The sequence below is a fragment of the Oncorhynchus keta genome, chromosome 18 (assembly GCF_023373465.1).
Source record: "Oncorhynchus keta strain PuntledgeMale-10-30-2019 chromosome 18, Oket_V2, whole genome shotgun sequence".
Lineage (NCBI taxonomy): Eukaryota > Metazoa > Chordata > Actinopteri > Salmoniformes > Salmonidae > Oncorhynchus > Oncorhynchus keta.
The window spans coordinates 284,018-356,106 of record NC_068438.1 but is presented as its reverse complement, the minus strand read 5'-3'; the positions used below and the strand labels follow the sequence as shown (position 1 = coordinate 356,106).

The window sequence follows — 72,089 nt, the reverse complement described above, 5'->3', positions numbered from 1 at the left end:
CCTCCACCTCCAAATCGATCCCGCTCCAGAGTACAGGCCTCGGTGTAACGCTCATTCCTTCGATGATAAACACGAATCCGACCATCACCCCTGGTGAGACAAAACTGCAACTCGTCAGTGAAGAACACTTTTTGCCAGTCCTGTCTGGTCCAGTGACGGTGGGTTTGTGCCCACAGTTGTTGTAGATGATGTCTGGTGAGGACCTGCCTTACAACAGGCATACAAGGCCTCAGTCCAGCCTCTCTCAGCCTATTGCAGACAGTCTGAGCACTGATGGAGGGATTGTGTGTTCCTGGTGTATCTCGGGCAGTTGATGTTGCCATCCTGTACCTGTCCCGCAGTTGTGATGTTCGGATGTACCGATCCTGTGCAGGTGTTGTTACACGTGGTTTGCCACTGCGAGGACGATCAGCTGTCCGTCCTGTCTCCCTGTAGCGCTGTCTTAGGCGTTTCATAGTACGGACATTGCAATTTATTGCCCTGGCCACATCTGCAGTCCTCATGCTTTCTTGCAGCATACCTAAGGCATGCTCACACAGGTGAGCAGGGACCCTGGGCATCTTTCTTCTGGTGTTTTTCAGAGTCAGTAGAAAGGCCTCTTTTGTTTTCCTAACTGTGACCTTAATTGCCTACCGTCTGTAAGCTGTTAGTGTCTTAACGACCGTTCCAGAGGTGCATGTAAATTAATTGTTTATTGGTCATTGTACAAGCATGGGAAACAGTGTTTAAACCCTTTACAATGAAGATCTGTGAAGTTATTTGGATTTTTACGAATTATCTTTGAAAGAGAGGGTCCTGAAAAAGGGACGTTTCTTTTTTTTGCTAAGTTTATATACCATATCTGCAAAATTGAAAGCTCTCTCTGTCACAACACCTGCTTGCAGACACACATGGGCACTGGCACTTGCAACCATTTTCACTCACTTTTCCAAACACACACCCCACCTTCCATCAAGATACACCTGCACATACCCACATACTATGTCTTCTATGTCCTCTGTTTGCTGTGTTTTTATCCCTACCATGTTGATTCCTACCTAATTTCGGACTTTTGTGTACGTTTGTGTTCTAGTTCCTTATATTTGAAGAAATATTATTGCAATAATTATCCTTTCTTCTCATGCTGTCTTTTATCTATTTATAAATACTATAAATAAAAGTTGAATACAATTTACAACATTCCCTATCTTGAATTGTATAGTGTATTTGTAATTTATTTCTTTATCAATTGTTTTTGTTTTTTCCCAGTTTTTTTAAATTACAATCCCTACCATGGATAGTATTGGGTGTTCCATTATTTGACTCCTCTATGGGAACTATGTATTATTTAGAATAGCCATAGAGAATTCTTAGTGTCTCGTAAAGTTGGTTATCAATGTACAGTTTATCGACTAGGAGAGTTACACGTTTCCCTTTTAGTCTATTCACCTTGAATGAAGAGTGGGTTTGCGCCATCCTGCAATTTTTTTTCAGGAACTCTCCAAAAGATTTCTGAGGGAGTGCACACATGTGGCTATTCTATGTTTAGTGGTTAACAAATAAACAGATCCTCATATGCTTAATTTAGAGTTATTTATGCATCTTTAATTATGATACAAATCTTGGGCTGCATGATGCGACTAATGAGAATTTGAAAAAAGTTTCATGAAAGGCATGAGGCTGCACACGTCATCAGTCTCTCATTCACAATTTGACAAGCACTTAATATAATAATATTCTTACCCATCAGACTATTCTTTACCATTTAGACCCCAATAGAATTCTAGAATGCTGATCGTAGGGAAGATGGAAAAAGCAACAAACAGCTGGGATCTAGACAGTTACAAGCCCTGGACAATCCACGGTCCCAGCCACAATGGCTAACCAAATCACGGGCTGCGTTCAAGCCCTCAAGGAAACCCTGCTAGCTTGATAGGCAGCTAGACTAGGTGCTATGCCAAGCAGCTCACCAGACTCCCTAGGTCAGCAGGATACCTGGACAAATAGCAGCGGTCCCAGCAACTGATGCCAACCGTGTCACGGAATCCTTACTCAAAAAATAAGTAGCTAGCTAGTAGCTAAACTTTCAATTTAACACTTTTTTTCAGATTTTCCAAAACAACAAACTGAGATCTCCCTCATTACACGTTCAACAGAAAGTTAATTACCGTTGTATCTTCTTGTCTAAGAAATACTAAAGAAAACAACTGTTCTTTGAAACACAAGTCTTTCTTTATTCAAGTTAACCGGAGCCGTACAATTATTGTGCATTGAGCTGAGATCTCCCACTCCTCTGTGTGGGCTGCGCATCCACTAAGTGGCCACATGGCCTCCGATACACTATACCACAATTACTGACTTCTCACCAGTGAAATCATAACTAGTAAACGTTTCCACTCTTCCACTATTGTGAAACCAGTCATGGAAGCAAACTGAAAAGCATATCAATATGACAAACATTTCCGTCCCTTTCCCACAGTGAAGTATACAACGCTGTAACCTTATTCGTCATTTTAATTGTATGGCCTTTTAACTTGCAATGATGAAACTTGGCGACGCAAGCACAATGGGTAGGCTACTACAGCCTGGAGCATGTGATGGCAATGCAATGCATTGCGCAATGGCAGCCCAACCAAATTTTTCATTTTGGCACTCTAATGTTTTAATTATGTGCCCAACATTCTCTGTTTCTTACTATTACTATGTTCAATATTAGCCAATATCGACTGTCAGTAATAACCACACATTTTCTATTTTACCAGGTAAGTTAACTGAGAACACTTTCTCATTTCCAGCAACACCCCGAGGAATAGTTACTGGGGAAGAGGAGAGGGATAAATGACCCAATTGGAAGCTGGTGGCCATGATGGTATGAGGGCCAGATTGCGAATTTAGACAGGACACCACGGTTAACACCAATACACTGCCATGGGATCTTTAGTGACCAAAGATAATCAAGACACCCGTTTAACACCTATGGTGGAAAATTTTTTTTTGTCTGCCCATTTTGACTGCGTTTGAGCCTGTGGATTACAAAAGAAAACGCGAAAACAAAATGGTTTTTGGATATAAAGAGACTTTATCGAACAAAAGGAACATTTATTGAGTTAATGAATGTCTTTTGAGTGCAACCATATGAAGATCATCAAAGGTAACGGATTAATTTTATCTCTATTCCTGAATTTTGTAACGCTTCTGCTTGGCTGGTTACTTTTTGTAATAATTTGTCAACTGGGCTATGTTCTCAAATAATCGTACGGTATGCTTTCGCCGTAAAGCATTTTTTAAATCTGACACCGTGGTTGGATTCACAAGAAGTTAATCTTTAAACCTATGTAAAATATGTTTTGTTTTCTGAATTTTTATTATGAGTATTTCTGTATTTGAATTTGGCGCACTGCAATCTCACTGGATGTTGGCCAGATGGGACGCTAGTGTCCCACATACCCTAGAGAGGTTAATGCTTCTGTTCTATATGGTACCAGGGAGAGATGACCCCAGGGCCAGACCCTGGTCTGTACGCAAAGATGACTGTTTTTACAGCAGATACTATCTGCTATGAATTAAAGGTATCTTTGATTCAAATCTTAACCTTGTGACCCATTCTATACATCTGTTGTTCGTCATGTAGGTTGAATCTATCTTGGCTATAAAATACCTTTGTACTTTTGTCTCGGGGCTCTCAACGAATCATCTGAGCGTGAATCGTCGACCAGCCATCACTATCGTAGAGCACTCAATCGATTCACTTTATATGTGTTTGTCTCTCCTCATTTGATAGTAAAGAAATTAGCCACCACATTTGGCGACGAGGATGGGATGTGAATATTCACTTGGTGACCGCTCCTGATGACCTGGATAAATTGTGCATGAGGGATCCCTCATACTTGGGATCTCAGGGAGACCACACTTCGGGAACGAATCAGATGGCCCCACCTTTGATCTGAGAGGCAGTGAGCCAAGTGGATACCACATCTCGAACATAGTTTTTTCATAAATAAAGAGGTGAGCCAAACACGCAAAGTCGAGTTTTTAAGAAAAGCCTCTGTTATGTAGGCTCTGAGTGTATTCCTGTGTGAGGGGGGGCACCTTGGAGGCGTAAACAGGACACCTATCATTAGTCGGTTGCGGGCGACCTAGAGCCGTCCTGACCCTGAATTGATCACAGTGGGGATTGGTGTGGTATGTAGGGGTGAGGGGCCAGGGTGCCTGTGGGTTCTGTGTGAAACACGGTACCTGGTGAAACCCTATTGGAAGAAGGACCTCATTCTGAAAAGTGTCTGTGTGTCTGTCTAAGTGATCAAATCAAATCAAATTTTATTTGTCACATACACATGGTTAGCAGATGTTAATGTGAGTGTAGCGAAATGCTTGTGCTTCTAGTTCTGACAATGCAGTAATAACCAACGAGTACATTTACATTTTACATTTAAGTCATTTAGCAGACGCTCTTATCCAGAGCGACTTACAAATTGGTGCATACACCTTATGACAACCAGTGGAACAGCCACTTGCATCTAAATCTTGTTGGGGGGGAGAAGGGGGGTGAGAAGGATTACTTACCCTTACTTACCCTATCCTAGGTATTCCTTGAAGAGGTGGGGTTTCAGGTGTCTCCGGAAGGTGGTGATTGACTCCGCTGTCCTGGCGTCGTGAGGGAGTTTGTTCCACCATTGGGGGCCAGAGCAGCGAACAGTTTTGACTGGGCTGAGCGGGAACTGTGGTGGTAGGGAGGCGAGCAGGCCAGAGGTGGATGAACGCAGTGCCCTTGTTTGGGTGTAGGGCCTGATCAGAGCCTGGAGGTACTGAGGTGCTGTTCCCCTCACAGCTCCGTAGGCGAGCACCATGGTCTTGTAGCGGATGCGAGCTTCAACTGGAAGCCAGTGGAGAGAGCGGAGGAGCGGGGTGACGTGAGAGAACTTGGGAAGGTTGAACACCAGACGGGCTGCGGCGTTCTGGATGAGTTGTAGGGGTTTAATGGCACAGGCAGGGAGCCCAGCCAACAGCGAGTTGCAGTAATCAAGACGGGAGATGACAAGTGCCTGGATTAGGACCTGCGCCGCTTCCTGTGTGAGGCAGGGTGTACTCTGCGGATGTTGTAGAGCATGAACCTACAGGAACGGGACACCGCCTTGATGTTAGTTGAGAACGTCAGGGTGTTGTCCAGGATCACGCCAAGGTTCTTAGCGCTCTGGGAGGAGGACACAATGGAGTTGTCAACCGTGATGGCGAGATCATGGAACGGGCAGTCCTTCCCCGGGAGGAAGAGGAGCTCCGTCTTGCTGAGGTTCAGCTTGAGGTGGTGATCCGTCATCCACACTGATATGTCTGCCAGACATGCAGAGATGCGATTCGCCACCTGGTCATCAGAAGGGGGAAAGGAGAAGATTAATTGTGTGTCGTCTGCATAGCAATGATAGGAGAGACCATGTGAGGTTATGACAGAGCCAAGTGACTTGGTGTATAGCGAGAATAAGAGAGGGCCTAAATCAAATCAAATCAAATTTTATTTGTCACATACACATGGTTAGCAGATGTTAATGTGAGTGTAGCGAAATGCTTGTGCTTCTAGTTCTGACAATGCAGTAATAACCAACGAGTAATCTAACCTAACAATTTCACAACAACTACCTTAAGTGTAAAGGGATAAAGAATATATACAAAGATATATGAATGAGTGATGGTACAGAACGGCATAGGCAAGATGTAGTAGATGGTATCGAGAACAGTATATACATATGAGATGAGTAATGTAGGGTATGTAAACATTATATTAAGTGGCATTGTTTAAAGTGGCTAGTGATACATTTAGACATACATTTTTCCATTATTAAAATGTTAGTGGTGGATGTTTAACAGTCTGAGGACCTTGAGATAGAAGCTGTTTTTCGGTCCCTGCTTTGATGCACCTGTACTGACCTCGCCTTCTGGATGATAACGGGGTGAACAGGCAGTGGCTCGGGTGGTTGTTGTCCTTGATGATCTTTATGGCCTTCCTGTGACATCGGGTGGTGTAGGTGTCCTGGAGGGCAGGTAGTTTGCCCTCCCGGTGATTCGTTGTGCAGACCTCACTACCCTCTGGAGAGCTACAACTGCTCCACCTTGCGGGCGGAGCAGTTGCCATACCAGGCGGTGATACAGCCCGACAGGATGCTCTCAATTGTGCATCTGTAAAATTTTGTGAGTGCTTTTGGTGACAAGCTGAATTTCTTCAGCCTCCTGAGGTTGAAGAGGTGCTGCTGTGCCTTCTTCACCACGTTGTCTGTGTGGGTGGACCAATTCAGTTTGTCCGTGATGTGTACGCCAAGGAACTTAAAACTTTCCAGCTATAAAACGCTCTTTGGATTTTCTCCGTCCGGGTACTACTACATGTGAAATATATCCCTCTCTGGGATATGTGGGATGCTAGCGGCCCACCTAGCCAAAAGCCAGGGAAAATGCAGAGCGCCAAATTCAAATAAATTACTATAAAAATCTAACTTTCATTAAATCACACATGCAAGATAGCAAATTAAAGCAACACTTGTTGTGAATCCAGCCAACATGTCAGATTTCAAAAAGGCTTTTCGACGAAAGCAAAAGATGCTATTATCTGAGGATAGCACCTCCATAAACAAAGCGAGAAACCATATTTCAAACCTGCAGGCGCGACACAAAATGCCGAAATAAAAATATAATTCATGCCTTTACCTTTGACTAGCTTCTTTTGTTGTCACTCCAATATGTCCCATACACATCACAAATGGTCGTTTTGTTCGATTAATTCCGTCGATATATATCCAAAATGTCCATTTATTTGGCGCGCTTGATCCAGAAAAACACTGGTACCAACTTGCGCAACGTGACTACAAAATATCTCAAAAGTTACCTGTAAACTCTGCCAAAACATTTCAAACTACTTTTGTAATACAACTTTAGGTATTTTTTTACGTGAATAATCGATCAAATTGAAGACGGGATGTTTTGAGCATCATCTTTGTAGGCTGTAGTGTGAGGTGATGTATACAGCCTCAGACAGCAAAGATATGGCTTCTCCAGTGTCCACTTGAATCCGTACTGCGTTTCCATCCAGTAGCGGTGTCAACCAGTATCTGTATTCATTGTCTGAAATGGACAAAACATGCAAAGATTCTTCCCCTTCAGACAGGGTATCACTTTGTTCATCCTCTGTGTGCTCCATTTTATGCACTTTCTTTTTGTACTCCTTGAGGTCGCTTTTCCTTTGTTCAGTACTTTTGTTTGATTGTCTATTTTTGTTTTTACATGCGCGTTCGATGTGACCCTTTTTTCCACAACTTCTGCAGTCTTTGCACCAACACTCCTCTGCTTGGTGACCTGGTTTCCCACAGTGATAGCATGGCTTGCCACGTCCTGCCTGGTTTTTAAAACTCCGTCGACACCTTATGCACTTGGGTCGATGCACTTAGCCGTTTTGCATCTTTATTTGCAATTTCCATTGACATACTCACTTCTATTGCTCTCTGCAATGTTAAGTTACTCTCAGTCAAAAGGTGTTTCTGAATTGCCTCGCTGCGTATGCACCACACTAACCTATCACGTATAGTGTCACTCATTGATCGCCCAAATTCACAGATAACTGTGTCAATACAGCCACAAACTGTGAGATTGATTCCCCCTCTTGATTTCTCTTATGAAAACTGAATCTCTCTGCGATTATCAGTGGTTTGGGAGAATGTCCTTTTAAGGTAGCCACAAATTGATCATATGATTTATCACCAGGTTTTTCAGGAATGTTTTTCCTTCGATAACAGTCAAAAATGTTGGCACAACGACTTCTGCTTTAATTCCATTTGCCAACACAAAATAGTCTAAATGTTCTGTGTAAGAACTCCATTGTTCCACAGATTCATCAAATGTTCCTATTTTTCAAACCAATGCAGACATTTTCGGTTTATTACCTTTCAGATGGTCCCTTACTCCCAGACCCTATTTTTTTTCTTTTAACTCACGCTGACTTCACTTTCTCTAGCAGCGAAACTCTTCCTATCCCTCGAGGGTCTCGTTGCTGTGACATCAAAAGCTAGCTAGCATCACTCGACTGGCTAGCTCCACGTTTTGTTTGCGTCTTTCTACAGCGAAAAAAACCCTGAATTTAACTCAACTTTCTGCCGAAGATAATGAGCATAAACGTGAGAACGTTTCTTCCTCGTCGTAGCACGTTACTTATACAACTAATATAAGGACAGGACATGAGACGCGGGAGTAGAAATTAACGTGGGCATTGTTTTAATGCGTTTCAGAGGAAGAACATTTCAAGCCTTTCAACATAGGTAAGAGGGGTTATAGGTGCCCTAAAGGGACAAAACTGGAATATCAATGCACAACAGCACTGTTAAGCAAAGTGTAGCTGCAACTGTGCAAACCTCCAATTGTCCTAATATTCCACCCACTAAAACCTCCCCCCATATATAGGAGGTCTGTTGTCACTAAGACCATCTCCCTGACTAATGACGCACATGTGCGTCCTAACATGCTGACCAGACCGCACGTACGTGTGTGTCTATGTGCGCCATCACGCGCATGTTAATTTGTTCGTCCACACCAGAAGCGATCAGGACACGCAGGTTGAAATATCAAAACAAACTCTGAACCAATTATATTCATTTGGGGACAGGTCAAAAAGCATTAAACATTTTTGGCAATTTAGCTAGCTAGCTAGCTGTTGCTAGCTAATTTGTCTTGGTATATAATGTATTTTTTATTAAATTAACCATTATTTAACTAGGCAAGTCAGTTAAAAACAAATTCTTATTTACAATGACGACCTACCAAAAGACAAAAGGCCTCCTGCGGGGACGGGGGCTGGGATTAAAAATGACAAATAAATAAAATATAAATATTGGACAAAACACACATCACGACAAGAGAGAACACAACACTATATAAAGAGAGACCTATAAGACAACAATATAGCAAGACAGCAACACATGACAACACAGCATGGTAGCAACATAACAACAACATGGTAGCAACACAACATGGTAGCAGCACAAAACATGGGCACAGACAACAGCACAAAGGACAAGAAGGTAGAGACAATAATACATCACACAGAGCAGCCACAACTGTCAGTAAGAGTGTCCATGATTGAGTCTTTGAATGAAGAGATTGAGATAAAACTGTCCAGTTTGACATTGGGTTGTTATTTTACTTGAAATGCACTTGGTCCTCTACTCTGACAATTAATCCACAGATAAAACGGTAAACCGAATTTGTTTCTCATCATCGCTCCTCCTTCCTTCAGTCTTCTTTTTCTTATTTGGACTTTATATGGCGGTTGGCAATCAACTTTACAGCATTACTACAACCGACCTGAGTGTGGACCTAAGTTCATCTTTCAATCACCCACGTGCGTATACGCTCCTATAAACCAATGAGGAGAGGCCGGACTTGCAGCGTGTTGAGTGTCACAATTTCTATTTTAGCACCTGGCGCATGCGAGCAGTGTGGGTGCAATGATTGAATAACACGTATGTGTACATTTATTTTGCAACGCGAGCGTAAGCATGTAAGACAAACACTTGGCCGCCAATTGGCTTAGGCCAGAGGGAAATATTGGCAGTCCCACGAAAACATAATTGAATGCTGCCACCCTTCACTCACACATTCAAAGCCCCATGTGTCTATTGCATATCTATGTGAGTGCTTTTTAAGAGAACTAACTAAATAACATGGAAAACAGTCAGAAAAAAATACATTTAATAATAACAATAATATTAGAAATAATAAAATCACAATATTATAGATTCCCACTCACATTAAGAAAGCAAAGGCAATAAGCATTTCAGCCCAGCCTGCTCAGTTCATTGGATCCAATTTGTTCGAAAAATGTGTCTTCCGCATTTCACCCAAACCCTCTGAATCAGAGAGGTGCGGGGGGTTGATTTAATCGACATCCGCGTCATCGGCGTACAGAGGGCAGTGGGTTAACTGTCTTGCTCAGGGTAGAACAACAGATTTTTACCTTGTCAGCTCGGGGATTCAATCCAGCAACCTTTCGGTTACAGGCCCAATACTCCTAACCGCCAGGCTACCTGCCGCCATCAAATAAGACATTCAGTGCTGACAATGTAGAGCGAATAAACCTGTAAAACCAACCCTCTCTCCACCAACACACATTTTGTTTTTATTCCATGTCATTGCCTCGGCGGTTTTTACACAGGTCTATATCATTAGAATCAAAAATACAAGGGTAGCGTATGTAGCTCATGTAAAAATATAATATACTTCTCGCTAAGAGAAGTGCTTCCATAGGCCAGTTATTGTTTTGGCTCTGCAATTAACTTTAATCAGTTTATCCCAGTGTTAACCATCCAGCCACACACTAATAGAGACAACAACCCTTTTGCCAATACCTAATCCATTTGCCGGTGTGTATCGGAACAATAATACTTCCTTTACATTTTTAATATTCAGATGTATTTTTTTATGTGAAACAATAATGACACCAATTATTGTAGGATCGCATAGGCCGAGAGAACCTAGACAGATTTTTAATTATGTAATCCTTTATCCTAGCCCTACATTTGATCTATTCATGTTTAATTGGTTTTATTTTAAAATCTGTTTGTTCGGATTCACATCCGCCAAAAGTGCCACACGATATAACAGCTTTTAAATTGTATTATAAACTGGGTGGTTCGAGCCCTGAATGCTGATTGGCTGACAGTTGTGGTATATCAGACCATATACCATGGATATGACAAAACATGTTTTTACGGCTCTAATTATACTGAACAAAAATATAAATGCTCATGCAACAATTTCAAAGGTTTTACCGAGTCACAATTCAGACAATTTAAATAAATACATTTGGCCCTAACCTATGGATTTCCCATGACTGGGTAGGGGTGCATACATAGTTGGGCCTGGGAGGGCATAGGGAGTTGGGCCTGGGAGGGCACCCATTTGGCCCACCCACTGGGGAGCCAGGCCAAGCAAATCAGAATTTGTTTTTCCCCACAAAAGGGATTTATTACAGACAGAAATACTCCTCAGGACCAACCCCCCTCAGTCGATCCCACAGGTGAAGAAGCCGGATGTGGAGGTTCTGGGACCAATTTCTGGTACCGACACTTATATATAACACTTATATTTTTGTTCAGTATTTGCAGGCCTATCCTCCAAAATGTTTTAATGGATCAACATTTCAGTTAATAGACCTTCATCAGGGTTGGTTCCACAGGACCACCATGTGAGGGCAGCATGTCAACACAATACTAAATCAAATCAAATCAAATGTTATTTGTCACATACACATGGTTAGCAGATGTTAATGCGAGTGTAGCGAAATGCTTGTGCTTCTAGTTCCGACAATGCAGTGATAACCAACAAGTAATCTAACTAACAATTACAAAACTACTGTCTTATACACAGTGTAAGGGGATAAAGAATATGTACATAAGGATATATGAATGTGTGATGGTACAGGGCAGCATACAGTAGATGGTATCGAGTACAGTATATACATATGAGATGAGTATGTAGACAAAGTAAACAAAGTGGCATAGTTAAAGTGGCTAGTGATACATGTATTACATAAGGATGCAGTCGATGATATAGAGTACAGTATATACGTATGCATATGAGATGAATAATGTAGGGTAAGTAACATTATATAAGGTAGCATTGTTTAAAGTGGCTAGTGATATATTTACAATTTCCCATCAATTCCCATTATTAAAGTGGCTGGAGTTGGGTCAGTGTCAATGACAGTGTGTTGGCAGCAGCCACTCAATGTTAGTGGTGGCTGTTTAACAGTCTGATGGCCTTGAGATAGAAGCTGTTTTTCAGTCTCTCGGTCCCAGCTTTGATGCACCTGTACTGACCTCGCCTTCTGGATGATAGCGGGGTGAACAGGCAGTGGCTCGGGTGGTTGTTGTCCTTGATGATCTTTATGGCCTTCCTGTAACATCGGGTGGTGTAGGTGTCCTGGAGGGCAGGTAGTTTGCCCCCGGTGATGCGTTGTGCAGACCTCACTACCCTCTGGAGAGCCTTACGGTTGAGGGCGGAGCAGTTGCCATACCAGGCGGTGACTGGGCTGGGTTTCTTCTTGTAGTCCGTGATTGACTGTAGACCCTGCCACATGCCTCTTGTGTCTGAGCCGTTGAATTGAGATTCTACTTTGTCTCTGTACTGACGCTTAGCTTGTTTAATAGCCTTGCGGAGGGAATAGCTGCACTGTTTGTATTCGGTCATGTTACCAGACACCTTGCCCTGATTAAAAGCAGTGGTTCGCGCTTTCAGTTTCACGCGAATGCTGCCATCAATCCAGTACTACAGAGCATTTGGGGTGGCAGGTAGCCTAGTGGTTAGAGTGTTGGTTGGGCCTTTAACTGAAAGGTTTGCAAGATCAAATCCCCGAGCTGACATGGTAAACATCTGTCATTTTGCCCTTGAACATGGCAGTTAACACACTGTTCCTAGGATGCCATTTTAAATAAGAATTTGTTCTTAACTGATTTGCCTAGTTAAATAAATGTAACTCCACATTCAAATCCTGGGCTTGGATTTAAAGTTGCATTGTTGACAAGAGCTGACGTCTGCAGCGTTTACCGTGTGTGATCTCTGTGGATGTCAGGGAAATTGCCATTAAAAGTAACACTGTGTGCAGTGCACTTGTCCTTTAATCGAATCAAATCAAATGTTATTTGTCACATCCGCCAAATACAACCTACAGTGAAATGCACACTTACAAGCACTGCAGTTAAGAAAAATATGCATTAAGTATTTACTAAAATAAACTGAAGTAAAAAAAAAAATATTATTTTTATTTATTTATTAAGGAGCAGTAATAAAACAACAGTAGCAAGGCGAAATACAACGGGTACTGGTACAGAGTCAATGTGCGGTGGCACATGTTAGTCGAGGTAATTGAGGTAATATGTACATGTAGGTAGAGGTAAATTGACTATGCATGGATAATAAACAGAGCAGCAGCAGCGTAAAAATAGGGGGGCTGGTCAGGAGTCTTATGGCTTGGTGGTAGAAGCCGTTACAAAGCCTTTTGAACCTAGATTTTGCGCTCTGGTACCGCTTGCCGTGCGGTAGCAGAGATAAGTCTATGGACTAGGGTGGCTGGAGTCTTTGGCAATTTTTTGGGCCTTACTCTGACACCCCCTGTAATAGAGGTCCAGGATGGCTGGAAGCTTGGCTCCAGTGATTTATTGGGCCATACACACTACCCTAGTGTACTGCCCAACTAGTGCCAGTTGGAGCAGTGCCATACCAGGTGGTGATGCAACCAGTCAGGATGCTCTCGATGGTGTAGCTGTAGAACTTTTTGAGGATCTGAGGACCCATGCCAAATCTTTTCAGTCTCCTGAGGGGGAAAAGGTGTTGTAGTGCCCTCTTTACAACTGTCTTGGTGTGTTTGGACCATGATAGTTTGTTGGTGATGTGGACACCAAGGAACTTGAAGCTCTCAACCTGCTCCACTACAACCCCGTCAATGAGAATGGGGGTGTGCTCGGTCCTCCTTTTCCTGTAGTCCACAATCATCTCCTTTGTCTTGATCACATTGAGGGAGAGGTTGTTACCCTGGCACCACACTGCCAGGTCTCTGACCTCCTCCCTATAGGCTGTCTCGTCGTTGTCAGTGATCAGGCCTACCACTGTAAGCAAACTTAATGATGGTGTTGGAGTCGTGCTTGGCCATGCAGTCATGAGTGAAAAGGGAGTACAGGAGGGGTCTGATCACGTAACCCCGAGGGGCCCCTGTGTTGAGGATCAGCTTGGTAGATGTATTGTTACCTACCCTTACCACCTGGGAGCGGTCCATCAGGAAGTCCAGGATCCAGTTGCAGAGGGAGGAGTTTAGTCCCAGGGTCCTTAGCTTTGTGATGAGCTTTGAGGGCACTATGGTGTTGAACGCTGAGCTGTAGTTAATGAAAAGCATTCTCACATACAATGGCAAGAAAAAGTATGTGAACCTTTTTGAATGACCTGGATTTCTGCATAAATGAGTCATCAAATTTGATCTGATGTAGACATGTAAGTCACAACAATAGACAGTGTTTTTAAACTAATAACACACACATTGTATTTTTCGTCTATATTGAATACATCATTTAAACATTCAGTGTAGGTTGGGAAAAGTATGTGAACCCCTAGGCTAATGACTTCTCCAAAAGCTAATTGGAGTCAGGAGTTAGCTAACCTGTTGTCGAATCAATGAGACGAGATTGGAGACGCTGGTTAGAGCTGCCTTGCTCTATAAAAAACATTCACAAAATTTGAGTTTGCTATTCACAAGAAGCATTGTCTGATGTGAACTATGCCTCTAACAAAAGAGATCTCATAATACCTAAGATAAAGAATTGTTGATTTGCATAAAGCTGGAAAGGGTTACAGAAGTATATCTAAAAGCCTTGATAATCATAAATTAGGCAAATTGTCTATAAATGGAGAAAGTTCAGCACTGCTGCTACTCTCCCAAGCAGTGGCTGTCCTGCAAAGATGACTGCAAGAGCACAGCGCAGAATGCTCAATGAGGTTATGAAGAATCCTAGAATGTCAGCTAAAGACTTGCAGAAATCTCTGGAACATGCTAACATCTCTGTTGACAAGTCTACGATACGTAAAACACTAAACAATAATGGTGTTCATGGGAGGACACCAAGGAAGAAGCCACTGCTGTCCAAAAAAAACCATTGCTGCACATCTGACGTTTGCAAAAGTGCACCTGGATATTCTACAGCTCTACTGGCAAAATATTCTGTGGACAGATAAAACTACAGTTGAGTTGTTTGGAAGGAACACACAACACTATGTGTGGAGAAAAAAAGGCACCCTCCCAACATCAAAACCTCATCCCAACTGTAAAGTATGGTGGCGGGAGCATCATGGTTTGGAGCTGCTTTGCTGCCTCAGGGCTTGGACAGCTTGCTATTATCAACGGAAAAATGAATTCCCAAGTTCATCAAGACATTTTGCAGGAAAATGTTAGGCTAACAGAAGTTGGGTGATGCAACTTACTTACAAATAAGTAAATCAACAACAGAATGAAAAACATCTTCTGGAGAGGCTCTGTCAGTCCTGACCAACCCAATTGAGATGCTGTGGCATGACCTCAAGAGAGCAGTTCACACCAGACATCCCAAGAATATTGCTAAACTGAAACAGTTTTGTAAAGAGGAATGGTCCAAAATTCCTCCTGACCTTGTGCAAAAGGTTTTTGCTGCCGAAGGAGGGTTCCTCCTGACCTTGTGCAGCTATCAACCAGCTGATCCGCACTTATGTTGAAGATTAGCCGTAGGCGGCTACAATGCGCAAGTGGTCACCTGATGCCCCCAGAGAGATTCTCGTGTAGAATACAGAGGTAGCCTTACTCCAATCGGTCCTACTGAAAAACGAATTGTCCCGATGGATATTAGATGTTATAGATATTAAAAAAACACCTTGAGGATTGATTATAAACAACGTTTGCCATGTTTTCGTGACTGCAATTTCCGTGCGATTCCTCAGCCAAACGTGAAGAACAAATGGAGCTATTTCGCCTACAAAAATAATATTTTGGGAAAAAAGGAACATTTCCTATCTAACTGGGAGTCTCGTGGGTGAAAACATCCGTATTTTAATTTGATTGCTTTTCTGATTTTGACCAAGTTACCTCCTGCTAGCTGGAAAAATGAAGGCTATCGATAAACTTACACAAATGCTTGTCTTTAAAGCATATTTTGAAAATCTGAGATGACAGGGTGATTTGCTGTGTCTCAATATATTTCATTCGTGATTTTCATGAATAGGAATATTTTCTAAGGATATTTATGTCCGTTGCGTTATGCTAATTAGTCAGGCGACGATTACGCTCCCGCATGCGGGATGGGGAGTCAGTAGAGGTTAAATCCAAGAGTTCACATACTTTTTCCACCCCGCACTGTGAATGTTTACACAGTGTGTTCAATAAAGACATGAAAACATGTAATTGTTTGTGTGTTATTAATTTAAGCAGACTATGTGTGTCTAATGTTGTGACCTAGATGAAGATCAGATCACATTTTATGGCCAATTTATGTAGAAATCCAGGTATTTCCAAAGGGTTCACATACTTTTTCTTGCCACTGTAGGTGTTTCTTTTGTCCAAGTGGGAAAGCGCAGTGTGGAGTATAATAGTGATTGCATCGTCTGTGGATGATAATGGTGTTGATGTGACCAGCCTACCAAAGTTCTTCATGGCTACAGACATGAGTGCTACTGGTCGGTAGTCATTTAGGCAGGTTTCCTTGGTGTTCTTAGGCACAGCCACGGCACTAAAAGTAAAGACACAAATTGAGATTTTTTTAAAATCATCTTTATTTCAAATTTGTTCTCATACAGACCTTAAGGCATCTGTACAAAGCACAGTTCCCATAGGTGTGTAAAAACCTCTTCCCTTAGCTGTTGGACAGGTAGGTTTAATTATAAGCTGATATATTTTTGTGCATTTTTCATCCTTAAATGTATTCTCTTAAACAATAATCTTAAATTACAGCTATTCATTATTTCTTCGTTTGATTTCTTTACAGCGTTCAGACAGTGAGCTAAATACAGAAACAGTGTTTATAGCCATCAAGTATGTATATACAGAAACAACACATCACACACAGCAAACTGCACAGCACTACGGGATACCACATAAATTCAATGCTCCAAATACAGCTATATACAGGTCCATACTATGGCACGATGTCGCTACATCACCACTGACTTTATTGGAGGTGAGAGGTGTGTGTGTGTGTGTGTATTTGTGTGTGTGTTTGAGGGGGATTCAAATTGTTAGTTTATTGTATGTCACTTTTCATGGTGTGATGAAGGGCAAAGAGGGGGGCTGGCAGGTGGAGGAGTCAGTGACATATGATAAGGGATGGGGATTTAAAAATGAATATAAGGAGCACACGACCATGCTACTGTAGCTTCCCCTGATCCATCCCTCGAGTAGCCAAGGGGGCAGGGCCTGTTCCTGGCCGGATGGAGGGGGGAGTGGATTGAGGAGGACGGTTCAGTGGAGATGGGTGAGGGCATTGATTACACGTAAAGACGGCATTGTGCAGCTCTAGTGGTTTTCCTGAACCACTACTCGACCACTTTGACCCTGAATGTGACGCGCCCCAGGAACTTGTCGCGGTCGTCACTATTCCGCAGGTCGGAGCCCTCGATCTTACACTCCATGGTCAGCTCGTTGTTGTAGTCTTCCTTGGTCAGCAGAAGCTTGACCGCAACCAGGGGCTGAACGTAGGTTGACTGGCAAACACACAGGGAGAGATGGAGGGAGACCACTGTTAATTCATATATTCACAGACGTGCGCACATCCATACACATAACAGTGGTTGTCATGACAATACACTGACAATCAATTTGCACTCAGTGCCTCAGGTAGTCCACCCACATACTGTACATTTCCCAGGATTCTCATCTCCCCAGACTGCCTTGACAATAGTTTACTACTTGAAATTACAATTAAATTATTCTGCATTCAATCTCATTAACAGTTTCCTTCACAATATAAATATGTAGCGTAATGTACTTACATGCAAATTCTTCCCGTAATAAGGGAAGTACATCTTATCGAAACGCCCCTCGGATGGGAAGTACTGCATCTGCAGGGGGCTTTCTCTCTGTGGGTGGAAGGGGATGAGGAGGAAGAGGTGGAAGAAGAGGAAGGAGGGGGTGAGGAAGAGGTGTGAGATCACAGAACTATACATATTAATGCACTGGGAACGTACGAAGCTGCCTCCACTGACTCTTAGGACAACAATCTGACTAACTGTACACAATCACATAAAACAATCCTGGAGTCTACAAACACACACATACTGTAGCTTTACACACGACAGGTGTAAACCACCACATACTGTCACAGGACACAATGTAGTTACCACGCATGCACACGCACGCACACACAATATAGTTACCACCCACTCACACATACCAGTACACACACGCACACACAATCTGCCACCAGATGGTTCTCTATGGTTATCAGAATGGTTTATGGTGGAGAGGAGAAATTCAAATGAATTCAGAGAGAAAGAGAGGAGGACAGATGGAGGGGAGTTAAAAGAGCCAGTGTTTCTTTGTAGACCTTCAAACATTTGCAAACAGGTCACAAAGGTCAGAGTTGACAGTCTCGGTGAGGGAGGGATGGAACCCAGAGCGTGCGCGCTCGAGAGAGACATTGTTAGAATGTCAGAGCCAGAAGAAAACCATGGAAACACCATTAGTGGGAGCCATGGGCAGCGGAGCAGAGTTCTAAAATCAACGGGAAGGAACCTTTTCAGGTTCCAATGCATTACCATAACAGATACATACACCAACTGCAGTTATATACAGTCAGTGACAATAATTACCAAAAATATCAACACTTTAATATGGACTATTCCTCTGTCTATATTGTCTTTGGGGTGATTAGTTATAGGGGTTAGATTAGAAAGCTCTAAAACATGAACGCCATAAATGCTGTTTAAAGCAGCAGAGGACAAAGTGCCACATCACGGAGGTGGACAGAAGCAGCGCAGAAAGGTAATGGAGAAAGGCTAGGGCTAGGACCATGGGGAAACATAGGGGTCTAGGACCCGATTTCATACCCACCAGTGTACTGCTGGCCCTACAGGCAGCGTGGAGAGAAATCAAATATTGACACTTGTGTGAAAACACAGACAGAAACACACATGTGCATTCCTACATAAAGCACACATACAAATACAAAACAAAAGACACGTTAGGGAGTACAAAACCAGTCTCAAAGTCCTAGCACACAAAAACACAACCTGGAGTATACACACACACACGACACAGACACAGACACACACGACACAGACACACACACACGATTCATTGTTATACCCAAAAGAAAAAAGGTTTGTTTGCTTTACCTTAGCTGTGCAGTTAATGTAGGGGTCCCCGCGCGGTTTCAGTCCAATGATCTACAGGAGTGAGAAGAATATCATAAAGACTATTATAGCAACCTTTAGTGAGTTCAACATTTTGTTCTGGTGATTCTTACACATTTCCTCAAGCTTATTTACATGTAAAAATGATCAAGACACACCAGATTTCAGAATGGTCTCAAAAATGGAAGCACTGATTTGAGTTAAAAGATGTTGAGAAGTAGCTCAGTTAGTGACGCAAGGAAATGATTTGGTTTGAGCTGGCCGTATAAGGACCAGTCTGTAAATCAGGCACGTGTGCTGCCTGCTTACTGAAAGGCCAAGGACTTGTACTTTCATAAACATAGCTGCCTCAGAGATGCCTAAGAATCTTCTTAATTTCCCCTGATAGGATTCATTAAGTTAGATTGAATACCAATCAGGCAACACAGGCCAATCAATGCACTCTGACCTCTATCCCTGCAAACAGAGATGCTGACACAGAATGCTCTGTCGGCACAGAGGATATTCCAAATAGTGATTAAGAAACAAGTGCAGTGGAAAGGACAGAATAATCATTTTTCAATATGAATTTGAACAAACTCTACTTCTGTATGAAGACAGAGAGAGGAAACACTGAAAGCTGTAGTTCAAAGGCAATGGATCGAAGATAAGAAGGTACTCGTGTAGGGGAGGTAATTCAGTGAACCACGCTTGTGTGATGAGTGACCTTGCCTGAGACCTGATGACTTGTGATAGCTCCCAGAGCTAATGGCTTAGGCTTTAAGCTCCAGTCTTTAGGCTTTAGCTCAGTGGGCTAACGCTGTCCATTTCATTTTGAGAAGAGTCCGACCAACGATCCCCAATCGGGGCACTCACCCTGTTCATCTTGACTAGGACGCAGGGTTTGCCCTCAGCGTAGCCAAAGGTGGTGTCAGACAGGCCGGAGCACTGCCGGAGCAGATTGCGCTTGAACTGACACACCTTCTTCTCCTCCTGATCATCCTGCTCATAGTACTCTCCCACCATACACAGCTCGTTCTTCTCCTGCACGGTGTCGTTGTATTCTGAGGGGTCCCAAAATAGGGCACAGACTCAAGTTCCACTGTATTTGACAGCCTGCTTATTTACCTGGTACAGACAGTATTCACCTAGTAATGTACTGTATACAAAAGTGTAATTAACTGCAACTACTTAAACTAATTTCCTTAACCAATAAAACTGCATTTGTGCATAGATGTCAGATGTACACATTCTTTAGAAAACTAAATGGGACTGAAAGAGTGGATCTATCACTCACGCTGAAGGAAGTTTTCCAGATGCTGGACATACTGGCCGTACTGCTTAGGGTCGGTGCGGTTGAAGACGATGTCCAAGGACCGGGGCCTGATCACCAAACCTGAGGACAGGTAGGGGGAAACATGTCACGTCAACTGTCTGTGTAGCAGTGTGATGTTCCCCTAGATTATGCACCAAGTTGCACACAAGGACCAATTCAAATAGGCCAGGTCAAGAGGGGATGTTAATAATTTGATAATAATAATAATAATAATAATTCAGTGTGTTTTTAAAAATTTAATTAGAGCTGCATAGCTAATGTTATTCTTTGGTGTACAAACACTTTTCATATCAATATTGTACATACATGTGATTGTAGTACATACATGTGATCGTAAAAGTTTTGTATATTTTGGTTTGGCCCATCACGGGTTATCTGTATTTCCGTACCCCCTTAATGTTCTCTTTTGCCTGACCTTCGGATAGCAAGGTATGTTGTCCTTGGCTCCAAAATTGTTCAATATAAAACCGTGGTAATGTTACCCAATGTACTGTTATGCTACCATAAGTTTGTTACAATGTCGATAATATAAAGATTTATGTTAACAAGTTTCACAAAGCTCGCTAACTAGGGTATCTATTGTAACTTGGGACAGTTTTTGAGTGAGTGTTCATGTGCTTGCGCAGGTGCCTGAGAGCTAGGACTGCGCCAAGGGTTAACATAATGTGTGTTGTCTCTTCGTGTGCAGGGCAAATAAAAAAATAATTCAACTAGCAGACCTCCAGTGCCTGTGGCAATGGTTAACATAATGTCTCTTCATGTGCATTAAAACTAGCAGACAGTTGTGGCAGCGCAAAAGAGACGAACCACGCTACATCTGCACCTACTTATGGTCCAGGCAACCTCGCTCACGTGACGAGAATCCTTGCCTGAGACTAGGGCTGTTACAGTGACCATATTACCGCCACACCGGTGGTCACGAGTCAATGACAGCAGTCAAATTCCACGTGACTGCTTAGTATTATTGACTGTATGTTTGTTTTACTCCATGTGTAACTCTGTTGTTGTATGTGTCGAACTGCTTTGCTTTATCTTGGCCAGGTCGCAATTGTAAATGAGAACTTGTTCTCAACTTGCCTACCTGGTTAAATAAAGGTGAAATAAAAATAATAACAAAATAAAACAGTCACAGTAATTAGGCTTCTTCAAGCTCTGATTCTGCTGATGGTCATTAGTTAGCCTACCAAACTTGCTAACTGCCTGGTACTCAGCACTGACATAAATGCAAATCGAATCAAAAGTCGAATCAAATACTTCAGGAGAGCTCATGTCCGCAACATTTCTATAGGCGTGAAAAAACAGAGTGAAAAATATTACCCTCTCTCTTGTGAATGATGCCCAGCTTTTGTGCAGTAAGGCAAGAAACAGAGTATGCCTTTTTTTGCAACTTTTTCAAAACACATTTAGCCTAGCCCATATGTTTTGATAAGGTTTGTAATCACAACTAAGTGGCCAAATATCCTCTTAAAATGAAGCATTATGCCACTTTACAATGGGTGTAAAGCCTAACTGGCATATATTTTATAATGAAATCATTACATGCATAATCACATTTGTGGTCACTTTTGAGAATGGTGTTTTCCCGCTAATTGATAGAATTTTGGGATCTATCACATCCCACAACTGTCAGACTATGTTTGGAATATTTATTTCTCGCACAGACTTGAATAGTTCAACTTTTGTACTATGGGGGATAGTACATTGACATAAGCTAGTGTTTTTGGTGTCATTAAGCCTACTCATCATGTTGGCTGACGAAAAGTATATGTGGACAGTTCTTTCAATATGCGCCGCGGAATTGGATAAGGATGCGTGCAGTTGCCTCCCTGGTGTCTGTCTTCCCGGTGTCTGTCTTCCCTTGTAGCCTGTGATCACGTGACGGGCATTGGCTAATAAGAATTTAGCTATCTGAGAGAGCCATGTGAGTGAGCGCTTCGGAGCATGCAGCTGGGAGAAGGAAATTATATTCAGCTCAAGGGCACAATGGCTAAAGGCATGGATTTTTGTAGGGGGCATTAAGGTGACACAAAAGGGATGCTGCCGGGAAATTCAGGGCATTATCAAGTGCTTGTCAAATTGTGAATGAGAGACTGATGAAGTTTGTGGAGCCTGCGCAAAAAAAAACAAAGCAGAGCTCATGCCTTTCATGCAACTTTTTTCAAATCATCATTAGGGTCACATCATGCAGCCTTAAAATGTCTTAAAAATCGAAACATATAGCCCAACATTTGTATCACAACTAAAGTTGCAAAAATAAGGAGGACCTGTTTCTTTGTTAACTGCTCAACACAGAATAGCCACATGTGCACACTCCCTCAAATAGTTTGGAGAAAATATCCTTTATATTTTATTCATGTTCAATTGTATTCTTCATACTATAAAATAATGCCATGGAATTCTAAGCAAATCTTGTCTGCTAAATTAACTAGTGTAGCCCACAGCCATATTGCACAGCCAGATCAGGGCCTAACATAAGGACAACTCAGAATATGGTATTTTCTGTTCTTCTAAAATAGGTCTAAAGAAAATGTAGTCTGTCTAAAATAAATAATGCATTTATTGTGATGGTGTAGGCTTTATTACATGGATTTATTTATTAAAAATGTGTGGTCAATTACCGTGAGACTGGCAGTTATTTGCTTGACAATCACCGGCTGACAAAATTTTAGGAACAGCCACAGCCCTAGCTGTGACCTGAAGATTTGTGTTACACCTGAAGGCCTGGGATTTAGCTCAGCAGACTAACTCATTTCTGGTGTTATGCAGATGACCCAAGTTTAAATCCAGGCAATCACACCAATAATACTGTTATTGTTATCAAAATCTTATACTACAATAAGCCACATGTATTGCTTATGCTGCCTGACGGCCATATATTGTAATACTGTATCTATTGTTCAAATGGGTTGCGGAGTGAGTTGATTAAAAATATATATACTTTAATACCTAAGACAAGTTTTCACAACAGCCAATGTTATTAACACTCGTCAGATGAAACCCTGCTGGCAAAGAGGGTCAGCTGTGACCGATGGTCAAAACAGAGGTTGTGTCCCAAATGGCACCCTATTCCCTATATAGTGCACTGCTTATGACCAGAGCCCTATAAGCCTTTGTCAAAAGTAATGCACTATGTAGGAAATAGGGTGCTATTTGGGACTCAGGCAAGCCAACTGAAAACGGCAAGGCTGAGGAAGCCTTATTATCAGGAATTTGTGATGGAATTTCACTCGTAGCTGATTCAGATGAGTATGTCTTAGTTTTGACCTCAAGGCGTCAACACCCAGGACAGCATTAGAAAGTGTGTGGTGTGATAGACGACAAAAGAGGGGACAATGGGAGAGGACACAGAGTGAGAGAAGGTGACAGGAGACTGGGTGGAATAAATTGTCACGAGGAGTGTGTGCGTGTGTGTAAGAGAGAGAGAAGCTTGCTATACTGTACCTGCATTCCACACATTTTTTGCCAAACCCCAAAAAGCAGCTAGTCAGAAGGTTTGCATCTTAGCGGCAACTCTACACCGCCTTAGGCACACAGCACATTTTACAAGAGCAGAAAGAGTCAAAAGATATTCAACAAGGCTGACTGTGGATGGCAGAAGACATAAATGTGCAGTATGGCTAAATTGGTAGAGCATGGTGCTTGCAATGCCAATATCGTGGGTTCAATTCCTGCATGACTAAGTCTCTCTGGAGAAAAGTGTCTGCTAAATGGCATATATTATTATTATTATTATTATATACAGTATTAGCACATAGGCCTAGAGGAGGGGAGTTCGTTTTTATGATGGCCTCTCTGTCAGGGCAATGGAGAGAGGCTGTGGGGACAGAACAGATGGGTGCTGTACTGGTGGACCAGCGGGAGGATGCATGCAGAGCCTGGGAGACAGACTCTCTCTCACTCCAACAGACACATACACACACCTCTACTCCATAATTCACAGGATTACATTTCTAACTCTTCTATTTTTTTTTGTAACACTAACACAGTATTAATTAACAGGTTTTTGAGACTCGGCCGGTAGTTTTTCCATTTCTAAAATTACAATATCGGTCAGTCAGTGTTTGACTGATCTGTTTATTCCCTGAGTGCTTGCATATTTTGGCAGTGGCAGCCAGCTCCTCTGTCACGCCAGTAAGGCCTTCAGTGGGACATGGCAGCAGAGTCTGAGACATTGTGCAAGCCAGGCCAGGCGCTAGCAGAGCAAGCTCTGGCGTTAGTGAGTGAGCAGGCTAGCAGGCTCCCATTCTGCAGGAGCCTCGGCTATGCTTCAACAGTGGTCCAGACGCCGCAAGAAAATAAACAGCGCTGTCCATGAGAGATAATGACATATTTGAGAGATAATGACATATTCATATTGTGAGTGAGTGAGTGAGTGAGTGAGTGAGTGAGTGAGAGAGAATAGGTGAATTTCAATTTGAGCACTGTTCTGTTTAGGTTGAGTGTCTGTTTCGCTGCAGCGTAATAAGTCACCTGGACTGGCCACTCGGTCGCGGTATGTAGGAATGTTGTCGTCTAGTGTCTGCAGCATGACCCACATGGTGAGCGTGAACATCCCCGCCAGGAAGCCATAGAAGACCAGGTAGAAAAGCAATATCAGCGCTGAGGGGAGAGAGAGAGAGTAATTATTCTCTGTTAATCACACAATCTCTGTTAATCACACAAAACAGATCAAAAGCATTCCTCCCATCAGTGTAAGTTACATGACTTGAATCTTTGTCCCCATAATTAGACATCCACCATAGTTCCTGGAGAATGCTGGAGAGGACAATGTGAAAGAATATCAGGATCAGCACAGTACGGAGAGAGAGAGAGAGATAGAGAGAGCTTGTCAACTGTGACTGACCCCAAATTAAGAAATCTGTGACTATGTACAGTGAGCATAGAACCTTCCCAAGTTCTCTCACGTCACCCCGCTCCTCCGCTCTCTCCACTGGCTTCCAGTTGAAGCTCGCATCCGCTACAAGACCATGGTGCTTGCCTACGGAGCTGTGAGGGGAACGGCACCTCAGTACCTCCAGGCTCTGATCAGGCCCTACACCCAAACAAGGGCACTGCGTTCATCCACCTCTGGCCTGCTCGCCTCCCTACCACTGAGGAAGTACAGTTCCCGCTCAGCCCAGTCAAAACTGTTCGCTGCTCTGGCCCCCCAATGGTGGAACAAACTCCCTCACGACGCCAGGACAGCGGAGTCAATCACCACCTTCCGGAGACACCTAAAACCCCACCTCTTTAAGGAATACCTAGGATAGGATAAAGTGATCCTTCTCACCCCCCACCCCTTAAAAGACTTAGATGCACTATTGTAAAGTGGCTGTTCCACTGGATGTCATAAGGTGAATGCACCAATTTGTAAGTCGCTCTGGATAAGAGCGTCTGCTAAATGACTTAAATGTAAATGTAATGTAGGCCACCACAAGCCCACTGCCCATAAAATGAGGTGGAAACTGAGCTACACTTCCTAACCTCCTGCCAAATGTATGACCACAATACACACAAATATTTCCCACAGATCACACAAATCATTTGAAAACAAATCAAAACATTGATAAACTCCAATATCTTAAAGGTGAAATTTGTGGCCCATTGCCATGAGAAAAGGGCAACCCGTGGAGCACAAACACCATTGTAAATAAAAACATATTTCTGTTGATTTATTTTCCCTATTTGCACATTGTTACAACACTGTACATAGCCAATAATATAACATTTGTAATGTATACAATCTTTTTCAAACTTAACACTGAGTGTAATGTTCACTGATTTCTTATTTCCCTTGTTTTTTCCCCTTTGGTTTATTGTATATTCCATTTGCTTTGGCAATGTAATCATATGTAAAGCCCTTTGAATATAATTGAAGAGAGAGAGGGAGACTCATCACCTAAGGACATTTGTGGCAAATGACAAAAGTCTTGCGACATTTGAAGCAAGTGACAGAAAAGACGGTTGTCTTGAAAAAATAAACTCCAGCACACAGTTATTCTTATACGTTCCACATTTCAAACCAAGTGTATATTTGATTTCAAACCAGTCAACACAGTTGTTTAAAGATCCATTACATTTATTCTTAAGCAGACATACAAGAACATGTATCATTTTTTTTCAGATTTTGACCATGACTGTCAGAAGAGCCCGTGCAGATCTAGGAGCAGGCTGAGCTATAGTATTGATGACAGGCAGACGATATTACATTTTAGTCTGCTCTTATCCAGAGCGACTTACAGTTAGTGCATTTATCTTAGGTGGGACAACCACATATCACAGGCATAGTAAGTACACATTTCCTCAATAAAGTAGCTAAAAAACACTAGTCTCAACTAGAGGTCGACCGTTTATGATTTTTCAACGCCGATGCCGATTATTGAAGGACCAAAAAATGCCGATACCGATTAAATCGGACAATTTTTTTTTTTTTTTTTTTTTGTAATAATGACAATTACAACAATACTGAATGAACACTTATTTTAACTTAATATAATACATCAATTAAATCAATTTAGCCTCAAATAAATAATGAAACATGTTCAATGTGGTTTAAGTAATGCAAAAACAAAGTGTTGGAGAAGAAAGTAAAAGTGCAATATGTGCCATGTAAGAAAGCTATAACGTTTAAGTTCCTTGCTCAGAACATGAGAACATATGAAAGCTGGTGGTTCCTTTTAACATGAGACTTCAATATTCCCAGGTAAGAAGTTTTAGGTTGTAGTTATTATAGCAATTATAGGACTATTTCTCTCCATACCATTTGTATTTCATATACCTTTGACTATTGGATGTTCTTATAGGCACTTTAGTATTGCCAGTGTAACAGTATAGCTTCCATCCCTCTCCTTGCCGCTACCTGGGCTCGAACCAGGAACACATCGACAACAGCCACCCTCGAAGCAGCGTTACCCATGCAGAGCAAGGGGAACAACTACTCCAAGTCTCAGAGCGAGTGACGTTTGAAACGCTATTAGCACGCACACTGCTAATTAGCTAGCCATTTCACATCGGTTACACCAGCCTAATCTCGGGAGTTGATAGGCTTGAAGTCATAAACAGCGCAATGCTTGAAGCATTGCAAAGAGCTGCTGGCAAAACGCACGAAAGTGCTGTTTGAATGAATGCTTACGAGCCTGCTGGTGCCTACCATCGCTCAGTCAGACTGCTCTATCAAATCATAGACTAATCATAACATAATCACACAGAAATACAAGCCTTAGGTCAATAATATGGTCGAATCCGGAAACTATAATTTCGAAAACAAAATGTTTATTATTTCAGTGAAATTACGGAACAGTTCCGTATTTTATCTAACGGATGGCATCCCTAAGTCTAAATATTGCTGTTACATTCCACAACCTTCAATGTTATGTCCAAATTAAGTAACATTCTGGCAAATTAGTTTGCAATGAGCGGCCCAAACTGTTGCATATACCCTGACTCTGGTTAATATGGCCTGCTAACCTTTCTTTTAGCTAAATATGCAGGCTTAAAAATATATACTTCTGTGTATTGATTTTAAGAAAGGCATTGATGTTTATGGTTAGGTTCACGTTGGAGCAACAAGTCCTTTTTCGCGAATGCGCACCGCATCGATTATATGCAACGCAGGACACGCTAGATAAACTAGTAATATCATCAACCATGTGTAGTTATAACTAGTGATTCTGAATGTGATTGTTTTTTTTATATAATAAGTTTAATGCTAACTAGCAACTTACCTTGGCTTCTTAACACAATCGCGTAACAGGCAAGCTCCTCGTGAGGCAAGTGGTTAGAGCGTTGGATTGAATCCCTGAGCTGACAAGGTAAAAATCTGTTCTGCCCCTGAACAAGGTAGTTAACCCACCGTTCCTAGGCCTTCATTGAAAATAAGAATGTGTTCTTAACTGACTTGCCTCGTTAAATAAAGTTGTAATTTAAATTGGCATAATCGGCATCCAAAAATACCGATTTCCGATTGTTATGAAGAAATCGGCCCTTATTAAATCGGCCATTCCGATTAATCGGTCGACCTCTAGTCTCAACGTCAACAGTGAAGAGGCTACTCCGGGATGCTGGCCTTTTAGGCAGAGTTGCAAACAAAAAGCCATATCTCAGACTGGCCAATAAAAATAAAATATTAAGATGGGCAAAAGTACACAGACACTGGACAGAGGAACTCTGCCGAGAAAGCCAGCATCCCGGAGTCACCTCTTCACTGTTGACGATGAGACTGGTGTTTTGCTGGTACTATTGAGTTGAGGACTTGTGAGGCGTCTGTTTCTCAAACTAGACACTAATGTACTTGTCCTCTTACTCGGTTGTGCACCGGGGCCTCCCACTCTTTCTATTCTGGTTAGAGACAGTTTGCGCTGTTCTGTGAAGGGAGTAGTACACAGCAGTGTATCAGGTCTTCAGTTTCTTGGCAATTTTTCACATGGAATAGCCTTAATTTCTCAGAACAAGAACAGACTGATGAGTTTTAGATGAAAGGTCTTTGTTTCTGGCCATTTTGAGCCTGTAATCGAACCCACAAATGCTCATGCTCCAGATACTCAACTAGTCTAAAGAAGCCCAGTTGTATTACTTCTTTAAATCAGGACAACAGTTTTTAGCTGTGATAACATAATTGCAAAAGGGTTTTCTAATGATCAATTAGCCTTTTCAAATTATAAACTTGGATTAGCTGACACAACGTGCCATTGGAACACAGGAGTGATAGTTGCTGATAAGTTAAACATGTATTGCAAATGTTTATCAGCACAGCATTATTATTATTATCTTCTGTAGAATGCATTTATTAAACCCCTATGTAGATATTCCATTTTTTTTTTTACTGTTTCCAGCTACCATAGTAATCTACCACATTAACAAGGTCTACACTGTATTTCTGATCAATCTGATGTTATTTTAATGGACAAACAAATGATCTTTTCTTTCAAAAACAAGGACATTTCTAAGTGACCCCAAACTTTTGAACGGTAGTGTACGTTTCAGGTGCTTTCAGAAGATGGGCAGGGACTCTGCTGTCCTAGCTTCAGGGGGATATCCCTGGTGTCTAATGGACAAAGAATAGAGAGCTTAGAGATACAGTAGTATATATAAACACTGCAATCGGAAAGTATTCAGACCCCTTGACTTTTTCCACATTGTGTTACATTAAAGCCTTATTCGCATAAGTATTCACACCCTTTGCTATGAGACTCGAAATTGAGCTCAGGTGCATCCTGTTTCCATTGATCAGTCCACCTGTGGTAAATTCAATTGATTGGACATGATTTGAAAAGGTACACACTTGTCTATACGTGAACGACCGGCTCGATGGGGTCTTATGTAGCAAACTTTGAAATTGTGTTTTTTATATGGGACAAAAGTAGACTCCGAGCTAGAAAATTGTATATCACACAAAACACTTGAGGAACAATGGAAAAAGTAATTATGTTGAAACTTCACTTATGAGAAAATTTGCAAAAAAAATAGTTTTTCCTTTATCATTATGGGGTATTGTGTGTAGATTGACCACAAAATGTGGTCATGGGGTCTGAATATTTTCCAAATGCATGGTATCACTATTACACCACCATGCATGATATCTCTACAGAAACACTGAAGCTCAGGGAAGAGCCCACTGTCAGCTATTACACAACAATAGTTACAAACAGAGAAAGAGAGGGGAATACAAAGAAAAAGGATATACAAAATGAAAGAGAAACAGGTGAAAATACAGGGGTGAGAAAGGCACAAAATGGTTGAATGAGCTCCAGAGAGATCTTCATAAGGATGTGTAAGGATACAGTTCTATACAGGACAGAGAGAGACGTAGCCTAGATAGACTAAAAACAAATGTAAATACATACAAAGAGATATCGTATAAAGAGAAGACAGGATGATGATGGGAAAACAAGATATGAATGGATTGAGATGGTGTGCGAGGGAGAAAAATAGAGAGAGAGCTTCAGTTTAATTATAGATGCATTGCTTCTTTCTTGAAGTCTCTGAGGTAAGCTGTGCGTTTATAAATAGGATGTGGGGGAGGACAGATAAGTGATGGCACAGCACTGGCCTGAGGAAGAGAGGAGCTGGGTGGGAGCGCCAGATGGAGAGCCACACACACACACGAATATGGAGACACCCACTCATGCATTCATATGTACAGACACACACACACACACACACACACACACACACACACACACACACACACACACACACACACACACACACACACACACACACACACACACACACATTATCACATCCATCATATACCACAGCGTTAGTGCAAGACTGACAAATGCACGCATGCATGAACGCACGCGCACACACACAGCTTTAGATGGCTGGGTCATGTAAAATTAATGTAGAATCCAATCTGATTAAATCAGAACTCTTTTTTTAATGTCTTAACAAAATGCCAGAAATCAATTGGACCACTTTTGATGCTTAAACTGGAATTGACACTCCAACACATCCTCATGGAGCATTGTTGTTATGTAGCCAGTCACACCCCCCCAAAAAGCAAGCATTAGAAAGCCATTTCCAATGGAAAGCCATTGGTCGTCAGGTTTGTAGGCCACCTTGCTCGCACACGCTTTTTCAGTTCTGCCCACAAATTCACTATAGGTTGAGGTCAGAGCTTGTGATGGCCACTCCAATACCTTGACTTCTTGTCCTTATGCCATTTTGCAACAACTTTGGAAGCATGCTTGGGGTCATTGTACATTTAGAAGATCCATTTGTGACCTTTAACATCCTTACTGATGTCTTGATATGTTGCTTCAATATATCCACATAATTTCCCTAGCAAATGATGTAATCTATTTGGTGTAGTGCACCAGTCCCTCCTGCAGTAAAGCACCCCCACAACATGATGCTGCCATCCCCGTGCTTCACGGTTGGTGTGGTGTTCTTTGGCTTGCAAGCCACCTCCTTTTCCCTCCAAACATAACGATGGTCATTATGGCCAAACAGTTCTATTTTTGTTTCATCAGACCAGAGGACAGTTCTCCAAAAAGTATGATCTTTTTCCCCATGTGCAGTTGAAAACCGTAGTCTGGAGTTATGGCGGTTTTGGAGCAGTGGCTTATTCCTTGCTGATCGGCCTTTCAGGTTATGTCGATATAGGACTCGTTTTACTGTGGATATAAGTAATTTTGTACCCGTTTCCAACAAAGTACGTTCATCTCCAGGAGACAGACCAGCATCTTTCCTGAGCGGTATGACGGCTGCATGGTCCCATGGTGTTTGTACTATTGTTTGTACAGATGAACGTGGTACCTTCAGGCGTTTGGAAATTGCTACCAAGGATGTACAAGACTTGTGGAGGTCTTCAATTTTTTTCTGAGGTCTTGGCTGATTTCCCCATGATGTCAAGCAAAGAGGCACTGAGTTTGAAGGTAGGCCTTCAAACACATCCACAGGTACACCTCCAATTGACTCAAATGATGTCAACTAGCTCAGAAGCTTCGAAAGCCGCAACATTTTCTGGAATTTTCCAAGCTGATTAAAGGCACACTCAACTACATACATACATACATACATACATACATACATACATACATACATACATACATACATACATACATACATACATACATACATACAGTGCCTTGCGAAAGTATTCATGTATGTATGTATGTAAAAATAGTTTTATATCTTTATGTTTGAAGCCTGAAATGTGGCAAAAGGTCGCAAAGTTCAAGGGGACCGAATACTTTCTCAAGGCACTGTACATATACAGTGCCTTGCGAAAGTATTCCGTTCCCTAGACCTTAATCCAATTGAGCACATCTGGGACATCATGTCTCGCTCCATCCACCAGTCTGCACCACAGACTGTCCAGGAGTTGGCGGATGCTTTAGTCCAGGTCTGGGAGGAGATCCCTCAGGAGATCATCCGCCACCTCATCAGGAGCATACCCAGGCGTTGTAGGGAAGTCATATAGGCACGTGGAGGCCACACACACTACTGAGCCTCATTTTGACTTGTTTTAAGGACATTACATCAAAGTTGGATCAGCCTGTAGTGTGGTGTTCCATTTTGAGTGTGACTCCAAATCCAGACCTCCATGGGTTGATAAATTTAATTTCCATTGATCATTTTTGTGTGATTTTGTCAGCACATTCAACTATGTAAAGAAAAAAGTATTTAATAAGAATATTTCATTCATTTAGATCTAGGATGTGTTATTTTAGTGTTCCCTTTATTTTTTTGAGCAGTGTATATAAAAGGAATAGGGTGCCTTTTCGGACACAGCTCTGCTCTCTGGGCTGCTGTTGACTAGCGTCGGCTCTGCAGTTGTTCAAGCATCAATCCTGGGCTTGGCTCAATCAACCATCAATCTGCAGTGGAGTGGATGGAGGAGGCAAGGATCAGAGGACGAAGGGAGGTTCAAATTCATTAGCGATTCTGATGGCGGTGCCTCCATTCTCTTCTTACCTGAACCGTTATCTAACCAAATCACTAGTATGCCTTTAACCTAAACCTAACCTTACCCACTTTCTAGCTTTCCGCATGGGAGTATGTTGTTCTCATGGTTAGGGCCAGGTGTGTTTTGTGACCAGCTGTGTTTGCAATTGCCTCATTTTGTAAAGTGTTGAGACTACACTTAAAATCAACTTGATTTGATTTTTTCCTGGTCAGGCCATGCAATCGGGAAAAACACCCATGACCTACTTATGGACCTTTAAAGACAAGAAGCTCCTGCACACTGTGATTGCAAGGTATCCCTTTTAGCTACTCAAATTCCAGCAGTTCTGTCCACAGCTCTATCCCACACTCTCCTCCTACACTCACTGCCATTCACATTAATTGAACACTGCAACGGCAGCACTTCTGTCTTGTCCATTTCTTCTGGTCAGTACTCCCACTAGCCTTATCGAATCCTACCCGCATACTGCACAGTTCATTCCCTGTGTCTAAATAACATGTTCTTTCGCCCTAAGACTGTATTGTGCACACATTGGATTGGTGTAATCATAGGATAGACAGAGTTTCCAACACATTTCTTATACCAGATCCGTTCTTTTTAAGGGAAGTGAACAAGTGCACACTTTGGGAGAAAGGACTCCCTGGATTAAATAAAGGTACAACAAAACCTCCCTTCATCTAATACCATGACCTCAAAGTATGCTCTCCGACTATTCCCTCAGTCCCTGTCTCAGTTTTCCCACTCCTCTCCACTACACTCACACTTATTCACCTTGCAGCAAACTACACCACTCTCAATCAACTTCCTCCGCTCCCAGTCTCTCCTCCTCACCCCCCTACTCTCTCACACATAATCCTGCTCCCCTCACCATGACAGCCTCTCCTCACCTCCCAACTCTTTTACACAGTCTCCTATATCCCGACTCCCCATTAAACACCATATGACTTTGGGAGCACTACTGCACTCATTCATTAATCACTGCCTTCTACGGTTGAATGGCGGGAACCCGATTACCGAGAATTACCGCCCAAAACCACACCCTTTCCCCGGGATAAATAAGTGCGAGAAACGTAAAATTCATTTCAGGAACAGCACTGCGTGAAATCCAAATGTTAAATGAGTCTGGACTATTAGACTATTATGTCTAAATCAGGCTTCTCTACGGCCTCTGCATGATGAATCGTTGCTCACGATGGAGACAGACAGCCCATCTCAGTATAGAGCTTAGTTCACAATGCATGTAGACCTATCATCTTATCATGGCCTGTATTTGCTGCAGCATAGCCTATGCTCTCTCAGCTCTCTCTAAGACAGAACGTGTGTTTAATTTACCCATTACATCTGGCTTTTTTGTGGCTTCAAATCAGTGCATCTGCGAGCACTCTCTCACCAGTTCTCTCTCTCCGTCAACTTCATTAAAATTGCATCCAAAATAAATAATCCTGTCCTAGATTGATAAATACCCCAATATATAGATGTCCTAGCCTACATCTTTCAGGTAATTAATTCAATTCGGTATTAGGCTTACATTTAGCTAATTAATATGGGTTATGCATAATAAGCTTCTAACTTATAGCCTCTGTCTCTTGTGCAATACGCAAGCACCTGTGCTCCGCTGGCCTCTGTAAAAAAAACGCTCCTTAGCTCTTGGAGTCCCATGCAAAAAAAATAGACTAGAATAGCTTGACGGACATCTTTTTTTTTTTTTACATTTCTTATACCAATAGACTAGTTGAAGAGGGTTGCAAGCTCTTTTTCGATGAATACAGCAGTGAATAGAACTCACAGCTAGATTGAAACAAAAGCAAACTTGCGATGCAGGAAGGCTGTAGCAGTTATTTATTCAGGCCCATAACCCATCAATCTTTATGAAGAGAAGTGAAAGCCTTCTGTATCTAATTCTAGTCCTATATTATTCAAGGATGTCATTAGGATGAAGATAGGGACAATGGAACTTATTTAATTTACCTGTTGAAAGCAAGAAAGTCATAAAACAACAAGAGAGAGTAAGAGGAGCTAGGTTAATAACATTAGGGGAAATATTATCAAAGGTACTGTATATTCAGTATGCGTCAACCTACTAATTATACCAATAGGCCCTATTATATTTTCAAATTAAAATTGCTAGCATATACTTGTAGGCCGCATGTGCTGCACCAGAATCACATATTCTCTTCTGATTTATAATGGTTTGAAAGATGTGCCTAATTCCCAGTCCATTAAATACAATACAGTAATACAGTTCACACTCAATACGATTAACCTACTGGAGCTAGTTCCATTTATTTACCCAAGAGAGCATATAGCTAGATACCTCTACGGGTTTTTATGTTTTTCTATTGTGCGGAATGTGCAGTAGCCTATATCATATATATTGGATAATGGCACAATCATTTGGGCTTTTTGGGGCTTGGGCTCATTAAATGTCATTAATGTAGGGCTCATAAAATGTATTTAATACATGTCTCATCAGGCTCAGGTAGCATCAGGTTTGAATTTTCATGCTGTTCAAAGCTCTAAATCAAATCTATACATATTTATATGCTCTATAATGCTTTTCAATGACACCGGTTTAGGCAAGAAATAACGTGTTACCTGGGAGAAAAGTGATTTATTCTCAGGATGGAACAATTGTAAAATACAGGGAAAATATTCAATTCTACTGCCATCCTTAGGCCACATTACTTCAGACAGACTATTTGTATTTTTGTCAAAAACAGATAGAGCCTTTTACATTGATGGACCACAGAGATGTCAGATGGGCTATCTGTAATTTGTCTGACATTTCATTTTTTTATTTATTTTTTATTTCACCTTTATTTAACCAGGTAGGCTAGTTGAGAACAAGTTCTCATTTGCAACTGCGACCTGGCCAAGATAAAGCATAGCAGTGTGAACAGACAACACAGAGTCTTAATACATGTCAAAAGTGTAAATGAGTGCATTTTTTATGTCTTTAATTAATCCAATGGGTCCAGACCCTTCCACTCATCTTTTCCACTGTTCACGTGTTTTACTTGGTCGCCTGTAACTGAACCTTGTCAACCACATACCTTTGTGTGGCTGTGACCCTCTTCAGTTGTGGGTCATGGGGGTTATTAATACCCAAAGGAGAGGGTCAGAGGGGCTGGGGACGAGAGGTATGGTGGGTGTCCCAAGACTAGGGGTGGGGTGTGTGTGTGTCAGGAGGAGTGAGGATCAGGTGTGTGTGTGGACTAGGGGTGAGTTGTGTGAATGTGTCCCAGAGGAGGTGGGGACCAGGGGTGTGGAGGTGTACATTTCAGAGCCCAAGGGATGACAAGAACACGTGGTGGGCAAATCAGACAGCTCTTTGGGAAAGTTTTTTAACTTCTGTAAAGTGACACTAATGAGTGAATGGTCTCACCACAGGCCTTGGTGCTGTCCTTACTTTTCCACGCACCCATGTCAACATACACATAGAGGAACACAAATATGCAATTACACACACCAAGTCTCTCACACACCAGCCCGGTTCATGCATCATAGGTCATTTATTTCCATGTGCATACCAGGCCCGTGACCCAAATCAGCCCTTCCCCTTTAACCTTCAAACCTAATCCATTCCAAGACAGTCACAAGCTCATTCTCATTTACATTTACATTACATTTAAGTCATTTAGCAGACGCTCTTATCCAGAGCGACTTACAAATTGGTGCATTCACCTTATGACATCCAGTGGAACAGCCACTTTACAATAGTGCATCTAAATCTTTTAAGGGGGGGGGGGTGAGAAGGATTACTTTATCCTATCCTAGGTATTCCTTAAAGAGGTGGGGTTTCAGGTGTCTCCGGAAGGTGGTGATTGACTCCGCTGTCCTGGCGTCGTGAGGGAGTTTGTTCCACCATTGGGGGCCAGAGCAGCGAACAGTTTTGACTGGGCTGAGCGGGAACTGTACTTCCTCAGTGGTAGGGAGGCGAGCAGGCCAGAGGTGGATGAACGCAGTGCCCTTGTTTGGGTGTAGGGCCTGATCAGAGCCTGGAGGTACTGAGGTGCCGTTCCCCTCACAGCTCCGTAGGCAAGCACCATGGTCTTGTAGCGGATGCGAGCTTCAACTGGAAGCCAGTGGAGAGAGCGGAGGAGCAGGGTGACGTGAGAGAACTTGGGAAGGTTGAACACCAGACGGGCTGCAGCGTTCTGGATGAGTTGTAGGGGTTTAATGGCACAGGCAGGGAGCCCAGCCAACAGCGAGTTGCAGTAATCCAGACGGGAGATGACAAGTGCCTGGATTAGGACCTGCGCCGCTTCCTGTGTGAGGCAGGGTCGTACTCTGCGGATGTTGTAGAGCATGAACCTACAGGAACGGGCCACCGCCTTCTCCCTGCCTGTCCCAATACACTGCGATCAGAGTCGGCTGCAGACAATCAGCTAGGGGGAAATCAGATTTTCACATTTTTATTCAATATTTCTTATTAAATTAAATGTATGCAACGAATTTCCACAAACAGGTTTTGGTGCCAATGCACAACACTCAACCAATAAGCAACGCATACTGATTGCCTACTTGAAGCGCTTATCATCACGGTTTGCGTTTTCATCACAACAATCAAGTATGTCAATCTCGACAAAGAGAATATACATCCCTCCCTACTTAACATCAAAGGCTTGGTTTGACAATCTCCGAATGTCATTAAACATTTGTGTTTTGCATTTCCAATAATCAAATGGCCATTGCGCAGTTTGAACGCAGTTTGAACATGCACAGGTAGCCTACAGGAGACTTTTGAAGTAGCCTAATCAGATTAAAACATTGTGACTAGTTGTGTTTATGCAACACAATACATACATTTAAAAAGGTTAAATGACACATATTTAGGAGCACGGGATGACTTCGGAGAATGATGATGGGCAACGGACAGTGCATCAGCATCAGAAGTAAAAAAAATACAGCCAGACTCTCATGCTACTGTGCCTTTCTTTAATCTTTTGAGAGAAGACCCACAACTGATCCAAATGGAATTAAAAGTTCAAATAACAGGGTTTTGCCCCATTATTCAAATGACGTTGTCACGGCAGTTTACAGCCTAGAGTAGAATTGAACTGAATTGAAAACTATAATACAATTACTCATTGGATCGTGGTGTTATAGGCTAGTCTACATAGAATAATTGTATTGTCCCTAAACAAGATCAATAGGGTAGCTTTTTGAGCTGAGTGTCTTCACTGTTCTTTCATGTGCAATGATGTACTTGGCCTCTCCAGTGCCTATCAGCTATTCCTCTATAATGTGGATTATATTGAACATTGGTGCATTTGAATAGGTTTGAATAACTGTCCACATGTAGTTTCTCATCCAACAAGTTATATAAAAAATGTCTAGCACGTGTCAAACTGATTCCACGGAGGGCCGAATGTCTGTGGGTTTTCGCTCCACCCTTGTACTTGATTAATTAATTAAGGTCACTAATTAGTAAGGAACTCCCCTCACCTGGTTGTCTAGGTCCTAATTGAAAGTAAAAACCATAAACCCACACACACTCGGCCATCCGTGGAATGAGTAACACCCCTAGTCTATATCAATATACTATTCCCCATGGCAGAAACATCATCCTATTCTATTGGTCAGGTTGCAATTAGGTGCAAGAAAGATAATCTATTCCAAACAAACTCTGGGACAGTTGTGGGATGATAGATCCCAAATTCATACATTCAGTAGCCATAAACTACGTACAAAAAATGTGGTATGCGATGTGCTCAAGTCTGCCCACCGTTATATGCACTTCAATTACCAGTTGAGAAATAATAATAGCAATTTTTAATCGAGGATATCAAAAAAAGTTAACTTGTGATTTCATTTAGATTTGTTGCGCACTGGTTAGGTTTATAAAATCCCGTTTCACTGCAACAGCAGCTCTTGCTCTGACATATTTTCTGGTTAAACTAGGCTCATATCTGCATGCTGTGCATGTGTGATAAAATAAGAATCATAACGACGAATGAAAATACTAGGAGTGTGTCGACATGGCCATACTCGTATATGTAAATTGAGGGTTGATAGTCGGATCAGATGATACTCATGGTCTAAAAAAACAGATGTGTTTTAATATGCTTAAATATGTGTGTGCAAAATACTTCCCTGCACCTTCTCACTGCAAAAAAGATTAGGAGCAACGTGCAGGGGTGTGTGAGTGTCTCTCTGTGTCCTCAATTTGCAGCAGGCAGCCACGTTTGCTGTCACTCAGTCAGAATGCGCAGCGTTTCATGTTTTTCCATACCCTTGCTCCGCTTGTTAGATATCCACATTGACAGCTTGTTAACAAATGCCCTTGCCATGTGATTTATCATAGTAGCAGGCAGCAGTAATCTAAATTATCATTCCGAAAACATGCAAGGAAATTATCAGCTCTATCCAATCAGAACAGCAGAACAGCAGGATCAATGTTTTTTAGACCGAGTCGAACCTCTCACATGACTAATAACTAACTTTATTTAACTAGGCAAGTCAGTTAAGAACAAATTCTTATTTTCAATGACGGCCTAGTGGGTTAACTGACAGATTTGTACCTTGTCAGCTCGGGGATATGAACTTGCAACCTTTCGGTTACTAGTCCAACTCTCTAACCACTAGGCTACCCTGCCGCCCCGACATGAGAAAGATGCCTGCTGGCATATAGAATGGTACTCAGCGATGTGTTGTGTTTGCTCCAAAAATAACACTTTGTATTCAGGACATTCAGTTCTTTGCCATGTTTTTTTTTGCAGGGTTTTTGTTCCTTATTGCAAACAGGATGCATGTTTTGGAATATTTGTATTCTGTGCATGTTTCCTTCTTTTCACTCTTTCATTTAGGTTAGTATTCTGGAGTAACTACAATGTTGTTGATCCATCCAGTGTTCTTCTATCACAGCCATTAAACTCCAATTGTTTCAAAGTCACCATTGACCTCATGGTGAAATCCCTGAGCTGTTTCCTTCAAATCCGGCAACTGTGTGAGGAAGGAGGCCTGGATCTTTGTTGTGACTGGGTGTATTGATACACCATCCAAAGTGTAATTGATAACTTCACCATGCTCAAAAGGATATTCAATGTATGCTTCTTTTTGTTTTATCCACCTAGGCATATACCAATAGGTGCCCTTATTAGTGAGGCATTGGAAAACCTCCCTGGTCTAAGTGGTTGAATCTGTGTTTGAAATTCACTGCTTGACTGAGGGACCTTAAAGATAAGATTCTGTGTGGGGTACAAAAATCATGTTAAACACTATTATTGCAGACAGAGTGAGTTCATGCAACTAAGCAAATGTTTAGGCTTGCAAATAGCAAAAGGTTTGAATATGTATTGACTCAAGACATTTAATTTTTTACTCATTTGTAAACATAAAAAAAAAAACATAATTCCACTTTGACATTATCTGTATTGTGTGTAAGCCAGTACTATAACACAAAATCTCAATGTAATCAATTTTAAATTCAAGTTGTAACAAAAGATGTCGAAAAGGTCAAGAGGTATGAATACTTCTGAAGGCACTGTGTGTGATGGTGCGTTACTAACGGCAGTACCGCTTTATCAAATGTTCATATTGATAATTCAGGTTACCCCGTGAAAAACTGTTTTCATTGGACACAAATCTAAAATGTATGCAAGTGCAAAATTGAATGGTTCTAACCGAAAGAGTCCCCTTACATGCATGGTTCTGCAATGGGATACACATAGGCTAATAGACCTACTTCTTCCGTGCGCATTTGGTATCCAGCTGTTTAGTTAGGCCTAGTGATGTTGTCAACCATCATCATCTGATCCAGGAAATATTTTTCTGACAAACAGCTGTTGTGATAGGCCCATAGCACACCACGCAAAAACAGCCAGTGCGGGAAAACAATGACGATGTTCGGAAGAATGTCCAGAATATTTTGATTTCTCATTTGTTGCACCAGTGAAGACAGTTGTGATCAACGTTAGATCCAATTCAATACCCCTATATTTAAATGGATTATCTGCCATTGTCTGCTTGATTTACAGCAGGGTCTAGAAGATTTAACAGAGAAAGCATCAAGTTAATGTTTTCATATGTTTCTGTACTTCGGAATGGAAACTGAGTCGAGGCTACTGTGTGCAATTGTGTATGATAGCCTACACTATTGTGCGAACACAAAGTATTTTCCTTTTATTATTAAGGACATTTAATGACAACAAATGAGTAGCCAAATGGGCTTAAACAAAATGTACGCAGCGTAGTACCTTCGACAAAACGGCACGTAAGCGATGATCAGGGTGTTTCTTGGGCTACTTTGATATGTGAAGTGGATGAGATACACAGTCTATGTTCCACTTGGTTAAATCAGAGATGTCGGAGTCTAACTTCAAGATGAAACTTGTTGCTCAAACCTATGATGGCGTTGCTGTAATGGAATGTATCTGCGATTTGTATTGACAGTTAAGTACCCTCCTGATCCCTGATTTAGAGGTGATGACCACCACTCCACTGTCAGTGTCAACTCTTCTTTCATGAACTGAAGCCATGTCTCATGTGCCCTCGTCCACTGGTACATTGAAAGTTTCCTCTCCAAGCACTGTGACTAGCCCTGTCAATGTTCTGTCAATCACATACACAATCATTTGTTTATTTAAACAATACAAAACATACAAACAACATCAAGAAAACATCAACTACATCACACCTGACCAAACCTACAGTACCAGTCAAAAGTTTCTACATTGTAGAATAATAGTTAATACATCAAAACTATGAAATACCTATGGAATCATGTAGTAACCAAAAAAAGTGTTAAACAAATTATATTTTATATTCTTCAAAGTAGCCGCCTTGATGACAGCTTTGCACACTTTTGGCATTCTCTCAACCAGCTTCATGAGGTAGTCACCTGGAATGCATTTCAATTAACAGGTGTGCCTTGTTAAAAGTTCATTTGTGGAATTTCTTTCCTTAATGCGTTTGAGCCAATTAGTCGTGTTGTGACAAGGTAGGACAAGGTCCTTTTCTTTTTTTTCTTCTTCTCCAAGATGGCGTAGCAGTGCAGACATGTTTTGTTCGTCCTCTCTTTTTTTGTATACATTTCAATTTTATTTTCAATCTCTTCTCCATTTTAGTTGAATTATACCTTCCGGTAACCTGCCTCACCCAATGTGATACGGAACCGCTATTATTTAATTTTTAAAAACCTTATAGCAAGAACCACCTAGCCTGCAGAAGCTACCCAGCTAATTAGCTACAAGCTATTTAGCCATTGCTAGCAGCCTTTACCTTCTGCACAGGTACCAGCCCTTTTTTTAGCTTGGATATTTCTCGCCAACATACCAGTGACGGACTGTTTCTCAACTACAACGCTGGATTCCTGCCGTAATCCCTGGACCATTCTCCTGATCTTCACAGCTAGTTAACACCCACCAAGTTACCCAGTCCCGAAACTATCCCTGAGGCCCACCTCCCAGCCTACTCAGTTGTTCACCCGGACTCCACCCAAACACGGCTAGAACACACTACTTCACCGGATCCTTGCCGTAAGCTCTGGACCTTGGCACCGGATCACCGATGCTACGGAGTAGCTATAGTGGCTAACGCCCCTGCCCCGAAGCTAGCACCAGTTAGCCGTGAGCCAGGCGCATCTCCCGGAGAGAACTAAATTACTACAACTACAATACCTCTTTTGCCATCTGGCTTGGATCCATAGTCGCCCCGGCACCCTGCCGCACCACCACGACAGGTCTGCCGACGAATACTCCATCCGCTGTGCCTTCAACCGGCCTCCACCGGACATCGGAGCAGACGCTTCTACTAGCCCCGGGCTACCAACTTTAAATGCCGCGTCGCCCGCGTGATAGCATGGTAGCGACTACTCCGCGGCTTCCCTGTCCCATATATTGCTGTCCCCTGGACTCTATGATCACTTGGCAACATAGCTGATGCCCGCTGGACTGTCCATTAATCACGGTACTCCATTGTTTATTTATTTTTTCGTTTTGTTTATTATTATTTTTTATCTGTCGTCCCCAGCCGCAAACTCAAGCTCTGTATGTAGTTAACCAACCCTTTCTGCCCAGTCATCGCCATTTTACCTGTTGTTGTTTTAGCTGATTAGCTGTTGTTGTCTCACCCGTTGTTGTCTTAGATAGCTCTCCAAATCAACACCCGTGATTACTTTATGCCTCGCTGTATGTCTCTCTCATATGTCAATATGCCTTGTTTACTGGTTAGGTTAGTTATCATTGTTTTTGTTTACTGCGGAGCCCCTAGTTCCACTCGTTATACCTCTGATACCTCCTTTGACCCACCTCCCACACATGCGGTGACCTCACCCATTATAACCAGCTTAGCCAGAGATACAACCTCTCTTATCATCACTCAGTGCCTGGGCTTACCTCCACTGTACCCGCACCCCACCATACCCCTGTCTGCACATTATGCCCTGAATCTATTCTACCACGCACAGAAATCTGCTCCTTTTATTCTTTGTCCACAGTGCTCTAGGCGACCAGTTTTGATAGCCTTTAGCCGTACCCTCATCCTACTCTGTTCCTTGGGTGATGTGGCAGTAAACCCAGGCACCCTCATTTGTTGTCTTCTGTGATCGAAAAAGACTTGGTTTCATGCATGTCAACATCAGAAGCCTCATAAGTTTGTTTAACTCACTGCTTTAGCACACGTCGCCAATCCTGATGTCCTTGCCGTTTCAGAATCCTGGTTTAGGAAGTCCACCAACAATTCTGAGATTTCCATACCCAGCTACAACATTTTCCATCAAGACAGAACTGCCAAAGGGGAAGGAGTTAGCCTGCAAAGTTCTGTCATACTTTCCAGGTCTATACCCAAACAGTTTGAACTTATCATTTTAAAAATGAACATCTCCAGAAATAAGTCTCTCACTGTTGCCGCCTGCTATCGAACCCCCTCCGCTCCCAGCTGTGCCCTGGACACCATTTGTGAATTGATCGCCCCCTATCTAGCGTCAGAGTTCGTTCTGTTAGGTGACCTAAACTGGGATATGCTTAACACCCCGGCAGTCCTACAATCTAAGCTAGATGCCCTCAATCTCACACAAATCATCAAGGAACCCACTAGGTACAACCCTAAATCCGTTAACATGGACACCCTCAGACATTATCCCGACCAACTTGCCCTCCAAATACACCTCCGCTGTTTTCATTCAGGATCTCAGCGATCACCGCCTCATTGCCTGTATCCGTGGTCAAACAACCACCCCTCATCACTGTCAAACGCTCCCTAAAAGACTTCTGCGAGCAGGCCTTTCTAGTCGACCTGGCCCGGGTATCCTGGAAGGATATTGACCTCATCTCTTCAGTCGAGGATGCCTGGTCATTCTTTAAAAGTAATTTCCTCACCATCTTAGATAAGCATGAGCGGTTCAAAAAATGCAGAACTAAGAACAGATATAGCCCTTGGTTCACTCCAGACCTAACTGCCCTTGACCAGCACAAAAACATCCTGTGGCGGACTGCAATAGCATCGAATATTACCCACGATATGCAACTGTTCAGGGAAGTCACAAACCAATACACGCAGTCAGTCAGGAAAGCAAAGGCTAGCTTTTTCAAGCAGAAATTCGCATCCTGTAGCTCTAACTACAAAACATTTTGGGACACTGTAGAGTCCATGGAGAACAAGAGCACCTCCTCCCAGCTGGCCACTGCACTGAGACTAGGTAACACGGTCACCACTGATAAATCCATGATAATGGAAAATTTCAATAAGCATTTCTCAATGGCTGGCCATGCCTTCCTCCTGGCTCCTCCAACCCCAGCCAACAGCTCTCCCCTCCCGCATCTACTCACCCAAGCCTCCCCAGCTTCTCCTTCACCCAAATCCAGACAGCAGATGTTCTGAAAGAGCTGCAAAACCTGGACCCGTACAAATCAGCTGGGCTAAACAATCTGGACCCTCTCTTTCTAAAACTATCCGCCGCCATTGTTGCAACCCTAACCCCTAACCCTACCAGCCTGTTCAACCTCTCTTTCGTATCGTCCGAGATCACTAAAGATTGGAAAGCTGCCGCGGTCATCCCCCTCTTCAAAGGGAGTGACACCCTAGACCCAAATTGTTAGACCTATCCTGGTCATTCTACAGAAAATGTGCAAATCGGGGGCTGAATTTTTGTAAGAATTTGTATCCTATTTTTTTCCCCCCAAACTTGTCTTCCAACATATGTCAGGTAGACATACTGTATAAGCTACTTGTACACTTCCTATCCTGCCCTGCCTAAAATCTAAAATCTTCGAAAGCCAAGTTAATAAACAGATCACTGTACATTTCGAATCCCACCGTACCTTCTCCGCTGTGCAATTCGGCTTCCGAGCCGGTCACGGGTGCACCTCAGCCACACTCAAGGTACTAAAAGATATCATAACCGCCATCGATAAAAGACAGCAGTCTTCATCGACCTGGCTAAGGCTTTCCACTCTGTCAATCATCGTATTCTTATCGGCAGACTCAATAGCCTTGCTTTTTCTAATGACTGTCTCGCCAGGTTCACCAACTACTTTGCAGACAGTTCAGTGTGTCAAATCGGAGGGCATGTTGTCCGGACCTCTGGCAGTCTCTATGGGGATACCACAGGGTTCAATTCTCGGGCCGACTCTTCTCTGTATATATCAATGATGTCGCTCTTGCTGCGGGCGATTCCCTGATGCACCTCTACGCAGAAGACACCATTCTGTATACTTCTGGCCCTTCCTTGGACACTGTGCTAACTAACCTCCAAACGAGCTTCAAAGCCATACAACACTCCTTCCATGGCCTTCAACTGCTCTTAAACGTTAGTAAAACCAAATGCAAGCTTTTCAACCGTTCGCTGCCCGCACCCACCCGCCCATCTAGCATCACCACTCTGGACGGTTCCGACCTAGAATATGTGGACAACTATAAATACCTAGGTGTCTGGCTAGACTGTAAACTCTCCTCTAGGACTCATATTAAACATCTCCAATCAAAAATCAGCTTTCTATTTCGCAACAAAGCCTCCTTCACTCACGCCGCCAAACTTACCCTAGTAAAGCTGACTATCCTACCGATCCTCGACTTCAGCGATGTCATCTACAAAATAGCTTCCAACAATCTACTCAGTAAACTGGATGTAGTCTATCACAGTGCCATCCGTTTTGTTACCAAATCACCTTACGGCTGGCCCTTGCGACATATTCGTCGCCAGACCCACTGGCTCCAGGTCATCTATAGGTCTATGCTAGGTAAAGCCCCGCCTTATCGCAGTTCACTGGTCACGATAACAACACCCACCCATAGCACACGTTCCAGCAGGTATATCTCACTGATCATCCCCAAAGCAAAGACCTCATTTGGCCGCCTTTCCTTCCAGTTCTCTGCTGCCAGTGACTGGAATGAATTGCAAAAATCGCTTAAGTTGGAGACTTATTTCCCTCGCCAACTTTAAACATCAACTATCTGAGCAGCTAACCGATCGCTGCAGCTGTACATAGTCCATCTATAAAATAGCCCACCCAATCTACCTAATCCCCATACTGTTTTTATTTTTATTTACTTTTCTGCTCTTTTGCACACCAGTATCTCTACTTGCACATCATCATCTGCTCATTTATCACTCCAGTGTTAATCTGCTTAATTGTACAGTGGGGCAAAAAAGTATTTAGTCAGCCACCAATTGTGCAAGTTCTCCCACTTAAAACGATGAAAGAGGCCTATCATTTGCATCATAGGTACACTTCAGCTATGACAGACAAAATTAGAAAAAAGTAAGTATTTGGTCACCTACAAACAAGCAAGACCAAAGAGCTGTCAAAGGACACCAGAAACAAAATTGTAGACCTGCACCAGGCTTGGAAGACAATCTGCAATAGGTAAGCAGCTTGGTTTGAAGAAATCAACTGTGGGAGCAATTATTAGGAAATGGAAGACCTACAAGACCACTGATAATCTCCCTCGATCTGGGGCTCCACGCAAGATCTTACCCTGTGGGGTCAAAATGATCACAAGAACGGTGAGCAAAAATCCCAGAACCACACGGGGGGACCTAGTGAATGACCTGCAGAGAGCTGGGACCAAAGTAACAAAGCCTACCATCAGTAACACACTACCCCGCCAGGGACTCAAATCCTGCAGTGCCAGACGTGTCCCCCTGCGTAAGCCAGTACATGTCCAGGCCCGTCTGAAGTTCGCTCGAGAGCATTTGGATGACCCAGAAGAAGATTGGGAGAATGGCATATGGTCAGATGAAACCAAAATATAACTTTTTGGTAAAAACTCAACTCGTCGTGTTTGGAGGACAAAGAATGCTGAGTTGCATCCAAAGAACACCATACCTACTGTGAAGCATGGGGGTGGAAACATCATGCTTTGGGGCTGTTTTTCTGCAAAGGGACCAGGACGACTGATCCGTGTAAAGGAAAGAATGAATGGGGCCATGTATCGTGAGATCAGCAAGGGCATTGAAGATGAAACGTGGCTGGGTCTTTCAGCATAACAATGATCCCAAACACACCGCCCGGGCAACGAAGGAGTGGCTTCTCAAGAAGCATTTCAAGGTCCTGGAGTTGCCTAGCCAGTCTCCAGATCTCAACCCCTCTTTGGAGGCAGTTGAAAGGCCGTGTTGCCCAGCAACAGCCCCAAAACATCACTGCTCTAGAGGAGATCTGCATGGAAGAATGGGCCAAAATACCAGCAACAGTGTGTGAAAACCTTGTGAAGACTTAGACAACATTTGACCTTTGTTATATACCCTTTGTTGGCAATGACAAAGTATTGAGATAAACTTTTGTTATTGACCAAATACTTATTTTCCACCATTTGCAAATAAATTCATTAAAAATACTACAATGTGATTTTCTGGATTCCTCATTTTGTCTGTCATAGTTGAAGTGTACCTATGATGAAAATTACAGGCCCCTCATCTTTTTAAGTGGGAGAACTTGCACAATTCGTGGCTGACTAAATACTTTTTTGCCCCACTAACTATTCACTCCTATGGCCTATTATTGCCTACCTCATGCCTTTTGCACACACTGTATATATACTTTCTTTTTTCTACTGTGTCATTGATTTGTTTGTGTTATTGGCTTGTTTATTGTTTACTCCATGTGTAACTGTTGTTGTTTGTGTCACACTGCTTTGCTTTGTCTTGGCCAGGTCGCAGTTGCAAATGAGAACTTGTTCTCAACTAGCCTACCTGGTTAAATAAAGGTGAAATAAATAAAAAAGGGGTGGTATACCAAAGACAGACCTATTTGGTAACAGACCAAGTCCATATTATGGCAAGAACAGCTCAAATAAGCAAAGAGAAATTACAGTCCATCATTACTTTAAGGCATGAAGGTCAGTCAACACGGAACCTTAAGAACTTTGTAAGTTTCTTCAAGTGCAGCCGCAAAAATCATGAAGCACTATGATGAAACTGGCTCTCATTCAGACCTCCACAGGAAAGGAAGACCCAGATTTACCCCTGTTGTAGAGGATAAAGTTCATTAGAGTTACCAGCCTCAGAAATTGCAGCCCAAATAAATGCTTCAGAGTTCAAGAAACAGAAACATCTCAACATCAACTGTTCAGAGGAGATTGCGTGAATCAGGCCTTCATGGTTGAATTGCAGAAAATAAACCACTACTAAAGGATACCAATAAGAAGAAGAGACTTTCTTGGGCCAAGAAACACGAGCAATGGACATTAGACCCGTGGAAATCTGTCCTTTGGTCTGATGAGTCCAAATTTGATCTTTTTGGTTCCAACTGCCGTTTTTTATTTGTGAGACACAAAAGAGTAGGTGAATGGATGAGCTCCACATGTGTTCTTCCCAACAAGTGCTCAGCATATGTGGGAACTCGTTCAAGACTATTGGAAAAGCATTCCAGGTGAAGCTGGTTGAGAGAATGCCAAGAGTGTGCAACGGTTGGCGACTTTGAAGAATCTCAAATATAATTTGATTAACCATACATTTTGGACTTTATAACATTTCCAGAAGGCATGGATTATTGAGTCATTGTTAGTTTTACACTTAAGACATGACTGCTGCTGTGCTGTAGAATTTGGGAATTTTGTCTCTTGTATAATACATTCTATTCATTAGTTTATAAGGGATTAAGCGTACATGCTATATTCCAATATTTCCTCCATCTTATGCCAATATCAGTTCTTTTTAAGTATTGGTTCCAATAGTTTATATTTTATCAGTTGGATAGGCTCTCTGCAATGTTTTGTATAGCTAACCTTTCATATGAATATCCTTTTCAGACTCGAATAGAAATCCCTCAAGATTGCTCTGATGTCCAAAAGATTTACACATCTAAAATGTGTGATATAAAACTGAACACCTCAGCCCTTGTCCTGCAATGAAGTCAAGCCTCTGAACACCTCAAGTCATACCCTAATTCAAATCACTGCTGTGATCCCTTCCCAACACTGTAAGTAGCCCTCTCATTCCCAATCACCATAATATTTTTACTAAATGTTTTTGTTTAAAATCATTTGTTTGACGATTTTTTAAAGCACTTTGTCGTCTTTATGTGGTTCGCACCTATACCGTGGGTCTCCCACCGTGGGTCTCCCAAAAATGTTAGTCACCAGCCTCCACTGGTGTAGATATAGGAGAGGAGACAAGGCAGGTAAGTCACTTTAGACCATCGAGATGTCCCCATGTCTCCTCTAGCTCCCTCGCAAAACCTTAATATTGACATGGAAAGCGCATCTCTCTCTAAGACTCCAATGATCACTGGGACAGAAGATTTGTTTTTTTGTTTGTTTTTTTAATCAGAGGTGTCAAACTCATAGATTTGATGCCTGGTACCGACAATCATATCACACTCAAAGTCGCTTAAGTCACTCATTTTGCCCATTCTAACGTTCAATCGAACAATTGCTGAATGGCTCGATGCCTGTCTGCTTGCTTTATATAGCAAGCCACGCCCACATGACTCACTGTCAGTAGGAGCTAACCATTCTCATGAAAGTGGTGGTGTACCTAATAAACTGTAGAGGGAATAGGGTGTCATTTAAGGCGCAACCTATCGATCTTCCTCCAAGTGAGCACCTAAACCTGACCAATCTACCATCTGGAAACAGCCTGGTCTCTAAAAGCATGCTAAGATAATGCCGTCATATTTGTTTATAGGGAAGCACAAGGCAAAGACCTGCAAGGGGCATTTTATGCCTTTAACTCACCAAAGCATAAAAGGAACAGCGTATTTCATTGATAAAGCCTCAGAACTTGGTCATTGTTGGCTACGTGAAAGAGCGGTATCACTGCCACATGGCTGCTCCTATTGAGAGAAAAACATAATTTTTATTCCCACTAACTTCCGTTCCAAATGGCACCCTATTCCCTATGTAGTGCACTACTTTTGATCATGGCCATACTCAGTTCGTACTGAAATCTCTCAATTATTATTTTCTGAGGGACCCCTTTGCACTCATTTATGCACATGGCATTTGTCAATGTCACAGTATGGCCCTTTGAGGTATCCAGACACACACTGGCCTCAGCATATATGTTTGTGTTGACCAATTGTGTGTGTTTAAGGTGTGTGTCTCAGACCTGTGTTCAAATACGATTTAGGGTATTTAAAAATTACTTTCAAGACATTTCAAAGTAACTATTTGGATATTTCGTCTTTGAAAATACAAACAGGAGAATATTGGAATGTATTTGGAAATACACTTTTAAAGTATTGGCATGTATTTGAATGTATTTTTCAACAACAAATATTTACTCAATGCATTGTCTGTTTGGTCCTAGGTTTATTTGAAATAATACATTTAGAAATAAGTATTTTGAAAATAGTTCCAAATATTTGGCCAAATACTGAAATACACAGAAAATAAGAATTTAAATAAATACTTTTGTTGTGTGTGCATGTGTGTGTTTGTCAGTGATAAGCATGATGGATAGCTGGAGAAAAGAAGTAACAATTAGCAGCCAATTTACCGACCCAAGGCTGGCCTATAGGGCTCGATTTAGTCCCATTGCGTTTTGCCCGCTATGCACGTTTTAAAAGGCAATGTCTTGTCCCCGCAAAGGCTGGGGAAAGCGAGGTTTGTTGTATGGATATGTCGTATGGCGGTCAACATAAAAATCAATGGCTAATTTGCTACGTAAAACCTATTTGGGCGAATAGAAGTTTCGTAATGCTTAGATTGTTGCGCATGTACTGATATTAAGTGGACACACTGAGACAAATTATTTTATATTAGACTTGATCCTGTTAACATGCATATCTGCAATCTCATTGGCTGAAATGTTTTCGCCTGCTCCAGGCTCCTCCCACCTGCCTTCCACCTTTTCTGACATTTCTTTCAGAGGGGTTGGTTTAAAGCAGAAGTCTAAATTTGGTTGGACCTTGTATACAATTGACAAACAAAGTGATCTTAATCTTAATTAATTCCCATTGTTAGAAGGGAGAGTTCTGTATCTTTGATGCTGCATATGTCGGCTCAATTGGAAATTAGCTTTACATTTCAATAGCACTATAACGTGGATCTTCCGAGGTCTGGATTGAGTGTAGGCCCTAATCCATAGGGACATAAACCAGAGTTGTGCAGATTGAGAGAGAGCAAGACGGCCAAAACCTGGATAATAAATGCCTACTTTGGGATTTTGGCAATGATCCCAAAATAACTAGCATTAGCGCAATGACTGGAAGTCTATGGGTATCTGCTAGCATTACCTCTAACTTCCTTCATGGATATCTACTACCATGCTAGCAGATACCCATACACTTCGTCACTGTGCTAATGCTAGTTAGCGTTGGCTCGCAAAACTACCTCTAACTTAATACTGGACACAGATACATACAAATGGTATCCACAAGTTTATCTGACTCTGGGGAAGTAGATAAAAAGGCAATGACAAAATACCAAAGTATTCCTTTAACTTGAGTCCAATCCTTTTCTCTCTTCAATAACAATCCCTCTCACCATCAGTGGTGTAAAGTACTTCAGTAAAAATACTTTAAAGTACTACTTAAGTAGTTTTTTGGGGTATCTGTACTTTACAATTTATATTTGACAACTTTTATTCCACTACATATCTAAAGAAAAGAATGTACTTTTTTACTCCATACATTTTCCCTGACACCCAAAAGTACTCATTTACATTTCAAATGCTTAGCAGGACAGGACAATGGTCCAATTCACACACATCAAGATCTCTGGTCATCTCTACTGCCTCTTATCTGGCAAACTCACTAAACACAAATGCTTTGTTTGTAAATTATGTCTGAGTGTTGGAGTGTGCACCTGGCTATCCGTAAATTTTACATTTTAAAAAATTGTGCCGTCTGGTTTGCTTAGTATAATGAATGTGAAATAATTTATACTTGTACTTAGTATATTTTAGAAATTACATTTACTTTTGATACTTACAGTTGAAGTCAGAAGTTTACATACACTTAGGTTGGAGTCATTAAAACTCGTTTTTCAACCACTCCACAAATTTCATGTTAACAAACTATAGTTCTGGCAAGTCGGTTTAGACATCTACTTTGTGCATGACACAAGTAATTCTTCCAACAATTGTTTACAGAGAGTATTTCACTTATAATTCACTGTATCACAATTTCAGTGGGTCAGATGTTTACATACACTAAGTTGACTGTGCTTTTAAACAGCTTGGAAAATTCCAGAAAATTATGTCATGGCTTTAGAAGCTTCTGGTAGGCTAATTGACATAATTTGAGTCAATTGGAGGTGTACCTGTGGATGTATTTCAAGGCCTATCTTCAAACTCAGTGCATCTTTGCCTGACATCATGGGAAAATCAAAAGAAATCAGCCAAGACCTCAGATTTGTTTTTTGTAGACCTCCACAAGTCTGGGTCATCCTTGGGAGCTGTTTCAAAACGCCTAAAAAAAAGGTACCACATTCATCTGTACAAACAATAGTATGCAAGCATAAACACCATGGGACCACACAGCCATCATACCGCTCAGGAAGGAGATGTGTTCTGTCTCCTAGAGATGAACGTACTTTGGTGTGAAAAGTGCAAATCAATCCCAGAACAACAGCAAAGGACCTTGTGAAGATGCTGGAGGAAACAGGTACAAAAGTATCTATATCCACAGTAAAACGAGCCCTATATCGACATAACCTGAAAGGCCATTCAGCAAGGAAGAAGCCACTGCTCCAAAACTGCCATGATAAAGCCAGACTACGGTTTGCAACTGCACATGGGGACAAAGATTGTACTTTTTGGAGAAATGTCCTCTGGTCTCATGAAACAAAAATAGAATGGTTTGGCCATAATGACCATCGTTATGTTTGGAGGAAAAACATGAACGCTTGCAAGCTGAAGAATACCATCCCAACCGTGAAGCACGGCGGTGGTAGCATCATGTTGTGGGGGTGCTTTGTTGCAGGAGCGAATGGTGCACTTCAATAAATAGATGGGATCATGAGATGGGAAAATTATGTAGATGTATTGAAGCAACATCTCAAGACAACAGTCAGGAAGTTAAAGCTTGGTCGCAAATGGGTCTTCCAAATGGACAATGACCTCAAGCATACTTCCAAAGTTGTGGCAAAATGGCTTAACCTGTTACTCCTACCCCCTACTTTTTCGAACATTCTGTTAAAAATCGTGCAACATTTCAGCGCCCTGCTGCTCATGCCAGGAATATAGTATATGCATATGATTAGTATGTGTGGATAGAACACACTCAGACGTTTATAAAACTGGTTAAATCACTGCTGTGACTATAACAGAACGTGCGTTTCATCGAAAAGTGCAGGAAAATCTGATCACTGAAAATGGAAATAAATATCCATGCGCCACTTCCAGGAATTGTTCAAGGTGAACCGAATTAAATGAGGCCGAGGTTGCAGTACCTACAGCTTCCACACGATGTCTAGAGTCTTGTCATTTGCTTCGGCTTTGATTTTTGGTCAAACCGAATCAAGGGAACCGATTCCCTCTGGTCTCCGACCGGATGTTTTGGTTGAGATTTCTCCTGACATTTTTTCCAGACGGACACCTATAGAATTTACATCGCCTCCTGATGAATTTTATCGCTTATTAACGTGTACTAATACCTAAAGTTGCATTACAAAAGTATTTCGAAGTGTTTTGTGAAAGTTTATCGTCGACTTTTTTAATTAAAAAAAATGACGTTACATTATGAAATGCTATTTTTTTCGTTTATCACACAGTCTTCATAGATCGATATCTAGGCTATATATGGACCGATTTAATAAAAAAAAAAGACCCAATAGTGATTATGGGACATCTAGGAGTGCCAACAAAGAAGATGGTCAAAGGTAATGAATGTTTTATATTTTATTGTGCGGTTTGTGTAGCGCCGACTATGCTAATTATTTTGTTTACGTCCCCTGCGGGTCTTTTGGAGTGTTACATGCTATCAGATAATAGCTTCCCATGCTTTCGCCGAAAAGCATTTTAAAAATCTGACTTGTTGCCTGGATTCACAACGAGTGTAGCTTTAATTCAATACCCTGCATGTGTATTTTAATGAACGTTTGAGTTTTAACTAATACTATTAGCATTTAGCGTAGCGCATTTGCATTTCCAGATCTCTAGATGGGACGCCTGCGTGCCAGGTAGGAGCAAGAGGTTAAAGACAACAAGTCAAGGTATTGGAGTGGCCATCACAAAGCCCTGACCTCAATCCTATAGAAAAGTTGTGGGTGTAACAGCATAACTTTAGACCGTCCCCTCGCCCATACCCGGGCGCGAACCAGGGACCCTCTGCACACATCAACAACAGTCACCCCTCGAAGCATCGTTACCCATCGCTCCACAAAAGCAGAGCAAGGGGAACTAGTACTTCAAGGTCTCAGAGCAAGTGACGTCACCGATTGAAACGCTATTTAGCGCGCACCACCGCTAACTAAGCTAGCTGTTTCACATCCATTACATGGGCAGAACTGAAAAAGCGTGTGCGAGCAAGGAGGCCTAAAAACCTGACTCAGTTACACTAGCTCTGTCAAGAGGAATGGGCCAAAATTCACCCAACTTGCTGTGGGGAGCTTGTGGAAGGCTACCCAAAACGTTTGACCCAAGTTAAACCATTTAAAGGCAATGCTACCAAATAAAACACTTTACTATTATTCTGATATTTCACATTCTTAAAATAAAGTGGTGATCCTAACTGCCCTAAGACTTGGATTTTTTACAAGGATTAAATGTCGGGAAATGTGAAAACGGAGTTTAAATGTAGTTGACTAAGGTGTATGTAAACTTCTGACTTCAACTGTATGTTCATAGAGGTAAAGTGACTAGGCAACAGGATAGATAATAGAAATTAGCAACAACGTGTGTGTCAGTGCAAGAGAGGAAAAAAGGATCAATGCAGGCAGTCCAGGTAGCAATTTGATTAGCTATATTGCAGTCTTGTTTTGCAGTGTTATGGCTTGTGGGTAGAAGCTGTTCAGGGTCCTGTGGGGTTCCAGGCTTGTTGCACTGATGCCGTTTGCAATGTGGTAGCATAGAGAACAGTCTACGGCTTGGGTGGCTGGAGTATTTGACAATTCTTTAGGCCTTCTTCTGACACCACCTTGTATAGAGGTCCTGGATGACACGTGTTGACTGAAGCCTAGTGTCTTTGCTTCTATACCTCAATGCCGGACACCTGGTATAAGACCATAGGAGTTGCCTAGCTCTACCTCCCCCACGGCATCAGTGGGGCGGCAGGGTAGCCTAGTGGTTAGAGCGTTGGACTAGTAACCGAAAGGTTGCAAGTTCGAATCCCTGAGCTGACAAGGTACAAATATGTCATTCTGCCCCTGAACAGGCAATTAACCCACTGTTCCTAGGCTGTCATTGAAAATAAGAATTTGTTCTTAACTGACTTGCCTAGTAAAATAAAAATAAATAAATCAGTAAGCCTACCATTTTCCCATGTTTGTAACCTACTAGAGTATAAATCATATTCAAGGGCATGTGTTGGGAAGGAATCAGAGCACAATTATGCCACAGTTAACTTGCACAATTACACACAGATGCCCTCCAGCACATGCACACACAATCTTCTGCTTTAAAACCAAGTGTATATATGTGCTCAGAATTTCTCTCAAATCAAAAATGGATTTATGCTCCCTGCAACTCAAGACCGGCGTAGAGAGAAAACCCCCACTATTTATCATTGGACAGAGGCTACAAATTGTGTGCCTGCTGTGCCCAATGAGAGAGAATTGATTTGATATCGAGAATTTTAGGAGGATAGGAGGTAGAACTCTACAGATGCTAAATAAATTATAGCTTGCTGACTGCACGTGAGTAGTGGCCGAGAAAATGCTTCGCTCTATTACTGTATTGGAGAAACAAAGTGTCACTAACCATAACCTATCAACATTTTTTGCAACATAGTTTCAAACGAACCTGGATGAGATCAATGCCTGGAACAAGTATGTCATTCAATGCCAATAGTCAATTGTAGAATTAAGCCACACAAAATCTGCCTATACCTACTATGAATAAAATAAGAAGGGTGATATGACAGGATGAAACAGTGTATGCATGCCCCATATCCCTTGCCAGCTTCGTGCAAGACTGCTTCTCAAGAGGATATACAAGGTGCATTATAGGTTATTCTAAGAACAGTTTAATGGGGGACGAAATTGGGGAAGTGTTGGTAAGGCTACAGGCCGATAATTATTTGGATATATCTAGTATGCTGTAATCCCAATTTAAATTAAATCCATTGCGATTTATTCCGATACATATTAGCCTACTGACCTGGTTAACGCAGCCTAAATTCGGCCTGTTAGGCTCCGTCATTTTTAAAAATGCCAAATCGTTTTTAAAAGTGCAATCCCCTACACTAGTTACCTAATAGTTAATAACTCGCAAATAACTGGGCAAAAAAGCCTATTTCGAGCCATGTGTGGGAAACATTGAGAGAAAAAATATATATATGAATGGACACAGTTTACATTTTTTATTACAATATTCTAAGTCCGGGGACATAAGGAAACCATGTATTCGAGGCTATAGCCATTGCAGTTGATATGTGAAATAAATTCAGTAGATCAGTGACCGTAAGGAATATTTGGTTATAACGGGGAAGGTCCCTACAGAGGGGAAAAAAACATTCCGATCCCATTACACCAACTTTGATTGGCTGTTGCCATTATTGCTCACAACGAACAAACGTCTCCGTTATGTAGGCCTACTTTTAAAAAACATAGGCTATTTATTGAATATTCAAAATTAATATACACATTTGCATCCAAGGCTGCATTCACATTGATCAACGATTAAAGCCGGTCAATGAGACTTTGTATGGCTATGAATTGTCACATCAATGGGAAATATAATTGTATAAATATGCAAACCCGATCAGATCTCGTCACAAACCTGTTTCTTACCCCAGCTTTTAGCGGTTCGGCCAATAAACTCTCCTGTTCGTGGGTTGTAGATAGAATCTTTCCAGGAGGACGTCTGCGGCTTGTCTCCGTCAGCGGCGGGTGTCTCCTCCTTGGTCGACATGGTTGGCTTTGGGTTGTTCAAAATGATGACCGTAGATGGTTAAGAATGTTATAATGCCCAAACGGTCAATAAACGATGGATTGCCTCTGTTTTATATATAAAAAAATTATCGAGTGTTATTTCCGAGACAATATAGCCTAGTCCCTTCCGGTTACCCTCTCCACACTGCTACAGTACTGCAGCAACTGAGTTGGAGGAGAATTCGTGTTAGAAGCATCTCAGCGCATGCGCACTTTCGGTATTCAAAACTCAGAGGACTGGTTCATTTGATTTGTTATTTATAATCTTAAAGGTCCTATTGTTTTTAAGTACGCTAGATTAATTTAGATCAAGGGATGGGCAACATTGATGGGGTGGGACACACAAAAAAAACAGAACTCGTCATGAGGGGCCACAGTGGCTGTGTGTCTGCCTACCCACATCCATACACTTCCAACCTTGACAGAAAAACATTTTAGCAGCCCCCCTCATGACAGCTAAAATAAACAATTTATGTTTTAAAGTTCATTTACTACAATTCTGCACATTTTCCAATGGGGCATAGAGAACATTTTGACGTTTTAAAGCAAGTTTGCTGCAATTCAATACATTTTGCCATGGGTCGGAGAGAAGATTTAGCCATTTTTAATATAATAACTGATTATTAATTGGCCCCACCCAGTCGGTAATTCAATCATGTTTACAGTGATTGTCAGTTATGTAGCTGCTCTACTGATAATCTCAGTGCGTCCTTGCTGGGATGACACAATCAGTCTACTACCGGAGAATATCAACACCAAACACATTGGTTCACTGTTCCACGGGAGCGGACAGTACACAGCATACCATAATCTTCTGAATAATGGCCAAGTCTACCTCGCTCCTTATTCTACTGAACCGCTTAGGCGTAACAAACACAAGTCCAACATTTATCGGAAACTGTTAAACTACCTGTTCACTACCCTCCTGCTCTCCGGGGATGTACAACTCAATCCTGGGCCCAATATCACCGAGCCAGTGATACGCACCGGAGTGGAGAGCGGTGGAAGGTCTCGTCCACTGGTCGTCGCCGCTGTGGAGGTGGGTGAGTGCTATGGTCCTATGGTTTCTCTCGACTCACCCGGCTCCAGGATAGATTTTGACTCTTCAAACATACCAGAGTCGCTATATGCGATCCCTGACTCTGCTTCTGGTACGCAAGCTATTTTAATTAGTTCCCCGCATCCAGTGCAGGCGGGAGGGATTGTTAATTGCGCTACCGAACTGCCCCTAATCAAAACGAAACAAAACGGCCTAAACCCAGCCGTCAGAAAACACAGAAAATGTAACTTTTTTCAATGTGTCAATCACTCTCGAGTCATCTGGGACCCACGAGCTAAGCCCAAGGGACTACTAGGGGGGCACTTGAACATTCGTAGTGTCATTCCAAAAAGTGATCAAATTCAACATCTACTCACAGACTCCAACCTTGACTTTCTCTGCCTCTCAGAGACATGGCTCCATAAACACTCTCCATATGCTGCTTTGATTGTGCCTGGCTACAATGTTTTCAGGAGAGACAGGATTGAAGGAAGAGGAGGGGGTGTGATGATTTACATTAAAGAACATCCGATGTAAACAAATTGAGTGGTCATGTGATAATGAACTAGAATGTATCGGCCTGAACGTTACACTGTCTCCCCAAATGTCTTTTACCCTCATTGGAATGTATAGGCCACCTTCCACCAAAAATGTGTTTTTTGATCAGTTTAATACCATGCTTAGGGAATGTGATTTTTGGAAAAAATATCTTCTTAATGGGAGATTTTAACATTAATTATGAAGACAAGTGTTGTAGGAAAACCCTCAAACGGATCACTAATACCTTTGACCTTACACAGCTAGTTAAAGGGCCAACCAGGGTGACTTGTTGCTCTAAAACACAGATTGATTTGGTGTTCAGTAATAAACCAGAGAGAGTGACTAAATCATTCAATATGGTTACTGGGCTGTCTGATCATAATCTGACACTTATAGCCAGAAAGCTGTCTAAGAGCAGGTTTAACCTCTCTACTGTTAGAAAGCCGGATCAACTCAGAATACCTAAGAGTGAATTAAACTATTTTGAAAAAGCAATTAAGGGAATAAACTGGAATGATCTCTTGTCCTATACAGACATGGAAGCTGATAGTCAGGTTTTTCTATCCACAATCCAGACTACAATAAATGGCTTCCTAAAGAAAATCAAATCCAAACCTGGCCAAAAGAGCACTCTTCCTTGGCTAAATTGAGAAATCTGGAAATTGATGAAAGAACGAGATTATGCTCTAAAAACAGCCCTAAAATCTAAATTAGAGCATTACAGACGTAGGTTTACCATGTTGAGAAATAAGGTGATAAAAGAAATCAGACAGGCCAAGGCAAACTTTTTTATTAACATAATTGGTGAAGCAAAGGGAAATTCTAAATTGATATGGGAGAATCTAAAAAAGTTAACAGGGAAAGACCATAGTAACACTGCAAAAAGACTAGAAATCATGGTGAATAACAATCTAACACAGGATGCAGTTGAAATAGCAACAGCCTTCAATTCCTACTTTATTGACTCTGTCAGGTTACTGACACAGAACCCCTCCACTGATTTCTTGGGCTCAGTGCTAGTGAATGACGCTCAACCTGTCTTCATCATAAGGGAGGTTTCTGAGTCAAAGGTGAACAAGGTGATTAGCTCACTAAAGAACTCTAAAGCCAAAGATGTGTTTGGGATGGACTCTACCTTTCTTAAAAACTACAAAGAGTCACTCATTGGCCCCATTACTAAGGTCACCAACACATCTATTGGTCTTGGTGTGTTTCCAAGGGTATGGAAGTCGGCCATAATAACGGCCGTCTTTAAATCATGCGACCCTGCTGACGTGAGTAACTACAGGCCCATTAGTATACTACCTGTGGTGTCAAAGGTTGTTGAAAAGTGTGTAGCAGAACAACTGATTGCCCACCTCAACAACAGCCCCTTCACATTACACTCCATGCAGTTTGGCTTCAGAGCGAAACACTCCACAGAAACGGCCAACTGCTTTCTTCTGGAAAATGTGAAGTCCAAGATGGACAAAGGGGGTGCTGTTGGGGCTGTGTTTCTGGACCTAAGGAAGGCTTTTGATACTGTTAACCATGAGATTCTCATCACAAAATTGTCCAAGTTCAACTTTTCCCCTGATGCCTTGAGATGGATGAAATCATACCTTGAAGGCAGAACTCAGTGTGTCAGAGTGAGCAATGAGCTGTCGCCCACTCGTAGCTATGATGTGGGCGTGCCCCAAGGGTCAATACTGGGGCCCCTCCTGTTCAGCCTGTACATCAATGATCTGCCTTCTGTATGTACTGGGTCTGAAGTTCAAATGTATGCAGATGATACAGTGATATGTGCATGCAAAGAGCAAACAACAAGCTGCACAAGAACTCACTACTGTAATGGTCCAGGTTACAAAGTGGCTCTGTGACTCGTGTTTGCATCTCAATGTGAAAAAAACTGTTTGCATGTTCTTCACAAAGAGGGCAACAGATGCTACTGAGCCAGATGTCTGTGTCAGGGGAGAAGCTCCAGGTGGTATCCGATTTTAAGTACCTTGGCATCATACTTGATTCCAACCTCTTTTAAAAAGCATGTGAAAAAGGTAATTCAAATAACTAAATTCAATCTAGCTAATTTCCGATTTATACGAAATTGTTTGACTACAGAGGTAGCAAAACTGTACTTCAAATCTATGATACTCCCCCACTTAACATACTGCTTGACTAGTTGGGCCCAAGCTTGCTGTACAACATTAAAACCTATTCAGTCTGTCTACAAACAGGCTCTCAAAGTGCTTGATAGGAAGCCCAATAGCCATCATCATTGTCACATCCTTAGAAAACATGAGCTCTTGAGTTGGGAAAATCTTGTGCAATACACCGACGCATGTCTTGTATTCAAGATCCTTAATGGCCTGGCTCCCCCTCCACTCAATATTTTTGTTAAACAGAAAACTCAGACATATGGCAGCAGATCCACAAGGTCTGCCATGAGAGGTGACTGTATAGTTCCCCTAAGGAAAAGCACCTTTAGTAAATCTGCATTCTCTGTGAGAGCTTCCCATGTCTGGAATACACTGCCACATAACTGCACCACATATCACACTTTCACAAAATGCTTGAAGACATAGCTAAAGGTCAATCAGATTTGTGAACATGGTCCCTAGCTGTGTGTTGCCGCTTTCCATGTTGTCTGTAGCTTGTGAGGTGTGGAAACACTTTGTTGCTTTTATGCATTTTGTCTTGCTCCTTTTTGTTCTATGTTGCTCTGTCTGTATGCTATGTCTTGCTTGTCCCATGTTGCTATGTCTATGGTGCTATTGTCTATATTGTAATTGTTTTTAATAACCTGCCCAGGGACTGCGGTTGAAAATTAGCCGGCTGGCTAAAACCGGCACTTTTACTGAAACGTTGATTAATGTGCACTGTCCCTGTAAAAATAAAATAAAATAAACTAAACAAGTTTAGATAGCTGGCCACTAGACTAATTTACCAATCGTAATTATTTTTGCTGAAATGGCCTAATTGAGTGATTGCAATGCACAACCAAATTTAGAAATTGCACCTTGTGTATTCTATTATTCTAACGCTCAACAGTAAGTTGAGACCCCGGCTGTTGTTTTGTGAAAATGGCCCCGGCCTATCCCTGGTCTGAGTTGCCCATCCCTGATTTTAATGTAGCTCTGGTGAGGATCGAGAAGGCTGTAGGCATATGGCCAATGACTAACCTACTATTTTAGTGATCAATAGCCCTCTATTTGATAAATATTCAATGATGGCAATGCCGCATCCATATCAATCTATGATGCTGGTTCTTCACTTTGTCAGTGTTTATATGTTCTGCCGTCATGGAGCCTAGAGTTAGAGGTCTGAAGGGAAAAAAAATCTGATGGAGCCAGCTACAAATGGAGGGTTGTCATCAGGGGTGTATACATTACACAGATTCTGTAAAACGTTTCTTAAACAGAACGAAACAGGCAGGGACCTACCTGAACTTGTCTAATAGAAATACATTTTAGTGGCAAAATTGAACAATTTTGCAACTGTTTGGAATAATGATTACACCCCAGTATCCTAGATTACCTCAATTAACCTGTACTCCTACACATTGACTCGGTGCCAGTACCCCCTGTATATAGCCTCGTTATTATGTACTTTTCGTGTGTTACTGTTTAAAAATAATAAAATCACTTCAGTTAATTTATTAAATATTTTCATAACTCTATTTCTTGAACTGCAGTGTTGGTTAAGGGCTTGTAAGTAAGCATTTCACTGTAAGTTCTACACCTCTTGTATTCGGCGCATGTGACAAATACAATTTGATACCACTGCCATCTCCTGGCGTTTTGCCCTTGAGCAAGGCACTTAACCCATACACTGCTCCAGGGACGCTGCGCTGTTGCTGATCCTGTACTTCCAACCTCTCAGTGTGCATGTGTTACCTGGGTGGGTCTCTCCAAGAATTGATAATTAGGTTCCTCTTTAGCCAGAGGAAATATCTAGTGGGAGTGAGCTTGCAACTGGAGGGATGCTGGTATCAGAATCTCAGGTGCCTAGTACCATTTGTGACCTTGAAAAAGCCACATCACCACTAACATGCTCAGGGGCACTGCTCTGGGCTGAACCGAGGGGCTTCCAGCCTCTTATGAAATAACTGGGGTGGCAGGTAGCTGGTTAGAGCGTTGGGCCAGTAACCTGAAAGGTTGCTGGATCGACTCCCAGAGCTAACAAAGTAAAAATCTATCGTTCTGCTAACACTGTTCCCTGGTAGGCTGTCATTGTAAATAAGAATGTGTTCTTAACTGGCTTACCTAGTTAAATAAAGGTAAAAACAATTTTTTTTAAAGACATGGTGGAAAATAAAGATTGTATAGTTTTAGAACAAAATGGTCACTAGAACACTAGATAGGATAAAGTAGTGTTTCAGTATTACAAGGCAGTTCAATCAATGAAACTGCTCTGGATTTAGGAACGGATATACACAATGTGGGTATTCTGGGACTCCGAGAGAGCAGTAGCGGTGCGTGGGTAAAATCACTGGGGAAGCCAAGCCAGAAAAAAAAAAAATATTACAACATGTGTTGTGATAATTGCATTGTTTGCTCTATAACCCGTTAGCTCATATGCCTTGCCGCCATGATACAGTATATAGGCCTAAGGCCGAGACGATAAGAACACACAGTGGCAGAATAAATTCCCAAATCCAGGGAGCAACCTCTGTCTGGTGAAGTCCAAAAAGCATATAACAAACAGTTACATGACCTACAGCATGATCAAGCAAGTTAATGTTTCCGACATTTTCGGACTACTAATCAACTGTTGATTTAGAACCAACGAGTTACCGCAAGTCGAAAAGGAAACGGGAGTTGCCTCCACTATTCCAGCACCATTTCAACATCAAATCACCTATGCTTTGTCTAACACAGTGACAAATGAGATATTAAAACGATTTAGTCCAATCAACGTAAGCTAAATATGACGTGGCTGTTCATGGTTCTGATCTGTGTGTGTGTGTTCGTGCAAGTAGAAAAAACATGTTTACTAACCTTACTTGCCATCCTCCTCGCTTTCATGTTGACAAAACAGTCCATGACTTTCATACAGTACACGCTTTTATTTTTTGTTGTCACAGGCTACCTGGCTAAAATGCTTGCTTACAAACCTAACTTCCTCTCATGGGCAACATTAGCTTGTTAACATTAGCCTTGTACATCTAGCTACATATTGAACTTGAATCCTCTCAGTCCAGGGGCACAATCCAGGCTGTATCACATCCGGCTGTGATTTGGAGTACCATAGGGTGCGGCGCACAATTTGCCCAGCGTCGTCAAGGTTTGGCCGGAGTAGGTCGTCATTGTAAATAAGAATTTGTTCTTAACTGGCTTGTATAGTTAAATAAAGGTCAAATGAAAAAAATGTATGTATAAATTTATGGTTGGATCAGATGCCGAGGCCCAGATGTAAGTGTGAAGTTTTTCAATGGGTACATTCAAGTAGTCTAAAGTATACATAAACATAATTTTGGCTAAATTCCTCTTCAGTCTCAATGCCTACTCAATTAATCTGCACTAATGTTTTCAACTATCCCATGATTTCAGATCGGTGCAGATGAAGAGGAAGCTACTTGAGACTATTGAGGTGCACCCATCTTTAAAACAGAAGGCCTTGGCAAGGCTGAGAGAGAATTTCACTCTGGGGATTTCTACTCTAAAAGGGTTACGCTCAAGGATTAAAGAACGGGTCATAACATTTTACATACCCACACACTTAATCATTTAGTCACCAATCAAACCAACATCTTACCCATTAAACCAAGTGGACATTTTCTAAATCAGTGTTTCTCAATCCTGGTCCTGCGGACCCAAAGGCTGCAAAAAAATTTAAGGCAGTAGCATCACACCCAATTCCACTAATCAACTCAACATCAAATCAATGATTAGTGGAATCGGGTGTGTAAAACAAAAATGTGCACCCCTTTGTGTCCCCAGGACCAGGACAAAGAAACACAGTCCTAAATAGAAGGATTACTGACACAAGGAAATGTTGTGTCCAAGAGATAAATACCTAAACTTGGAGAAAATTCTTCTTGAAAATATTAATTTAGCCAAAATTATGTTTATGTATATTTACAGACCCAGTCATATCTGCAACCACAAAGCAGAACATTCTAAACGAGAGTACACACATTTCCCCAAGTGCAATGTCCAGAGTGGAGGGCCTAACGTGCTCAAGTGTCCAAAGGTCACGATGACACAGAGGTTGTGTTCAGGAGGGTACAACGCATTGAACGGAATAGGCCATTACATATTGGCACAATGATTATATTAAAAAAGGCATTGATGATAGACAGACTAATAATGGTTCACACTTAAAATTAAACTAAATGTACTCATGTACCCTTGTTTCTAGACAAGGTAGGGCTAATACATGGGTTAAAGGTTACTGCTGGTATCTTTCCACACAGTTGCATCTAATGGCTGACATTAAACTGCAAAAAAATAGTAAAGGAGTATCATTAAGTAGAGTAAAAATATATATATTTTACAGAATGTTTTGGGGTGGTTCAAAGAAGCCTAGAAATCCCCTTCTATTAACCTAAACAGACCTTAAATTAAAATGCAAACTTAGAATAGGATCGGACGGGATCCCATTGATTAGACAAACATTGCGTTAAAGGAGGAACAGAAAGTCAAACCACTAGCATACATCAACACACATACTATTCATATACGTTTGACATGTTTCATTGTAACAGGGAAATTAATAAGAAGACATCTTCAATAATCCTGAAAAATATTCCGTCACGAGTCTGTGGTGAGTGTTTTTATGCATAGCCACACTCCTCTAGCACGTATGTAGAGTAGAAAATGACTACAAAACATTGCACTCCATCTAAAAACAACAGACTTTTTCCCGGGAGATTACGCAGATATCGCCTCTTGGCAGAAACATTTGGAACCTTTTCGCCGCTGCAGGAAATACAGGGGCAGCAACCGTGAAGACATTGACCAAAATAACGACAAGGGAGAAATTAAGACAGAAACAGATATATAAATGCTTCTAAAATATCATATCATAGACCTAAATGACTGGCAATCTATTTCCTGTATATCTGGCCACATCCCCAGAGAACTTCCATTCCCCATGTGAACAGAGTAGGAGATGAAAGACCTGCGTCAGAGAGAGACGTATGGTGCATCACTGATGCCTGGCTAGCTGTCTGTCCGTCAGTAACTCTGGGGAAGAGGGTTCGTTGTCATCATCATCCTCCTCTTCCTCATTGAAGGAGCTGGGAATCTGGCCTCGAGACTCAGAGAGGGTGGCGCTACTGTGGCTGTAACTCCTCCTTCCATTCAAAGAGACAGAGTCCAGGTCATCTGGGAAAGAGCTGAAACTCGACAATCCATACCACTGGTCAGTCACTTCAGTTCTCAAATTAAAATCAATCATGCCACCTAAAGTAATTTATATGGCTTGAGCTTTTCTATATGGCTTGAGCTTTTCGGTTATCAGTAAGGTGTGCAACAAAACATTTTGTCACACAAAAACAGAATCATTTCCTGGCTACATCCGAAATGGCACCCTATATAGTGCACTACTTTTGAACAGAGCCACACAGGGATCATAGAAATATCACTCTTCATGTGTAGTGTTCCATGTGTAGTGCCTGCTAATCTGTTAGCTTGTTAGCACAGGCCTTGTTAGCACAGGCCTGCTAACCGTCTGCATTGCAGTGGCCCATATGTACTTTATGTAATCTCTTCCCGATTTTTAAAATTTGTTTATACCTTCCGTAAACCTGCCTCACCCAATGTGATACGGAATCGCTATTATTTTTAATTTTTAGAACACACTCAAGAACCTCCAGAAGCGAACTAGCTAACTAGCTACAAGCTACTTAGTCATTGTTAGTTTTTTTTTAACCTGGATAACACTCGCCAGTCCAGCCCCCCTGACCCATCCACCGCTGCCCCTGGACTCTGATCACTTGGCTACATAGCTGATGCACGCTGGACTGTCCATTAATCACGGTACTCCATTCTGCTTGTTTGATTTATCTGTCTGCCCCGTTGCCTAGTCAATGCCATTTTACCTGCTGTTGTTATGCTAGCTGATTAGCTGTTGTCTCACCCACTGTTTTAGCTAGCTTTCCCAATTCAACACCTGTGATTACTGTATGCCTCGCTTTATGTCTCTCTAAGACAGGGGTGTCAAAGTCAAATGGACGGAGGGCCAAATAAAAAATTTAGCTACAAGCCGAGGGCCGGACTGTTCGAATGTTCATTGAAAATTTTTTAAATGACGCATATAGTCTAGTGAACCTATTTCGTCTCGGAGTTGTGTTGTGTCTTTCCCTTTGCTGTCCAAGAACAGACAAATCTCCTCACGAAGCTCGAAACATCTTTGAAGCACCTTTCCCTGGCTTAGCCATCGCACCTCTGTGTGATAAGGCAAATCACCATGCTCCGTTTCTAACTCCGTCAGAAATGCCTTGAACTGGCGGTGATTCAAACCTTTGGCTCTGATAAAGTTAACTGTGCGCGTGATGATGCTCATTACATGCTCCATTTTCAAGGCTTTACCGCACAACGCTTCCTGGTGTATGATACAATGATAAGCTGTCAGCTCACCTGTCGCGTTTTCCTCTTGCATCTTTTCCCGTATCTTCGCCACCAGTCCGCTCCTGTGTCCACACATCGCAGGTGCTCCGTCGGTTGTCAAACCCACAAGTTTTTCCCAAGGCAGCTCCATCTCATTTACACATCTTGACACCTCTTCATACAAATCATGCCCCGTAGTTGTGCCATGCATAGGACGTAAAGCCAAAACTCCTCTGTCACGCTTAGGCTGGAGTCCACTCCGCGGATGAAAATTGACAACTGGGCAATGTCAGAAATGTCGGTGCTCTCATCCACAGCCAAGGAATATGCAATGAAATCTTTTCCCTTTTTCACAAGCTGCTCTTTTAGATTGATGGACAACTGGTCTACTCTCTCGGCAATGGTGTTTCTGCTCAGACTCACATTTAAAAAGAGTTGCCTTTTTCTGGGCAAACTTCGTCACAAACTTTAATCATGCAGTTTTTGATGAAATCCCCCTCCGTAAATGGCCGGGCTGATTTAGCGATCTCTTCTGCCAAAATAAAACTGGCCTTGACAGCAGCCTGGCCTTGTGATTTGGCTTTTTGAACAGAGCCTGTCGAGATTTGAGGCCTCGTTTTAATTCCTCTGCCTTTTGTAGCCTTTGTTCCATGTCCATATTCTTGTTTTTGTCCGCGTGTTTCGTTTCATAATGTCGTCTCAGATTATACTCTTTCAGTACCGCCACACTTTCTCCACACAGAAGACACACAGGTTTTCCAGCTACCTCCGTGAACAAATACTCCGACTCCCACCTTGTTTGAAACCCCGGTTCTCAGTGTCCACCTTCCGTTTTGCCATTTTTGATGGGTATCTGAAAGTTAATTTTACTGTGATGCTGACAACTGCTGTGCCAATAAATATTGAAATGAAGCAGCCTACTGCTCGGTGCGTCACCGTTGCATTGTGGGAAATGTAGTATTGGTGCGTGTAAAAGATCTGCGGGCTGCCGGCTTGCTGCGGTCTGCGGGCCGGTTCTAATAATAAATCAAGATCATCCCAGGGGCCGTAAAAAACCTTCTCGCGGGCCGGATGTGGCCCGCGGGCCTTGACTCTGACATATGTGCTCTAAGATGTCAATATGCCTTGTATACTGTTGCTCAGGTTAGTTATCATTGTTTTAGTTCACAATGGAGCCCCTAGTCCCACTCCTCATACCCCTGATACCTCCTTTGTCCCACCTCCCACACATGCGGTGACCTCACCCATTACAACCATCATGTCCAGTGATAAAACCTCTCTCATCATCACCCAGTGCCTGGGCTTACCTCCGCCGTACCCGTACCCGCACCCCACCATACCCCTGTCTGCGCATTATGCCCTGAATATATTCTACCATGCCCAGAAACCTGCTCCTCTTGTTCTTTGTCCCCAACGCTCTAGGCGACCAGTTTTGATAGCCTTTAGCCGCACCCTCATACTACTCCTTCTCTGTTCCGCGGGTGACGTGGAGGTAAACCCAGGCCCTGCATGTCCCCAGGCACCCTCATTTGTTGACTTCTGTGATCGAAAAAGCCTTGGTTTCATGCATGTCAACATCAGAAGCCTCCTCCCTAAGTTTGTTTTACTCACTGCTTTAGCACACTCTGCTAACCCTGATGTCCTTGCCGTGTCTGAATCCTGGCTCAGGAAGGCCACCAAAAATTCAGAGATTTCCATACCCAACTATAACATCTTCCGTCAAGATAGAACTGCCAAAGGGGGAGGAGTTGCAGTCTACTGAAGAGATAGCCTGCAAAGTAATGTCATACTTTCCAGGTCCATACCCAAACAGTTCGATCTACTAATTCTGAAAATTACTCTCTCCAGAAATAAGTCTCTCACTGTTGCCGCCTGCTACCAACCCCCCTCAGCTCCCAGCTGTGCCCTGGACACCATTTGAGAATTGATTGCCCCCCATCTAGCTTCAGAGTTTGTTCTGTTAGGTGACCTAAACTGGGATATGCTTAACACCCCGGCAGTCCTACAATCTAAGCTAGATGCCCTCAATCTCACACAAATCATCAAGGAACCCACCAGGTACAACCCTAACTCTGTAAGCAAGGGCACCCTCATAGACGTCTTCTTGACCAACTGTCCCTCCAAATACACCTCCACTGTCTTCAACCAGGATCTCAGCGACCACTGCCTCATTGCCTGTATCCGCTACGGTGCCGCAGTCAAACGACCACCCCTCATCACTGTCAAATGTTCCCTAAAACACTTCTGTGAGCAGGCCTTTCTATTCAACCTGGCCCGGGTATCCTGGAAGGACATTGACCTCATCCCGTCAGTTGAGGATGCCTGGTCATTCCTTAAGAGTAACTTCCTCACCATTTTAGATAAGCATGCTCCGTTCAAAAAATGCAGAACTAAGAACAGATACAGCCCTTGGTTCACTCCAGACCTGACTGCCCTCGACCAGCACAAAAACATCCTGTGGCGGACTGCAACAGCATCGAACAGTCCCCGCGATATGCAACTGTTCAGGGAAGTCAGGAACCAATACACGCAGTCAGTCAGGAAAGCTAAGGCCAGCTTCTTCAGGCAGAAGTTTGCATCCTGTAGCTCCAACTCCAAAAAGTTCTGGGACACTGAAGTCCATGGAGAACAAGAGCACCTCCTCCCAGCTGCCCACTGCGCTGAGGCTAGGGAACACGGTCACCACCGACAAATCCATGATTATCGAAAACTTCAACAAGCATTTCTCAACGGCTGGCCATGCCTTCCGCCTGGCCACTCCTACCTCGGCCAACATCTCCAGCCCCCCCGCAGCTCCTCGCCCAAGCCTCTCCAGGTTCTCCTTTACCCAAATCCAGATAACAGATGTTCTGAATGAACTGCAAAACCTGGACCCGTATAAATCAGCTGGGCTTGACGATCTGGACCCTCTATTTCTGAAACTATCCGCCGCCATTGTCGCAACCCCTATTACCAGCCTGTTCAACCTCTCTTTCATATCGTCTGAGATCCCCAAGGATTGGAAAGCTGCTGCAGTCATCCCCCTCTTCAAAGGGGGAGACACCCTGGACCCAAACTGTTACAGACCTATATCCATTCTGCCCTGCCTATCTAAGGTCTTCGAAAGCCAAGTCAACAAACAGGTCACTGAGCATCTCGAATCCCACCGTACCTTCTCCGCTATGCAATCTGGTTTCCGAGCCGGTCACGGGTGCACCTCAGCCACACTCAAGGTACTAAACGACATCATAACCGCCATCGATAAAAGACAGTACTGTGCAGCCGTCTTCATCGACCTTGCCAAGGCTTTCGACTCTGTCAATCACCAGATTCTTATCGGCAGACTCAGTAGCCTCGGTTTTTCGGATGACTGCCTTGCCTGGTTCACCAGGCAGAGTTCAGTGTGTCAAATCGGAGGGCATGCTGTCCGGTCCTCTGGCAGTCTCTATGGGGGTGACACAGGGTTCAATTCTCGGGCCGACTCTTTTCTCTGTATATATCAATTATTTTGGTCTTGCTGCGGGCGATTCCCTGATCCACCTCTACGCAGACGACACCATTCTATATACTTTCGGCCCGTAATTGGACACTGTGCTATCTAACCTCCAAACGAGCTTCAATGCCATACAACACTCCTTCCGTGGCCTCCAACTGCTCTTAAACGCTAGTAAAACCAAATGCATGCTTTTCAACCGATCGCTGCCTGCACCCGCATGCCCGACGAGCATCACCACACTGGATGGTTCCGACCTTGAATATGTGGACACCTATAAGTACCTAGGTGTCTGGCTAGACTGCAAACTTTCCTTCCAGACCCATATCAAACATCTCCAATCGAAAATCAAATCAAGAGTCGGCTTTCTATTCCGCAACAAAGCCTCCTTCACTCACGCTGCCAAGCTTACCCTAGTAAAACTGACTGTCCTACCGATCCTTGACTTCGGCGATGTCATCTACAAAATCGCTTCCACCACTCTACTCAGCAAACTGGATGCAGTTTATCACAGTGCCATCCGTTTTGTCACTAAAGCACCTTATACTACCCATCACTGCGACTTGTATGCTCTAGTCTTGCTGGCCCTCGCTACATATTCGTCGCCAGACCCACTGGCTCCAGGTCATCTACAAGGCCATGCTAGGTAAAGCTCCGCCTTATCTCAGTTCACTGGTCACGATGGCAACACCCATCCGTAGCACGCGCTCCAGCAGGTGTATCTCACTGATCATCCCTAAAGCCAACACTTCATTCGGCCGCCTTTCGTTCCAGTACTCTGCTGCCTGTGACTGGAACGAATTGCAAAAATCGCTGAAGTTGGAGACTTTTATCTCCCTCACCAACTTCAAACATCAGCTATCTGAGCAGCTAACCGATCGCTGCAGCTGTACATAATCTATTGGTAAATAGCCCACCCATTTTCACCTACCTCATCCCCACAGTTTTTATTTATTTACTTTTCTGCTCTTTTGCACACCAATATCTCTACCTGTACATGATCATCTGATCATTTATCACTCCAGTGTTAATCTTCAATATTGTAATTATTCGCCTACCTCCTCATGCCTTTTGCACACATTGTATATAGACTCCCCTTTTTTTCTACTGTGTTATTGACTTGTTAATTGTTTACTCCATGTGTAACTCTGTGTTGTCTGTTCACACTGCTATGCTTTATCTTGGCCAGGTCGCAGTTGCAAATGAGAACTTGTTCTCCACTAGCCTACCTGGTTAAATAAAGGTGAAATTAAAAATAAAATAAATAAAATATTTGGTAGTGGATAGTGTTCAAATTACAGTTTTGATTGAAAGGTTATGAGAGGTAATCTACCTTGTTTGACTGGTGCCTCTGGCCATGCCTGTGGGAGGAGAGACGAGTACAGATTGAAATGACAGAAATGGCATGTTTCCACACGTATGCACACACACGTCAAAAATGCTTGTCAATGAACGCCATTTTCCAACTCTCACCTATGATGTAAATCTTCAGGGACCTGGGAATGAGGGACTTG

At 42.3% G+C, this 72,089-nt stretch overlaps 1 protein-coding gene across 1 annotated transcript; it reads right to left on the bottom strand.

Annotated features, from left to right (window-relative positions):
- Nucleotides 1-16,265: 16,265 nt before the first annotated feature.
- Nucleotides 16,266-57,180, bottom strand: LOC118397008 (sodium/potassium-transporting ATPase subunit beta-3-like). The gene is made up of 7 exons (XM_035791387.2): nucleotides 56,853-57,180; nucleotides 24,656-24,784; nucleotides 20,147-20,245; nucleotides 19,726-19,913; nucleotides 18,853-18,903; nucleotides 17,509-17,595; nucleotides 16,266-17,220 (listed from the first exon to the last, which is right to left on the bottom strand). The coding sequence occupies exons 1-7, from the start codon at nucleotides 56,971-56,973 to the stop codon at nucleotides 17,053-17,055; spliced, it is 843 nt and encodes a 280-aa protein (XP_035647280.1). The 5' UTR covers nucleotides 56,974-57,180; the 3' UTR covers nucleotides 16,266-17,052.
- Nucleotides 57,181-72,089: the final 14,909 nt, after the last annotated feature.

Excerpts from the sequence above, each read along its gene's own strand:
- LOC118397008 (XM_035791387.2), bottom strand. The coding sequence starts at position 56,973 with ATGTCGACCAAGGAGGAGACACCCGCCGCTGACGGAGACAAGCCGCAG. Across the intron at positions 19,914-20,146 it reads TCTGGAAAACTTCCTTCAGC|AATACAACGACACCGTGCAG; the intron begins GTGAGTGATAGA and ends GGGACCCCTCAG. Across the intron at positions 17,596-18,852 it reads ACATTAACTGCACAGCTAAG|AGAGAAAGCCCCCTGCAGAT; the intron begins GTAAAGCAAACA and ends TTCCACCCACAG.